Genomic DNA, 72,089 nt, shown 5'->3' with positions numbered 1-72,089 from the left:
TTTAGGAATTAAGGATTTCAGAGAATAAGATTGTTGGGATTCAGGATGACTGTTTTTGGTTGTGTATGAAAATATTATCAGAATTTTATGGAAAAAAATTATCTTTGATTTTAATTTACAAAATTAATCATGGACATCTCTATAAAATTTAATAGATTAATTGATAAACAATAAATTCAATTCAAAGTTTGGAGCAAAATTAATTAGTAACAATCAAATAATAATATTAATTAAATTATCAATTGCATGTATTTGTAAAATGAGTAAATTATAACTAAAGTTATTTGATTACATAATTTGATGTATCAATTTGATCAACTTATATAATTATGATGTATTAATTAATATAATCAAAATTAGTTTGAAAAAATAATTATGACATTTTGTAATTAAAAATTAATGAATTATAATTAATTCATGATAAACTAATTATAATTTTTAAAGAATAATTGCATAAAATATTAATCATAATGATAATTAATTAACTATGTATATAATTTATTAATGAATTGATAGTACTAATGTATCAGTTTTTTTACGAGTTATTGAAAAATAAGTGTGCGCGCATATAATTTATTTATTTATGAAATTGTGATAGTTGAATTCAAGTATTATAATTTAAATTTCAATATAATTTTCTAAATTATAAATTTAATATTTATATATTAATTAATTTAGTAATATATAAAATTAAAGAATAAATTCATATATTAAAAGAGGAGAGAGAATAACATTAAAGAAAACCCACAATTTTGAATGAATGTAAATAATGCATGGGAATAACTTATTTCCATGTCTAAAGTTTTAAAACTTGTACCAATTAAAGGGATGTGTATCCTTTATCTATTTTCGCTCTTATTCCCATTTCAATTCTTTCAATCCAAATATCCCCTTAAGAATAAGTAGATACAACATTACTTTGATATGTTTTAATAATTAAAAGGTTTATGATTTGAATTTTTCTCGAAATTATTCAATAATATTAAGGAAGATAATTGAACTTAAAATACAATAATGATTAAAAAGACGAGACCATATAAATATAAATAGTTGTAGAAAAAATCAAATTATTTTTACACGAGATTTTGGGATGATGATTATTATTATTTTAATGGTGAGAAATGATAGATACAACTTTAAACATCAAAAGTGATGATCAAATAGAACAATTTAAGATATATAGACATCAAATGGTTGTTTAATAGCGAAGTATGATGCTTGTATCGACCATTTGGAAAGTTGTAGAAATTTAGTATATAATTGCTCAAATTCATGAATTATCAATCCAGAAGTCTATGGTTCGAGTTCTACCACTTCTATTATAGTAAAAATATTGTAGATTTGTTACAAAATGTCGTTATTACTTAATTATTAATGTCTTAATTAATTCAACAAATTAAACCATATTTCAAAAACTATTTGGAATTATTTGGGGCGCTGAGTCTTGGGGTTCATATGTCTGTATTTGGGGTGCAGAGTTATTCGGCCTGAATTCATATGTCAGGGATATCTGGTTCTTTTTTATCAGTAATTTTACCCATCTTTGTTTGAATAAAATATATTGTAATTTTTTCTTTTAATTGTTAAAAATTTTCTTTCTTTCTTTCTTTCTGGACAACAACAATTAATCCATTACATTTCTTGGAGAAATATGATTAAATAAAATGAAAAATCAAAGAGGAGTCAAAACTTTTGATTCCTAGTTTTTCTCTATGAATTTCATTATCATCTTATTATTTTTCTTCTTTTTCATGTTGTTGCTCTATACTTTTACCATGTAATAATTTTTTATAAATTAAATCTCTCTCATCAACTCAGTAGCCAATGAAATGTCACCACATTTCTTCAGCAATTTCATTTTTAATTCCTCTAAATTTGGAGGATCATCAGAGAAAAAAAACTCTATTTTTACTAATTCTTGCAAGGAAATATTCCATGAATTTTTTTTTTCATTTTATGTTTTTTTTTCGTATGTTACATACTTTTCAATTACATACTTACTTTTCTTCTAAATATTCTTAACACTCATTTGCTATGTGAATTCAATTAAATAAAAATAATTTTTAAATAATTTTTCACATATAAATATTGCACTTAATACATACAAAATAATATTTTTTTTATATAATCAACAACCCTACAACATATTTTAACAGTCATTAGTCTTATAATAGTCGGAGGTGGTTGTCGAAGTTGATTGTCGAGGATGCTTTCACAGGAGTTTGTAGTCGGAGGTGGTTGGCGGAGCCTAAAGTTAGTCGCATGAAGGTGGTATTGGAGTTACTTGTCGAAATTCATAATCGGAGGTAGTTTTGAAATCCCGATGTTGGTCGGACGAAGGTGGTCGTCGAAGTTGATCATCGAAGATGATTTTTATCGGAGATTTGTAGTTAGAGGTGGCTATCGGAACTCGAATGTTAATCACATGAAGATGGTATTAGTTGGTTGTCGGAGTTTTTCGTCGGAGGTGGTTTTCAAAATTAGTTATCAGAGTTTGTTGTCGGAGCCTGAAATTGTTCATCGGAGTTGGTAGCGCGAAGGTGGTCGTTGAAATTGAGTCAGCAGAGGTGGTTGTCAAAGCTTGGAATTGGTTGTCGAAGTTAGTCGCGTGAAGGTTGTCGAAGCTCGGAGTTGGTTGTTGGAACTGTCATCGAAGGTGGTTGTCAAAGTCTAGATTTTGTTGTCAGAGTTGTTATCGGAGGTGGTTGTTAGAGCAAGGAGTTAGTTCCCAGAATGCGACATTGGCTAGTGGGTGAAGCCATTTAAAACATTGAAAAATGGAGAGTTGGTGGGCCAAATAATGGATTGTACACCATCTCAACTCATATTGGTAAGTCAAACACTCCTCAAAACAATGATAGTTAAAATATATATTCACTACGAAAAAGTTGAGGCTTTATTAATTTTTTTAAAACTACTTAAAAGACATATTTCAACCTTGTTTATAAATTAAAGACTGACCAAGGGCGACCAAAGTTGATTGTTTCCAAGTTTACGGAAAAATCCATTTTAATCTTTGAAGTATGGAGTGGTATCGCTATTACTAAACCGAGGAATTCACCGAAATCACAGAAATGGGAAATTTGGATATCCCCATTTCTGATCGCCAATTAAAATTAGAGGCGGCAGTAGATGGCTTCAGCTCCACCACTAAACTCCGAAGAAGCTGTAGATTTGTCGCCTACTTACAAGGCGCTTAGGCTTCATACGCGGACCGTGGTTGCTTCTCAAACCAAAACTACTTTCTCTTGGTACGAGAGCCACCTACCTCATAACTTCCCCTTCATTTAGCTACTGATAAGAAAATAAGAGACCCCCTATGTGGGCTTCTTCTATCCACTCAATTTAGTTCCCACTTGTAATCTATCACTCTCTTCTAAATCGGTTAATTTTAATGTTAATGACCATTGGGTTCTCTTTTCTTCCTTCTACTTTCATACCCATCTCTTATTTTGTGCGCATTAAGTGTTTGATGATTTGTCTATGAGAAGTTGAGCGGATTTTTTGAGCTGGGTTTTGTTTATTTTAGCTTGACATTTGGTGGTTTTAGATTTCTGGGTCTGACTAGGAACGATGTCTGTCATATGCCAGAGTCTTGATTTTGGAAGGCATGTTTTGGATTATGTTGCTTGTGGTTGTTCTTCCAATACTCCATTGGATCCACATACGGTCAGGAGTCATGTCAAACTGTCTACTAAGGGTAGAAAGAGGCGACACCAAGCTCGAACTTTGATTTGTTCTCGACGAAAGGTTGGGCAGTGCAGAGTGTTTTCAACTACGAAACCAGAAACTGTTTTGAATGGCAAGTGAACTTTTGGGTTTTGGCAGCTCCATTATCTCATTGGTTGCTTGCGAAAGCTTGCGGTAATAGCTTTTGTCTGTTTCTATTTTATTTTATTTTTTTTTTTTTTTGCTAAAACAGGCATTACTGGTGGTCCTCAATCATTCTTGGAACTGAGGAGGGAGCCCAGAAGCCCAATCTCGTCGACAAGTTTGTTTGAAGTCGTAGCCGATGATCTCCAGAAGCTTAACCAAAATCTTCTGTCTGTAAGTGGCGGCGAACTTACACTGTATTATGTAGATTTGGGATTTGCTGCTGAGTTTGCATTCTATGACTGATTATCATTATCATTATCATTGTCATTATTATTATTATTATTCTCTAACTCCTTTTGAGTTGAAGATACTATAGCTTCTGATGTTGGCCTCTATTTCCTAAATTTTGGGAAACTTCCTCTAATCTGAACTTTACTTCTTTGTACCATGTTTTTATGTAGTATATAACGAGGGAGATGTTAGTTTCAAATTTTTGTCCGCAATGTATTTGGTCTGAAATCCACCGATAAATTGTGCAGATTGATGAAGCAACTCGAAAGATAAATATATAAGCAAAATTAAATTGCGGAAAATTTGATTACAGACAATTTTTAACATTTCCTTGTAGCTAGATCAAAAAAGGCATGCTTGGTTGAGTTTGGGAACTATTTTCAGTACAGCTAAATCAGTTTTTGGAAAAAAGTTTAATGAAAGCATAGAATTTGTGAGGGCATTCATATAAAAAGGTTTTTGATGGAGTTGAATGATTTCAATAGAAAAAAGTTGTGCTTATCATCAGTACAAGAAACATGTGGTGGATGGATATCAGAACGAAATTGGTATTTCATCAAAGAAAGTCTTGAAAAGGAATTGTTTGTTGGACATTTTGAAGCACAAGTTTGGGTTCATTAATAAATATGTACAACTGAAATCAAGTAGTTTTACCCTTTTGATGTTCTTATAAAAAAAATAATAATAATTTGAGTAGTAATTCCCACTAGAATTTTCCTGTTATCTTATTTGTACTACTCGCTGTTATTTCATTAATTTATGAAATCAGCTCTTGTACACTTCTTTTATTTTCGTTTCCTAACAGCCTCAATAATATTCTTGTTTGCAAAGTATTATGTTTTAGTAGGACTGTACATGTTTGAGTGCTGATTGGAAAAACACCAATGTTGTGCGCTTTCTTATTTCTTCTTTTCAACATTTTTTCATCAACAGATTGATAATGGATCGGAACCTTTGCCATTCCTTTTTGTGAATTCTGGATCAAGTATTAGGATAGGTGTCCCATGTCGAGGATGGCTATATATTTCTTCAAACTTCACATCACATACTCATCAAATTGCTTACACAAGAGTTAATGTTATCAGTTTAAATTTTCAGACTTGTTTATTAACTTGATCTGATGGCTTTTCCTGTGCGTTGGGCTTCTGCCATTTCACAATCAAATGAACACTGTTTTGAGAATAGTGTTTTAGAAGTCTTCATGTTCTGACATGTTGATCACGTCTAATGTGGAATTCTGTAATACTATCTATCCTCTTTATCAAAAATGATTTCATTTAGAATATGATTTTATTATTTCAACGCTTAATTTTAAGTCTTAAAGCTCTTAAGTCATGCAACTAACGGAAATGCCCTGCAGATGGTTGGTAAGGAGAACCCAGCCCTGGTATCTGCTGCTCAGCGGATATTTGGTGCTGGAGGGAAGAGGATGAGACCAGCTCTAGTATTCCTGGTGTCAAGAGCAACGGCCGGACTGGTTGGGTTAGAGTGAGTAATTTCTACCAGACAAACACATTCCTCAAAATCTGAACCTATTATCGAATTGACAAAAATTCGATATTAATTTGTTTTGCATTGCCTCCAGGGAACTCACTGTGGAGCATCGGCGTTTGGCAGAGATCATTGAAATGATCCATACTGCAAGCTTGATACATGATGATGTCTTAGACGATAGTGATATGAGGAGAGGTATGCCGCTTTCACGGAAATTCTTTTCGATGCTTTCTCCATAAATTGTTGAATTCCTATGTCTGTTTAATATCTACGTAATAAGAGTGAGTTTGGTATGAGTCTCAAATGATGAAAATTGTTTAATGTTTTTAGTGAATTTAAAATGTTTCCTCTCCGTTACTGGGAAATGGGCATTAGAGGGCCATCTTCTCTTGGGTCTGAATTCATTCTATTTGTTTTCTTCTTCTTCATCCCCGTTGAGGCTGTGATCTTGTAAGGATCCCGATTCTAAGAAAACATTAAACTATATTACAATATCATAGAAGAACTACAATATAACAAATATTCTTTCGATCTCTCTCACACTCTGTCCACTATGTATAATCCTAAAACCATGATGTCAATTTCCTCCTCCCCCCCACCCCCTTCCCCCCACAAACCTGAATTTCCTTTATTTATAACAAAATCCTCCCAACACTCTCCTTGTTAATTACAAACCTACACTTAATATCTAATAATATTCCCACTCCTATCCTAACTGTCCTCTCACAGATTCATCATGGAACTCTGTAACTCTGGAGAAAAGACTGCCTGGAATCCTCATTGTTCTGTTTACCCAAATGACAACATATCTATCTCAAGCTCTTGGCAGACATGCCGTCAGTTTGAATGTTTAAATGATGATGATATTATGGTTGTTTCATCACTTGTTTGCCATGCCAGTACTTCTTCCTCGTTTGGAGACAAGTGACTACAGTAACTTATTAGTTGCTCAGAAACAAATAATTTAAGTTTATTACCAAATACATATATGATTACCTGCCTTCAATACCTTTTCAGGATATAATTTTGTTAGGATAGAAGTGTTGGTTACTGAAAGGTAGAGAAGAGCATCAAGTGATAGAATAAGTTTAATAATGTGGTGTAAAGTTTGAGATTTTCTGAAAGGATGAGACTTCCAAGTTTCTCCATCTCGCCTTTTTCTCATACGTTTGCAATGTGTCACTTTATTTACGGCTTCCCCTTGGCCCCTACAACTTCCATTAGCTCAGCTGCATATATTTTGTCCTGATGGTTAAAGCTGTTTGTTCCAGGGAAGGAAACCTTGCATCAATTATATGGTACCAGAGTGGCGGTGCTGGCTGGAGATTTCATGTTTGCACAGTCATCGTGGTGTCTTGCTAATCTCGAAAACCTTGAAGTCATTAAGCTTATCAGTCAGGTAAATTTGGTTCCCATTTACTTAGTAAGTCTGTAATGTCCTGTCAATGTTTATGTACCGATTAATTGAATTTGGTGATCTTTAATGACTGTATGAAGCATCGGAATACCTGAATCTTGATTTGTAAATCAACCCCTAGCTTATGTAAGTTTCAATTAGTTCTATTGCAGGTTATTAAAGATTTTGCAAGTGGTGAAATAAAGCAGGCATCAAGCCTGTTTGATTGTGAAGTTGAACTGGAAGAATATTTGATCAAAAGCTATTATAAAACAGCTTCCTTAATTGCTGCCAGTACCAAAGGTGCTGCAATATTTAGTGGGGTTGATCGTGATACGACTGAGAAGATGTATGAGTATGGAAGGAATCTTGGTCTCTCATTCCAAATTGTCGATGACATATTGGACTTTACACAATCAACAAAGCAGCTTGGGAAGCCGGCGGGAAGTGATCTGGCTAAAGGAAATCTTACAGCCCCAGTTATATTTGCTCTGGAGAGAGAGACGAAATTGAAAGACATCATCGAATCGGAATTCAGTGAGCCGGGGTCTCTCGAAGAAGCCATCCGCATAGTCAAGAGCAGTGGTGGCATTGAAAGAGCGCAGGAATTAGCTAAACAAAAGGCTGATCTTGCTATCCAAAACCTTCAATGCCTTCCACAAAGTGCCTTTCGGTTCGCGCTTGAGGATATGGTAACGTTTAATCTAGAACGGATCGATTAGTTTAGTTTAAGGAAAATATACTTGGAATTTGATCAAAGGATACAGTCTGGCGCAATCCCTCGGAAATCATGAAAAGAGACTACACCTTTTGCCATCACACAAGCTCTGGTATGTTACTGGTTGGTTGGGTTGTTGTATATTGGTTGAACATGTTGAGCTGAAAATAACTGCTCATGGTATCATATTGAATTATAGATTTGATGCAAGTTGTTCTGACATGGAATGTCTGTTTCTGATAGCTTCTGTAATCTGTATACTAAATTCTAATAAAATTTATACATTTTCTTCCCTTTCATCTCTCTTTCTTCTTGTCCCCCTCCCCTTATCTGCTTCTTTTTCTCCTATTTACAGATTGAATTCTGTTTATTTGACTGAGCCATTGCCATCTTAAAAGGACAACTTCGATTATGTTATAATTTTAGGACCGTTCATTAATTATTTTGCAGGTTTTTAACAAGAGATACATATATATTTTTCTTTTCCCTTTTACTTTGGTTCTTGTGAATTTCCTGATTTCTATGGTTTTTTCCTCCATAAATTTGAAACTTTGGGCATTTTCATCAACATATTAAAGTCATTACAGAAATGGATGACAATAAGGTAGGAATTCATTCCATATCATGGTGATTTTATTTTTCTCAATCCTCATAATCCCATTCTCAATTTAGGGGATTATGGTTATGGATGTGAAGAATTATTTGTTTTACCTTATTAGCCCCGGTGGATCTCATATACTATATGACGGGACATGTTCGTCATTATTGGATTACAGTTTGGAGCCTGAACAATCAGGGGTGAAACAGTTAGTGAAAAAAGAAAAAAAGGGGTGAAACAGGGGTACCTATGCAATTACATGTGTTTGATTTAAGGACCTTTGAAATAAAAGTATGATGGAGGGGGTTATGAAAATTGGTTTCGTATATGCGGTATAAGTGAAAAATGAAGGGTTTCTACCCATAAGGTTGAAAGCAAATTCTATATTTCATAAATGTCTTAAAATTTAATTTTTTTAAAAGATGACTTTTAAGGTTAATCTAGACAAGTATATCCTTTTTCATTTATTTATATCCTATTTTTATATTTTTTTTTTCCTATTTTCGAAGTTGAAAATACGAGAAAATGTATTTAATATAATTTTTTTCATTTATCAATTAGAATATTTTGTTAAGTATTTGAAAATATTATAACCAATATATGAAATATACTACAGTTTATAAATTAGAAATTGACTTAATATTTGATATAAATCACAGTATAAATCAATATATGAAATATACCATAGTATATAAATCTTTATAAATTTTATTTACAACAATATATATATCATAATACATGAAGTCTGAATAAATAAAAATTACTCTCGCTTATATCAAATAAATGAATATATATACCACGATATATATAAAATTTTCTACATAAGCTAAAAAGTACATTTATATCACAGTATATATAAAAAATAGGAAAAAAAATAAAACTAAAAGTTGAATCGGGTCCGCCGTTCGTCTGCTCCGATTTCGTCTTTTCCGTTCACTTACTTCGAGTTCGTCGTCGCCATTCATTTGCTCTGAGTTCGTCGTCGCCATTCATTTGCTCTGAATCTGTCATTGTCGTTCGTCTGCTCCGAGTCCTCTGAATCTGTCATTGTCGTTCGTCTGCTCCGAGTCCGCTATAGTCGTTCTTGTCATCCCGTGCTCACCCCGTCGTCGGATCGTGCCATGCCATCTGTCTCCCGCCTATAACTCACACCGCCAGAAGGAGAAAAGAGAGGGAGGGAAAAGGAGAATAGAGAGGAGGAAGAAATGACCTTGAAGCATGGTGAGAGACTATATGTATGGGGAGAAAGAATATGCATGTACATGGGGAGAGAGAATAATATATATGCATAATATATGTGAGGGCCAAATTGTAAATAATCACTTATATTAGTGAAAATAGGGGAAATTTTGTACGACCCAATTTTTGGGCCCAAAATGTCAAATGATACATTTTTTAAAAATAATGTCAATTAACCCTTTACTGACATCATCGCCATACCAAATTATGTAAATTGCCCTTACTTCTTCATCTTCTTACCTTTTTATTGAGAACCCACCAAAACTAAAAACTCTTCATTCAAATTTTCTAAGGCTAACGGCTTCACATCACTCATAAACTAAAAAACTCTTTAGAATCCATCATTTCGGCTTGCAAACGATTCTACTATCGCCGACAAATCAAATCGGATCGGTAAATCTTTCAATCTGTGCCTGAAAATGTCTTACACTGATCGGTAATGGGGCTTTGTGGATCGTTCTGGGTTTAGAAATACACTGATATGGTTCTTTTTGTTTGTTTTTTTTTCCGATGTGTTTTGTGGTTGAAGACGAGTAGAAAGAGTTTGTGAGCGAGATAAGTGAGAGTGAAATCGGTAGAGCGATACTAGAGAGAGCGACACCAGAAAGGGTAGGTGTAGGATTGTATTAATAGCAGTGAAGCACAAGGATCATCTAAGCATTCAAATTCACTAATTTTGGCAAAAAATAAAGCATGCTTTTGCAGGAAAAATGAGTTTTAAGACATACCTTTTGTAAAACTTCTTCAAAGCTCTATCTCTAGTTGTTATCTTCTTCATATCTTGTAGACCACCTCAAGATTTTTTCTACTATTCTCTTGGTGGTCTAGATTAAGTTGTGGGACTCAAAACAAGCTTGAATCAAGGGTAGAAGGAGAAATGCTCACTGCAACAACCTTGTTGAAGAACCTTTCTTCAAACCAGTTTTTCTCTAAAAAACTCTATGGATTGCATGCCTAATTTTCACTCTAATCTCTTCATTATATTGCAGATCAACATGCAAAGAGAAGAGATGCATAAGTTGCAGCTCATGCTTGGAGAGGATAAGACAAATAATACTTCATGTGTGAGCTACTTAGGTGATGGATAATGGAAAAATCCATTTTTCCATTTTGTGTTTTTGTTTTCCAATTTTTCCAATTTTATCTAAAAATCAAAATTTGATTTTATAAATCTATTTTGATTTTAAAAATGAAAATTTAACTAATTTCATAAATTAATTATTAAATAAAACTTAATTAATTTATTATGAAATATTAAATTAATTTTAACACATATCCATCTTTATATATTTAATCATATTTAAATATATAAATTCTCCTATTCCGTTTAATTTTAAATTAAACGTAAATTATATCTCATATAAATATAATTCGTTAATTCTAATTTGAACGTTTCAAATTAACTTATCACGTTATTCTAGAGCTAGTTCGTTACGAGCTTGTAGGGGGACCTTGCGGACCTCCAGATCATGGGCTTCAACGATCTGAGATTAATTGGCTAAACTCATTAGACCAAATTAATCTCCATTCGTTAACTAATGGGTCACTCCACTAAAGCCCATAGTTGCAATCCCCTCATTGTAGATATATTATGTCCACATGATTTAACCATAATCAGCAAGTCGACCATTCACAGGTTGTTCGTAATAACGGCTGGATCAAATATTTGTTTTACCCCCAAGATTACATCTTATTCCTCAAGTCCCTACTGATCCTCTAATGAACAACTGATTTGTGATCTAATCACCAAACCAAACTCTCTTGACCAAATGAGAGGGTGAGGCCCCTTGTTCAAGACCTGGATTCAGTACTTGAGAGAACAACATTTCTTCTATCCCTAAATCGGGTAGGTGTGAACTTCTTCTTGCACCTTATGTCCCCAACTATCTATCCGGTCTTACCCCTGAAATGGGAGTCTTATTGAGCCGACACTATTGAGCCAACCCTCAACTATGCAAATCCAAGGGAAATCCCGAATAAACAGGAGTTCATAGTTAGCTCAGGAGTAAGATCGAGTTACCTAGGTCATCTAGGTGAAATAGTTAGTCTTAAATAGAAAACAACATTATAAAGTAAGAGTGACTTATTTCTTGGTCTTGATCTTATGCAAACTTATTGCATAGGATGCCCCCACTCCTCATGTCATAACATGTACGAATTAGGATGACATCGTATATAGCACTTTACAACTCTTTGTAACAACTACAGAGTAGGCCGCATCCAATAGTGTTAGCAGAGTAAGGTACTCAACCTCATTCATGTACCCAACCTCATTCATTTTGATTATTTACTTGAACCTGATCCACTCTTATGTCTCCACATAAAGTTCAAGTACTCATATAATAGTCATGGGTCTTAGTTTATTAGATTTAGACTTTCATACAATTTATGAGATCAATAACAACTATATTGATAATAGAAAATGTTTATCATTTTACAAATTGCGAGTTTTTAGGACATAAAACCCAGCAGTGGGTTGTTCTGGGGTTTAGAAATATTGTGAACCTATGGTTTTTTTGTTTGTTTTTCGGGTGGTCGATGTGTTATGTGGTTGAAGACGAGTAAAAAGAGAGAACGTGAGCAAGATAAGTGAGAGTTACTAGAGAGAGCGATACCAGAGAGAGCAATGCCGGAAAGAGCGATACTGGCGAGAGCGAATCCAGTGAGAGCGAATGCAGTGAGATTTAAATAGAATGTTGTTTTACAATTTTTTTTAAGAAGTTTACTGATTGAATCTTTATTTCATGCAGAAGTGATTTAAGATGGAAACATGTTTCAGAATACCCGAAGCCGACTGATTTTTCGATCAAGTAACGAGCTTGGCCCACATAGCTAATGCAAACAAGATTGTGAAAGAGAAGTTTACACCAAGGCAGTTGGACATGTTTAAGAGAATAGATTTTAGGCAATTTGTAGACGTTGACATGGTGTTTAACAGTCCAATTATCCATCACATGTTGCTGAGAGAAGCAAAGAGGATGAGATCAAACTCAATGTCATTCTCTGTTTGTGGAAAGGTTGTCACTTTTTCGAAGGATGACTTTTTTTTGGTGACTAATTTGTATCAATCCCCAACACGAGTTGATCAGAACCAACAATCCTCGTATGAACTTGCTATCAAGTATTTTGATATTTGAGTGACGAAGGACACCTTACATCTCCGTCAACTTGAAGAAAAATACAAGGACTTGGAGTTTGACAATGATGACGATGCTATGAAGATCACAGTAGTTTACTATACTAAGGTCGCAATGATGAGGAAAAACAAACAGAAAAATGCAGTGGACCTCAAACGTTTTAAGGACATTCAAAACTTAGAGTACTACAACAGTCTTGATTGGGTACCGTTATTTGGGAGAGCAATCTATACAATACAAGGGTCAAAGGAAAAAAAAATACATTGTGCGGTACTCTTTACGTGGATTTCTACAAGCGTTCCAGGTAAATTTGCTTAACATAATAATCGTGTTGTTTGATTTAACATTACTATTGTTCTTAATATATTTTAAATTTTATATAGGTATGGACGTACGATATCCTAACTTCATCGATAGCTGGAAACATTGCGAAGCGGAGGAGCAAGGTGGCTTTGCCCTGCATATTACGATGGTCATGCTCCCACTCAGTATCCTTCAAAGTACTCAAGAGAGAGAGATATGCAAATCTAACAATGTACATTTACTCTATGCATAATATGTTTATCTGGTTGTTAAATTGACACTAACCAGTTTACTGGGTTGTTGATACAGATAAACGTTAAAGAGGGTACTGTCATGTCAGATGCTGAGAGGGAGTTTCGGGATACCCTAGTGGACAGATGACCTATATTTAATCTAGGTGCGAATAATGATAGTTCTGAAAGTGGCAATAGGTCGACTTGTGATGGGGGTAGTTCTGAAAGTGAAAGTGACGGTGATGATCATCGTGGAAATGACAATGATGAAGTTGTCAGGGTGGAGGGAGGGGATGAACCTGAGCATTCTGAGTAAGAGGATGTTGAATATGGAAGGGTGGAAGGAGGGACATACACACCTAGTGATGATATGTTCCATGATGTTATGGGGGACGTACGCGATGAGGATGAGTTGAACCAACTTGATGTCTATCTTGCGAACTCCCGTAGAGAGCGTTCTGTGGATGAAGAGTGTCCTGAGTGAGCTGCCCGTCGCAGGAAGGGAGCCAATCCCGACAAGTCAATTTATTCGTACATGCGGACCATTGACAGCTCATTATCGAGGTTGGATGGCCGTATATCAGGTTTAGATAATCGTGTATCCAGTATGGAGGAAAACATGACGGACATGAAAAGGCAATTGTCGACCATCCTATCACTGTTGTAGTTGTGCAAGGTTTGAATTTACTATCATTTTATGTCTTTATGTGTTTAGTTTTTACTTGTTCGTGAACTCATCATTTTACTTTACTAATTGAAGGGTTCCACGGTGAATGAGAAGACGACCAGGTCACCCATCCCATCTCGGGATCCTGATACCAATAATGTGATTGCCTCTGACACTTCCATCCCCCCTCTACAAACCCGATACCACCACTTCACCAACTCCCCCCCCCCCTACTACAGCCGATACCACCACGACATCAACAATTAATGTTGAACCTATAGAGGTTGATGTCCCACAAACAGAGCCTGACATGTCTTCCTTACTCACCATGCCACATACAGAGGCTGACATATTTGGCATCCTAGAGGCCGACACTTCTGGGATTGTTACGACCATAGAATGAGCTACACTGGTGAGTAATTTATTGATTAGTAATCTTTGTTTATATTTTTATATTTCTTGATGAGTAATCTTTTGTTATCTGTTTATGTAGGAATCTCGAAGAATTAGTCGTAAGAGGAAACCTGTTGATAAATATACACCTCCAGCTCAAGTGAAGAAAAGTGTGGTTAAGCATCCTCTCCCAGGTGTAGCTACGTCACTATCTAGAGCGATTGTCACATATAACGTAGCACATGATGTTCCACACAATATCCTTACAAAAATGATGGGCTGGATCTCGGATAACAGTATGGACAACGAGGTTCAAGAGAACTCTTTTAAACCACTCGTCAAACAATTCTTCAAGGAATTGATTATCCCGAATTCGTTGGTCGAGTGCGATGTAAGTTTCCTAATCTTGACTTTTTTACATGTTGGCTATCTTGTACTTTTATTGACATACCATAAATACTTTATTTTATTTTATGAAAGAAAAATTTTATACCCGGCCCAACATGCGCATGCACAAGTTCACCATCTTGCCAATTAATGTAACAGTAAATTTTGATATTTCGTTTCTTAACTTCTCATTATATTTCGTTACTTAACTTCTCATTTTATTTGAAAGAGTCACCTTAATGCTCGTGGCGGGGTATTTAAACGAATAAAGAATAAGACACTTCTGGAGGCTGCCCTAACATGGGAAGATGAAGACACGTATAAGAACTACGTCACCAGTAAATTCGATGTCAAATGGGCAGATGTGGATTTCGTTTATACGGCGATGAATATCAGTGACCATTGGATGGTCCTTGCAATGGACATTAACAGAAGCCACATATTCGTGTTTGATTCACTTCCACCATACACACTAATGACAATGCTGGTGAATTGGCTAGAGCCATTGACAGTCACAATACCATCTCTACTTCACTACTGTGATGTGGATCATTCAAAGTCTGACCTATCCACAGCTCGTTGGAAAATCTCGCAACCTATGAATGTCGCATACAACACGGGTTGCTTGATTGTGGCATCTTTGCAATCAAATTACTAGAACACCTGGTGACTGATGTTGATCCATCTGTAATCACTCGGGAGAAGATGAGTGAATATAGGATGCAGTTAGTGTGTCAACTATGGGCAAACACTTCATATTTTTTATGTGTATAGAACATGTATTTTTTATGTATGTAAAAACATTTATTTTTTATGTATAATGGAGCTACTGCTCTTTTCATTGTATCAATGGTATGTAGAACATTATATGGTTCAAGGTTCAAAATTCAAATATTGAGGGAGCGAGATTTTGAGAGAGAGCGAGATTGAAAGAGTGAGATTTTGAGAGAGAACGAGATTGAAAAAGTGAGATTGAGAGAGTGAAATTTTGAGAGAGAGCGAGATTAAGAGAGCGAGGTTTTGAGAGAGAACGAGATTTTGAGAAAGGGTGAGATTGAGAGAGTATGAAGTTATTGTTTTTTATTACAAGTATGATGATTGAGAGAGTATGAAGATTGCTAGTATAGAAATACTCCAGCTTGTTATTGTTTTTTGTTTACAAGATGAAAGTATGAAGTATGTTACAAGTATGATGTATGAAAAACTGATCAATGGTATTTATAACAAATGAAATGTTACAAGTTAGTTAAAAACTAAACTAGATGAGAGGTGTTTGTGTCACGGTCTATGGCATTTTCAACATGTCGCGTGATTGTAAGCAGTTCTGTACAATTTTGACGGTTATGCCCATAATTCCCACACCAACCACATTTCATTTGTCTGCGAAATTCTCCTCTAGATGATATTCTTCTCACTCTTCGTCGCCCGACTTATGGCACAAACTTCGGAGGAAGGATAATCTTTTCTACATATTCAGGAGGTTTTTTCCATTTAGATATGTGGCCAAGTGGATTTATAGGCTCTGCATACGCAGTCATTAGAGAGTCCACTGTATAAAATCGACTGCAAAGACTGTGGATGGGTATATTTCGTTCCTTGGCAGCAACAATTGCATGCGAACACGGGATACCAAGTGAGTCGAATTCCTTACACGTGNATTCCTTACACGTGCATTCCTTCGTGTGAAGATTGACAATACCTCCAATCGATTATCTCGCACGTGTACCCGATAACAATTAATAGGCTTCATTCGATATCGTCTACCCTTATCGACCTCACTTTCTAATCGGGTTTCATAGTAGTTAGAGTGCAATGTCGTTCGAGATGCCCAGTAATTCCTCCGTTCGTAGAACCACGATTGTAGCATTCCTCTAACATGTTCAATTAAGCATATCATAGGCAATAGTTGATACTTTTTAGTTAATGAATTGAAACACTCTGCACTGTTGGATGTCATGTTATCATATTTTCGTTCTATTTGGTAAACTCGTGCCCACCTTTGAAGACTGATGTCTTCCAAATATTTCGTGACAGCACCGTCTAAAAAACTATGGAATTTGTCCCATTTTGTTTGGAACTCTGTCATGCAAAATGCCCTTGCTACATCTCTAAATATCCCAACAACCGTTCTATCCTTAAAGTTTGTAACCAGATTTTGTTCTATATGCTATGTGCACAATCCATTTAATGTCGTGGGAAAAAATGCACGAATAGTATTGCCGATAGATACCATTCGATCAGACACAAACACCAGATTATCGGGTTCTCCGATACTGTATTTCAAGTTTAACATAAACCATTTCCATGATCGATCGATTTCATTGTCCACTATTGCATATGCTAGTGGGTATAATTGATTGTTCCCGTCCATAGAAACCGCAACCAACATGGTGCCTTTGTATTTTCCTTTCAAGTGCAACCCATCAATAATAATACAAGGTCGACAACTTGCGAAACCTCTAATACAAGACCCTAATGTTATAAACATATACTTGAAATGCACCTCATCTTCAAGTTTGATCTCAAAGACTATATCTAGATTCTCTATTTGTAACGCTTCTCCATAAGCATATAGTATGAAGTATGGGTATTCTGGAGTACTTTTAGTGAGATCATACGTGGCTTCCCTTGCACGCCACGCTTTATCATAACTTATGTTCATGTCATAATCTCTCCTCATATCCTCAACGATATGACAAGGTTTATAAATACGTCCTATTCCCGTGAACTTATCTTTAATGAGTTGACCAACAATCGTAGCAGTTGCTTGTCTATGGTCGTGATTTAGAATTCCAATGGAACATGTGTGCGAACTGCAGTACTTTGTGATCTTGAATATATCAAACCCTTCCATTTTGACTGCACGAATGCTCCACTTACATGTCTCCCCAATACATTTGACAGTGAACAAAGATTTGGTTGATTTCCTGACCTTAAATTCAAAATTTTGGTTGATGGACAGAATAGATAATCTCATTTTCAAGTCCTTTTTGCTAAAAAATAGTTGATCAACTTCAACGTCCTCTGTCTCAGATGAAGAGGTGCCGGCATAATCAACTATGTCCTATGACTTAAAGACACAGATGGTGGAACCACTGAAGCTGTAGAATGACGCACATCTCCATGATCACGATCCATTTCATTCAATCCTGCTGGTCGCTCATTCACATCCACTGAAGGACCATAATCCATATAATCAAATGTTGATGGTACCGTATTGGTAGAAATGGAATATCATCCTCTTCCCGAAGAAACTGATATGATTTCTCGTATTGTCTGTCCACAGCTGTATCATCATAACTCATATTTCCAAACCTCATTCCAATAATTTCATCCTGATTTCAACATTACAAATATCTGAAGTCTACTAAGCTCTTCTTGCAAAAGAAGGAAGCAAACATCATCATCATTCCTTATACATTGTGGAGGGGCTTCAAATTCAAGCTTATATTTAACTTTCAGTATAAGATCAAATTTTGAAGAACTGACATTTGTAACCCTGTAAATGCGAGATTTAAGTTCTTCATACTTCAATGTATGAGGCACAATGATTCCTATCAACTGTCCCCTAATATATGAATTTTCATTCTCTTCCTAATCTCCTCTATATCGAATAAGTAGACACTTTTCTATCATCCTACAAAGCAAGAGAACATTTGTCATTAAGTTGTACAAGCAATTGAAGTGTACTCTCACTCTCAATCTCGCTCTCTCTCTTAATCTCGCTCTCTTTCAAAATCTCACTCTCAAAATCTCGCTCTCTCTCTTACTCTTGCTCTCTCTTTTACTCTTCCTCTTTCTTACTCTCTCCTAATACAAAATTTCGTAATGCTACCTTTTCAGAAATAACACAGCAAAAATAATTAAACAAACTCAAAATAATGAAACATCTTTATGAAAAAGTTGTTCCGTTCTGAAAAAGCCTCGTCTTAGAAATCCCCGTTCGAAAAATATCCGTTAAAAAAAACACCATCGAAAACTTGAGAAGTAATCACCTTCGAAATGGAGTTTAGAGTTTAAAGAAATCACCATTGTATTGTGTTTAGGTATTATTGATTTGATTTGAGACTTTCGTCATGAAAATTATCAAATCATTCGTACACTAACGAGCAATCACATCAAACCAGAGAATTTCAAGCGAGAGCGAGAGTGTTTAATCAGAGGAGAGCGAGATTTACCTCGTGAGACTGGTGTAAGGGCAATTTACGTAATTTGGAATGACGATGATGTCAGCAGAGGGTCAATTGACATTATTTTTTAAAAATGGGTAATTTGACATTTTAGACCCAAAAATTGGGTCATCCATACAAATTTCCCAAAAGTAGGGAGAACAATAGGGTTCTTTTTTTTTTTTTTTTTTTTGTGTAAAAAATAAAATGTTAAAAATATTAATGTAATATGAGCTTATTTTTAGTGCATTTTATGTAGAAATCCCATAAATGAAAAAAAAAAAAATAAAAAAAAGGAATTTTTACATAAGAAGCCTATCTTTGATCATATATTTTTCATAAATGTCTTTAAATTAGATTTTTTTTTTCTTTTCAAAAAGGTCTTTTAGTATTATTTTTGGATAGTTTTACCCTTTTTTGTATTTATTTATCTTCGTTATATATATATATATATATATGTATGTATGTATGTATGTATGTATGTATGTATGTATGTATGTTTACTATTTTTGAAGCTACTTTAATGATGGAAAGAGAAAAAAACATTTATTATAAAGAGAGAAAATGCATTTAATATAGTTTTTCTCATTTATCAATTGGACAGATAAAATGCATTTATTTTTTTTTTTTCTATTTTCCAATTTGAAAAAAATGCATTTAATAAAATTTCATTTTCTATTTACGTTGGTTTTTACATATTAATTTATTGGTTTTTTTTATCGATTAATGGTTACTTTAAATATACCTTAGAACATTTTGACGTATTCATTATTATTTTAAATATACCTTAAAATATTTTGTTAGGTATTTAAAAATATTATAACCAATATACCAATATATGAAATATACTACCGTTTATAAATTAGAGATTGACTCAATGCTTGAAATAAATTACAATATAAACCAATATATGAAATATACCACATATATAAATCTTCATAAATTTCATTTACACCACAATATATATATCATAATACATTAAGTCTAAATAAAAAAAAATACTCGTTTATATCAAATAAACGAATACATATACCACATTATATATCAAATTTCCTACAAAAACTAAAAAAAATACATATATATTTAAAAAAATAAAATAAAGTTCATTTTCATATGAGAGTTTATAATACATGATCATCCATCTTCATCTCTTCTTCTTCAGCCATGGTCACCACAGATCTCTCCCTGTCATCGTCAATCGGATTTACTCATCTCGTCGTGTCGTCGACCAAACTGCTCAACCCGTCACTGTCGATTCATCTCAAGTCGTTTGTGTCATCTCATGTCGAGCCATCAATTCGTTTCACGCCGTTGTCTACCACCTAGAAATCACACCGTTGGAAGGAGAAAAGAGAATGAGGGGAAGGAGAAAAGAGAGGGAGGAGGAAGAAATTGATGTAAATTATGGGGGAGAGAATATATGAAATATATTATTGGGAAGAGAGAATATATGCGAGGAGAGAGAAATTAATTAATAAATAAAAATATATAATGTAAGTGAGAGCTAAATTGTAAATAGTCATTGATATTATTGAAAATAGGGAGATTAATAGATTTTTTTAATAAAAAATAAGATGTCCAAGACATTAACATAACATGTGTCTATTCGTAGAAATTCTTGAAAAAAAACTCCAAAAAACCAAGGCCATGGGCCCTGTACTGCATTAGATGTTATGGGCCAGCCCAATATTCCGGCCCATCTGTTCAACTTCGTCTTCACCAAAGATCGACGACGCTTTTTCCAAGCGAATTACAGAGAAAGTCGAGAGTGAAAAGAGGGGTTCCATGGGACAGTGGAGAAGCATAGTGAAGGAGGCAATGGATCGCACAGCCATTATAGCCAAGTTTCTCTGCTTGCTTCACGTTACCAACAACTATCTTTGTTCTCCCACTCTCGTCCGTACTTCTCTCTTACTCTTTCCTCTTCCTCTTCTACCTTTTATCTCCTTCTGTTTGCCGCTTTGATTCAAAGGGCAAACTTCATTATCTGGTGGTTGCAGGTGTATGGCCCCAGCATGCTCCCAACCTTGAATCTGACCGGCGACGTTCTTTTGGCCGAGCACGTGTCGCACCGAGTGGGCAGGGTTGGCCCGGGCGACGTTGTGCTGGTTCGCTCTCCTCTGAACCCGAGGAAGACGTTGACGAAGCGCATTGTGGGCGTCGAGGGTGATAAGGTCAATTTTTTTCCGGACCCTGCCAATTCCGATCGATATCAGTCGGCTGTGGTATGGATTGACGGACCTGAATTTAGTGATCATGGTTTAACATTTGAAATTTGGTTTTGGTTTTGATTTTGGGTTTTTTGGTGTTGTTTGATTCGTTTCTTTGTTTAGTTTTTCTGTTTCTTTTTTGCGGGTGGATGCTTAGGTTCCGAAAGGGCATGTATGGATTCAAGGAGATAATGTGTATGCTTCTAGTGATTCGCGGCATTTTGGGCCTGTACCTTATGGTCTGATTGAAGGGAAAGTGTTTTTGAGAGTAAGATATATCAATCATCATCATCATCATCATCTTTACTTCTGCTTTTATTAGTCCCCCCCCGCGGTAAAAATGATTGTTATCCTTGCGTTGAGACATATTGGTTAGCTAGGATTTTAGTATAATAAAAGGTTTGTTTGCCATTTTCTATGCGATCATTTGTATTAATGAATATTATATTACATTACAAATCTGTTGGAGGTGATTCAAACTGACGATAATGTGGTGGTTTAATGCAACCACTTGACTATGCAATCTTTTTTAAATGGTTTGTGTCAAAAGAACAAAGGCAAGAGGTCTGGAGAAATTTCAAATCTCTTGTGGTTTTTCTCTCTTTTTCATGGTTTATGATTTGGATCCCGTTCTAGTTGTTTAAGAAGTCAACAGGATTATGAAAGTACTTTCTAATTACATTGGTGGTTTAGGACTTGAAAGCTAGATAATGTCTTTCCTTTGTATATTGGAGCTTTGCATCTCTAAAGCATTTCCTCTCTCTTTTGCTTACTTGAATATTTCTTTGTTCTTCTTTTGTCAGGTCTGGCCACCAGATTGTTTTGGACCATTGGATCAATGAACTCAGATATGCCGAACTTAAAATATAAATGCTGGTATTACGTTAAGCTTAGTTTTTCCTTGTTTATTATGGCTGTTTTCAATATGGCTATCTTGTAGGATAAAGTTTATTCATTTACCATTCCTTTTAGTTTACACATTGCTGTTTTGACCAATAATTCTAACGAACCTTGTAATCTCCTCACTTCATATTAGATCCTTGATGGACTAGCCTTATAAATTTCATAATTGATAAAAATAAAAGATATTTTTTTGTTTTTAAAAAAGGAATCATATAGCTTTTGTACTTTTGTACGGTTTTTTCTTTAAAGGAAAGGGTATAATGTTTAGAGGTATTTCTAAGGAGTGGAGGGAGGTGTTTGATCTTGCAAAATATAATAATTCTCGTTGGGCTTTCACAGAAAAGGTTTCTAAATCTACTCCTTTTGGGTTACCTTTTCAAATTGGGGAGGTTTCTTCTATACTTCTAGGATGGGCTACTGACTTGTGTTTTGGAAATTTATAAGGTTCTTTGGTGGTTCTTGTGAAAGAGGGTAATGCTTGGATTGTGCAAGTATTGAACTGTATTAAATGATATACAATCTGGAAGAAGCTTTTGTAATCTGTTTATGACGAACAAAAAGTGCAAATTACAGTAGATATTAGATACAGCTGAGGCTAAGAATTGGTTATGATGAGCCTTAATGGTGAAGCTTCACAGAATACCTGGATTTTGGAAACTTATTGGCTCTCTTGGATATTGCGGGTGTTAAAAAAATGTTATGCTGTTGTGTAGCAGTAATGGTTTTCCTTAGAAAGGATTTTAGAGGAAGTTAGGAGGTAATGGGGTTTCTCTTTCTTTTCTTAGGCAAAGACGTGCTGAAGAAATATGTTGGTCCAGCCAAACTGGTTGTTATTCTTTTATTTTCTTTTTCTGTTTTTTGGTGCATGGTGGACGGGGGCGTTGGTGGCGGTGTATGTATTGAGGCTTTAGTTAAAAAGCATATGAAGAGCTGGGGTGGGTGTTGATGGTGTTTGGAGGCTTTGGTGAGAAAGCATCTTGAGAGCTAAGAGTAAAGTCTAAATAACTTCATATGAGAGTTGGAAATCTTGAAGTGGGATAAATTTTGATTAAATCTTGAAGTGGGATAAATTTTGATTATTCGTAAACGATGATTATTTTGACCCTAAAACAAATAACGGGTGTTTGGACCACCCACTTCAAGTGGGTGGCTACTAACCTACTCAACCAATTACAATAGTTGATGTTTCTAACTATTATGATCTACCATTAACTACAATATTACTATTTTAAATTCCTATTTGTTACCGTTATTACTATTTCCTATTCATTCTCTCTTTCTCTCTTTGTTACAAGTGGACTATTTTCAACCTAGACTAAAATAGTATGCACTCCAAATACAAACTATTGTAACCCAAACTAAAATAGTTTACAATCCAAATACAACTATTATAACCCACTGGCTATAATAACCATAGATTATAATAATCTACTCAGTGCTTTAAAGACCTTCATGGTCCCATAGAGTTCACAAATTTTTTTCAACTTAACATCTCAGGTAGTTAGCAAGTACAAATTGGCTTCATGAAGTTATATAACAATCGGATTTCTTGATTGTTTCTTGAGCAATTGGATTATTTTTTATTTCATTTTTTTATCTTTTATTTATTATTATCTTTTTATAAATAACAAGACTTTCATTGTCGAACAACGTAGACACCCACAAAAAGAGGAGACCAATTAAATAGTCTCTCCAATCAAGCACATTGTTGTTCGCACCCACAAAAGAAGAGACCAACTAAAAAGTCTCCAATGAAGCACAATAAGACCTAACGAATAACCAAGAACAAAAAAGGGTCTCCAATTGTTTCTTGAGCAATTTGATAAGCTCTTGGGGGGCGTTTAGGGCACTGTTGGTTATTATAATCTGTGGGTTATAATAGTTTGTGTTCGGGGTGTAGATTATTTTAGTTTTGGTTATAATAATATGTGTTTGAGGTGTAAACTATTTTAGTTTGAGTAGGAAATAAACCATATAGCAAAGAATAAAAAGATGATGAATGTAAAATAGTAAAAACTTTAGCAAATAGTAAATACTGCGATAAAAAGAGTTTTGAAATAGTGTTGATTGTAGCTAATTGGAAATTACAAAATCGAATTTACCGAAGAAATGAGTGGTTTGATAGTTGGAACTCCAAACGTGGAGTAGACTATTATAGCTCATCCCACCAACATGTAATTGGGGGCCCAAACGGCCCCTTCGTGGGGATAAGTAGGTTGAAATATCCTTGTTTGGCCAAAACCACTTCACATTGGCGTATCACTGCAGAGAAAAGGGAGAAAAAAAAAAAGCCAATCCAATTGCTTGTTTAGTTATCATCTCTATTGGATGGTTTCATCGGTTTTTTCAATTGTATCCCATATCCCATATCCCTTGTTAAATTTGAGAGATCTTACTATTTGCTTCTTCCAACCCAGTAGTTTCTATGGCCCTTTGTTCTTTGTGGTATTTATTAAACATATTTGTACCCCGTTACTTTTCTAGTTTTTCCTGCTGATTATTTTGGTTTTCAGCCTCAAACTAGGTTGTTTAATGGTTTTCTTTTTCACTCAACATGAAAATCTTCACAGAAAACATCTTTCTCAAACGCATTGCTCACAATGGAGACATCTATGCTTCACCCTTTTGCTAGTGATCCGTTTTGCCATTGACATATTTATGTGCTTTTGAATTTTCAGGACTTCATTTTGTGGCTATTCTAAAGGAGCTATTGCTGAGACCTGGCCCCAGTCCAATATACATCTTTACCATTGATTCTACTTCGATAGCTGTTAACTTATTAGTAGGTTCAAATTTATCTAAAGGATATAGAATTGTAGATTTTGCAGACCATAATTTACGACTATTTTCATTTTACAGGTGTAATTTATGTTTCATTATCACAGGGTAATAAATTTAAGTTTATTTTATTGCAAAAGAAGTGTATTTTGGATAAAAATATTGCAGCAGTGTACACAGTAAATCTAATCTTAACGAATTTTTTATTTTGGTTTTGCTTAGGTTGGTCTTTGTTGTGTACCTTATTAAAGGAATGAGATTGAGAATGTCTTTTTATTTTTATTTTTATTTTTTTGGGTATGGAAACATATTTTTTTGGTCATTAACACATTATATGACAATTATTGAGTTAGGTTCGATTTAACCAAATATTTAATTAAATGTTTGATATGTTATGTTTAATTAGTCTTATTATATCTTCTAAAAAAAAGTCTTATTATGCAAATGTGTTGCATCATATTAAAACTATGATTGCATGTTCCATCATGTATGGTGCGAGCTATGGATTGTGTAATTTGGGATAAAAATATATTATTTTACGTTATAAGTGATAATATAAATACTAATATTAATTGAGTTATGTTCATTTTAGTACTCAAGATAGCTTTAAATTAAAGGATTTATATTACAATCTTGTATTTGTTAAAGAGGAATTTGATTGTTTTGGATCGAAGCTTACCATCTCAGTTTCATTTCTATTTAAAATTGAACTCAATTACCACAAATTTTTAATTTGAAATTGACGGAAGAATCAACCCTAAACTAGAAATTCTCAAGAAATGGTTCTTTTTAGTATTTAGGGGGGATGAATTATGTTAAGGCGGACTAAAATATTCTCAACTTAGTTCAAAAAGGGCTGGACTAGAAAGGAGTTAAAATATTCTAGGTAATTTATGAGTTTTCTTTTCATTTGATTTCTAATTTTTAAAACTTTATACTTTTAATCTTTTTAAATTTTAAGTTTTGAGTTTGATTTCAATTTAGTCACTAGATTTTATAATTTTATCAACGAAATTTAAATTTTGTTTCATTTTGGTTCTTATATTTTTATATTTATACTTTCAACCTTGATTTTTCATTAGTTTTTGATGTTAATGTCTATTAATTAATTTAAAAAGTCATGAACTGAAATTTTAAAGTTAATTTTAATAGTGACGAATATTATTAAAATTATAAAAGTTAATTAATTAATTATAACCTGATATCAATTTGGTGGAGAGGCATTAAAATAGGAGTTTCTTTTTCTTTTTTTTTTCTTTTTTTTTTTTGTATGGATGAACCATTCACAAACGTCTTTGTGATTGATGACCTGCCCCTTGATGTATGAAATCTCACATTATGCTTATATCAGATCGCATTATCACATTTTATAATGTATAGGATGATCATGTTTATTGTTGCCCTAATACAATGGTCATCTCCATTGTGTCTTCATTTATCTGTTGTGTTTCTCCATTTTTTTCAAGTTTATTGTATTTTTGGATGAGAAAAATGAAATCCCGTTAGAGATTACCATCGCGTTAGTCACACATGGACATCCTTAATGCAATATGTTAGTTTGTTGTGTTTTCTCACATTTTATTGTAATTTTACCTGAATGTAATGAAGATTGCGATAGGGATTTAGTGTTAAAATAAAGTGATTTTGAAAAGAATTTGCAAAAAAAAAAAAAAAAAAAAAAAAAAAAAAAAAAAAAAAAAAAATTGTGTGGAAACTATTTGTAAAAAGGATTATTTTTTTGTCTTATTAAATTCGGTCTTTGGAAGAAACTAAAATATAAATATTTTATTATTCTCTCGTGTTCAGTCTTTAGAAAAGACTGAAAACGCTATTTTTTTATATCTATATTAGGTTTTTTTGAGTTGCAAAGTTTTTTTTTCTTTTAGTTTCTTTTCATTTTTTCTTTTCCATTTATTTTGACCTTCTTTTCTTTTTATTTTTATAGTCCAATTTTCATTAGAATTAAATAACTTTTTCTACCTTTTTATATAGGACATTGAAACTTTTTTTAAGGTTTAAATTAGCAATAAAATGTTAAATCAAATTTCGAATTTTATGTTAAAAATTAAATATATTTATGTTTTTACAAAATTTAGAATTTAACAATTTTATAAATATAAGAGGCATTTGAATCACTCAAATATAAATTTAAAGTTTTAGTTATAAAATATAAATCTAACTAAATGTCTTCCAAAAAAATGTTCTAAATATTGGCAACTCACACAAAGCTCAAGTGCCATAAGGAATTGAGACCTAGTGTGATGACTCACACAAAGCTCAAGTGAGACACTTGTACACTATCATAGCTTGTGGTTAGACTATTTTTTTTTTTTTTATTTTTTTTTTTTCAAAAAAAGCAAATTTTTGTTGATCCAGTTTTTTGGCTTGAAACAACATTCATAAATGTTCTTGGGAAGATCTTCGATTCATCTATATATTTATAATTAAAGCTTTAACTTTATATTTGAGTCATTCAAGCATCTTTTAAATTTATAAATTGTTAAATTCTAAATTTTGTATTTTACAATAAAATTATAAAATTAATTTAACATCTTAAAATCTTAAAAAAAAAGGGTTTCACTATCCTAATAAAAAATAGATAAAATTATTTAATTGAAGAGTACAAAATAATGAAAAAAAAAATGTTAAAAGAAAAGAAAAATTGATATATATAAACAAACTTAATTAGCGGATTGCAAAATGCAACCCAAGAACTAATATAAATATATAAAAAAAAAAAAAACTTCTCTAAAGACTCAATTATTTTTTTTTTCAAAAATTTATATTTCAGTTACTTCTAAATTTTTGTAAATATATATATATATATATTTAATTTTAACATAAATTAGAAAATTAATTAACATTTTATTGTTAATTTAAAATTTTTAAAATTTCAACGTCCAAAAGGTAGAAAGAATTATTTAATTCTAAAGAAAAATAGACTATAAGAGGATAAAATAAATGAAAAAAAAGTGAAAAGAAAACAAGATTATATATATATATATATATTATAATATATATATATAAACTTAGTGAGTTGCACAAAAAACCTAATATAATTTTTTTAAAAAAATACTGTTTTGAGTCTTTTCGAGAACTGAATTAAAAAATAATAATAAAATATTTATATTTCAGTTTATTGTCAAGACTGAATTCAATAAGATAAAAAAACTATTTACATATAGTTTTCACACAATTTTTTTTTTCCAAATTATTTTCAAAGCCACTATATTCTAACACTTATGATGACCATCACATTAGGATTATAATAGACATGGTCATTTTTAAGGCGGTATATTATAAAATGTGATAGTACGTTCTAACATAACTAAAAAGGGCAAAAGGTTTAGATTTTATACGTTTGTGGGAGCAAGTCATTAATCATAAAGGTACATGTAAATAGCCCATCCATATAAAGATCTCTTAAAATAGTTGGCAAAAAGTTACTGTATATATAGGTGGAAAAGTTTGAGTGGGAATTACCCAACGGGAGGTTGAAAATTTTTCCAATAAAATTAGGGGTATACATGGGTTGAGAGATTTTTTAGACCAATCCGATGGGCTGGCTATCCGAATGACTCAAATTGGGTCTCCAATCCAACCTAACCCTTAGAGTTGGATTGAATTAAGTTGAGTTGTTGGGTTATTTATTTTTTTGGAGAATTGGAGCGTATGACAAAATTTAAGGTTTCGTTCTGAAAAATGGTAAAATTGCAAAGGAATAAGATTTATGGCAACTCACGTGACATGCACGTGGCCACGAAATCCTAAATCTCTATTTGTCATTCGTAGTAGTTGTTATTGATGAAACTACCCATACTAGTTAATTGTAGACTAAAAAATAGGGTCGAGTTATGTATAATTGTTGATATTCCTTAAGAACAACTGTGCTCCTAATTTTGCTCGTTAACATAATCTTCATATTTTATTATCATTTTAGATTATGTTTAACCAATCTTTGAATTAATCTCATCTTAATTATCCATATATTATTAACTTTTATTTTATCCATATATTTTATTCAAATCTTTGAATGATTTTTCATTGTTTTATACGTATTCAATTTTATTCAAATCTTTGAATTGTTTTTCATAATTTTTTATATACATTCTTAATAAATTAGTTGTATATTTCTCATATTCTTAATAATTAGTTTTATATACTGTTTTTGCTATTATTTTAACAATTTGGAAAAAAAATATCACTTCGTAAAAAAATGGCCATAACTTTAGGTTTATTGTGGTTTCTTTCACAAACTACTATTTTTGTTATGATTTTATGACGGATTAGACTCTCTTTGATGATCGATGGAAGAGAATTCTCACTACCATGATTTTTAAAATTTTGAGGCGCATATTCCATCAAATTTATCGTTCCAACAATTTGTAGAATATATCCATGGTAAATTTTTTTCCTCCACTGCGCTAACTATATTGCGTTTGACAATGTACAGGGTCGAGTTATGTATACAAGGTAATTGCTGATATTCCTTGTCATGCATAATCTCCATATTTTATTATTATTGTAGATTATGTTTAACTACTTTTTGAATTAATCTCACCTTAATTAAATATCTAGATTTTTCTACTAAATTTATTTTTTAAATATCCATATATTATTAACTTTTATTTTATCCATATATTTTATTCAAATCTTTGAATTATTTTTCATTACTTTATAGGGACAGTTGCAAATATAGACATTATACCAAAAGTATTAGCAGATATAATATAATATAAAAAAATTACAAATATGACCATATTTAAATAATCTATTAGTGATAAACCATATTATTGGTAGGAGTTTATAAGTGATAGACCATATCACTATCGTTGTCTATCGCTAATAGACTTGTCTATATTTGCAATTTTTTAAAAATGATTTTATACACTTGGTTATTATTCTTAAAAATGGTACCAATTGCAATTACCCTACTTTATATGTATTCAACTTTACTCAAATCTTTAAATTTTTTTTTTTCATAATTTTATACATACATTCTTGATAAATTAGCTGTACATTCTCATATTCTTAATAAATTAGTTTTATATATTGGTTTTGCTATTATTTTAAAAAAATGACCATAACTTTTATTACTCACACAAAGTGTTCATTGATTTATGTTGTGTTGTGGTTTCTTTAACAAGTTACTGTTTTTGCTATGATTTTACAACGGATTAGACTCCTTTTTGATGATCGATGGAATGTGAATTCTCACTACCATGATTTTCGAAATATTGAGGCGCATATTCTATCAAATTCATGGTTCCAACAATTTTTGGAATGTATCTAAGGTAAACTTTTTCCCTCCGGTGAGTTAACTATATCTTATTTGACAATAAACTTGATTGGTTCTGTCAATTCGAATCTTATTAGGATTGTTGAAGATAAATATATTTTTTGGTTAATGTCAGTTTTATCAGAGTCCTCCCAAACACTGGAAATATGAATCAACAGACATTAATCATTCTTCCCAACCTCATGAGGCCAACACTGAAATCATTGATTTCTAAGATTTCGATTCCTTTCAATCTTGTATTCCCACTAGAGTATGTTTACTTTTTAGGAGCAAGTCTGTATTGAAGAAAACAGTTTATTTCTTGTACATGTTGATTAAACACTTTGTTAGAATGCATTGTTTAGTGTGTGACAGTTGTCTAGGTAGAGTATATTTGTTATTTTCAAACGGTTTTGAAATTCTTACACCTTTAGAATTCCATGTGGGGTAGTTTTGATAATTGTTAATCATTGTTTTCTAATTTTATGATCTATTTTGCTATTTTTACAATTAATTTTTTTTTGCTATTTATCTAAATGAAAACTAAAATTCTGCTATTTATCTAGTCAGCAATATTTTTTCTTTTCTCTTTTAATATATTATTTTTAGGGTACACTGGATAGCATTTTAGGATAATAACAAAGTTTATAACAATATTTTAAAAAATTGCAAATATAGCAAAGTCTACCCGCGATAGGCTTCTATCGTTGATAGACCCTTATAAACTATATGGTCTATCACTGATAGACTCTTACCAGCGATATGGTATATCACTGATAAACTATCTAAATTCTGTCATATTTAGATCTGATTGCTATATTTGCAACTTTGTATTTCTTTTATTAAATTAAAATTCTTAAATTTGTCTAACATATACTAATAATTAAAACTTCATCAAACTCAAATATTAAATAGCAAAATCCAATATATCTATTACAAACTTTAAACAAAAATCATAAAAATGTATATGAGTTATAATATTTATAAATATATATAATATTAGAAATCCTAGTTGGATTGGGTCAATCTGAATTTTTAAAGGGCCAATAAGATGAATAACATATTTTTAACTTTTCATTTGTAAAAATAGTAAACTAGCATTAAAATCAAAATGCAAAAACATAAAACAGGTTGAAAGAAGATTAAAAAAATAAAAACAAATAAATAAAATCATATTTGAAAAAAAATTGGTTTAGTTTTGATATTTGAAGAAAAAAAATAACGATACGATCTTATGATTTAAAACATGGGAGATATTTTTTTTTAAAAAAATAAAGATCTATGATAAAAAAAATTAGGCAAGTAAACACACTAGTAAGGGGTGGGAGAATCAAACCTCTGAACTTAAGGTTGATAATACGAACACTATGTGGCAGTTTAAAAACTTATAATACGATTTAGTTATATTTCATATTTAAAATAAAATTATAATAAAGATAATCATAATAACAATAAAAAAATATGATTTGGTTATGATTAACATAAAATTTAATATAAATATAAAAAGTTAGTTAAGAAAATTAATATAATATAAGATTTGAAAATAAAAAAAAAAGACAATAATAAATTAATTTTTAAAAACAAATGATTTAGTTAGGATTAAGAGAAAGCCTAGTATAAATATAAAAAGTCAGTTTAAGAGGGAATTTAGAAAAATTCAAAACATTTTTTTGAAGATAGAATATCATTCAAATATAGATTTCAATTATTTTCAAATTAAATCACAAAATTTAGGTTAGATTTTTCATTTGGAAAGAGGCATTTAGTTAAAATCTCAAAGAAAATCAATAGAGTACATATTATAAATTTGATAAATTAATTACAGAGTAATTAAGAAAGATATAAAATTAATTATGTGAAATTAAAAAGACTGGCAAGGATATTTTAGGATTTATGAAAAATCGACCTACGTGTATATCACACAATTTACCATATTTTAAAAGGATTCCGTACTTTGATATTTCTTCAAATAAAAGTATAATTCGAATCTAACCTAATTCGAAAAAAACATAAAAATTTCAATCCAGTCCAATTCAAAATTAAAATTAATCTAATCCAATCTTTACAATTATTCTGTTTGTCACGATATTTGAACAACTACTCTCGAGTAAAATACATAGACGGCGCCTCCAAAGGATTCTCGTTTGAACGTTGGGTCGTAGAGCTTAATGCCTATGTTCTCCATCGCAAAATACGAAGTTTTCGAACCATGATGCCCAAATCAACCGCCACACTTGTCTTCAAACACTTGCCCATGTTTCCCCCTTCCAACTTCAAGTCTCGTCCCTTCAATTTTTCCACCCAAATATTTCCAAAGCGGGGAAATTTTGACTCTGCTATAAGGCAGAAAAGCAGTAAGTTTCTCGTCTACTGCAACTCCCAAATCACAAAACTCGGAAGGAATGGTTGTATCGAGGAAGCAGAGTCCATTTTCAATCGTATGCCTCACAAGAATACCGTCTCTTGGACTGCTTTGCTCACTGCATACGCTGAAAACGGCGAAATAAATAAAGCCCATGAAGTGTTCAACAAAATGCCTGACAGAAATATTGCATCCTACAATGCGATGATTACGGCATATCATCGGAGAAACATGGTAGATGAGGCTTTTGAGTTGTTCTCTAGCATGCCTCAGCGTAATTCTGTTTCCTATTCTACCATGATTACTGGGTTTGTGCGGGCTGGAATGTTTGATCGGGCTGAGAAGTTGCATCGTGAAAAGCCAGTTACGGTGTCGTCTAATGTGTTAATCAATGGGTATTTGAAGGTGGGGAGAACAGAAGATGCGGTTCGGATCTTTGATGGCATGGAAGAAAAGGATGTGGTTTCTTGGAGCTCCATGATTGATGGGCTCTGCAGAGTTGGGAAGATTGTTGGGGCTAGAAATTTGTTTGACAAAATGCCTAAAAGAAATGTGGTTACTTGGACAACAATGATTAATGGGTATATGAAGATGGAAAATTTTAAAGATGGTTTCATATTGTTTCTAAATATGAGAAGGGAAGGGGTGGAGGTTAATGCAACTACCTTGACGGTTTTGTTTGAAGCCTGTGGTTGTTTTGATCGATATGGAGAAGGAATTCAGATCCATGGGTTGGTTCTGTCCTTGGGGTTTGACTTAGATGCTTATCTAGCCAATTCTATGATCACGATGTATTCTAGATGTTATTCTATAGATGCAGCTACTAAAATATTTGATCTAATGGTCAAGAAAGATATAGTTACATGGAATTCTTTGATTGCAGGTTATGTTCAATCTGGGAACGTGGAAAAAGCTTTCTTTCTATTCGAGAATATGCCTCAAAAGGATGTCGTTTCCTGGACAACTCTGATTTCTGGATTTGCCAGCAAGGGTAGGATTGATGAATCCATTGGTTTGTTTCAAATGATGCCTAAGAAGGATGATATTGCTTGGACTGCTGTAATTTCAGGGCTTGTGAGCAATGGGGAATATGCGACAGCTTTCCGTTGGTTTATTGAGATGCTTCAGAGAGTAATTAAGCCAAATCCATTCACTTTGAGTTGTGTGCTTAGTGCGGTGGCTGGTGTGGCAATATTAAGCCAAGGGTTGCAGATTCATGCTCTTGTTACCAAGATGAGTATGGAATATGATTTAACAATCCAAAATTCTTTAGTTTCCATGTATTCGAAGTGTGGAAATGTGGCCGATGCATTGAAGATGTTCTATTATATCAAGGTTCCTAATGTTGTTGCTTACAATTCCATTATCACTGGGTTAGCTCAAAATGGACTTGGGAAAGAAGCACTTAAATTATTCACGAAAATGCAGGATGATTACCTGGTACCTAATCATATTACATTTCTAGGTGTTCTTTCAGCATGTGTCCATGTGGGACTTGTGGAAGAGGGCCGGAGATACTTTGATCTAATGAGATCACTGTATGATATTCAACCTGAGCCTGATCATTATGCATGCATGGTTGATCTTCTTTGCCGAGCTGGAATGTTCAACGAAGCAGTTAGTTTGATTTCTTCAATGCCATTTGACCCTCATCAAGGTGTTTGGGGAGCAATGCTTGGGGCAAGCTGGACCCACCTACGTCTCGATGTTGCAGAGCTTGCAGCTCAAAATCTCTTTGAAATTGAACCCAATAGTGCAACAGCTTACGTGATTTTATCTAATTTACACTCTATTTCTGGTGATAAGAGGAAAGATGAGCTTATAAGGTCGATGAAGATATCAAGAGGGATAAAGAAGACTCCAGGTTGTAGTTGGATAATGGTTAAAGATAAAGTCCATCTATTCCATGCAGGAGATCAATCCCACAAAGACATCAAAGAGATGACAGAAATTATATACACGCTGGCCGCAGAAGTAGGAAGGTGGAAGATATCATACGAATGAAAAAATGGTAGAATCAGATTGATTCGCCTGGGAATTACCATTGCATATTGGATATATGGAATTTCGTCTCTGCCATGGATGCTCATGTTTTGAGTGGAATATAGGAGATACCACCTTATGGGCATATACGGATTGATTAAGCGAGAGATACATCCAGGCTATGCTCAATTGAGGAGCGGTTTGAGTGGAAGCCGTTCTTAATTCTTAATAGCTAAAGTTGTACATTAGAAAATCTAGAAGTTCAATCTTTCCACTCCCTGACTGTTTTTGTCAAGATGGAAAAAGTGATGGTACCTGGAGCACTATAATCGGCCTAATACACATTGTAGGAAATTGAAGTCCACCAAGCACCAGCATGATGAATCAACCAGTTAACATTGAATCCCATCGCCTTGTCCTCTAAGGTGAGGTATTGCGATATATTCCAATCTTTCTTGATAGCCTTTGTCACTTGTGCCAAATCTCGCAGTTTTGCCTTTGCCTCGTCAACCCTGGCTCGGACTGTTGACACTTGAGCTTTAAGCTCAACATCTTTGCTTGAAGCAAACACTTCTGCCTGAGCTACCTTCTGGAGCCCTTCAAAGACACTTCCAGCAGGGTCGACTTAGCCTTGGAGCTGTGCAACAGTTTATTGGCTCGAGCCAAGGAAGGCCGCACTTGGTCAAACTCCTTTTGTGAAACAAAACTCTAAGGACTCCATTTCATCACCTAGCCTTGTAGAGGCAATGCTCAGCCGTAAGAATGCCTACATGCCACAGAGGTATAGTTAGATCGGCTAGACAAACAAAGAGAATCAAGGTTGAGGTTCGCCAAAGGTACTCACGTGAGAAACAAGGTTGGGAATTGAAACATCCCATTTTGAGCTCTATGCCCTCTGTTGGCTGAGTTGAGAAGTGGATGACTCGAAATTTCGACGACCGATGACCAATATTGATAGGGAAGTGGACTTTGGATGGGTGAGGATGAAAGATCAATGCTTATTTCTTCAGGTTATGCTCTAACTGCTGACATCTTTTTTGTCCTATTGCTTCTTCGCCCTTTTGATGTAAGATGATTTATGACTGAAGAAGCTTTAAAAGATAAGTTGAGTTAGAAATAAATCATTTGGTGAGAATAAATTTATTTTCTAGTTTCTACAATGAAAATTCCCACAAAGAATGTAGTCTGATCTAGAATTGTTTCTAGCCTTCATGAAGATAAGATCCACTACTTTTCTGCTAGTTGTAGTACTTGGCTTGTGATTTGTTCCAAGGTTCTTTGATAATGCTTGGCTAGTGCAAGTATTGGACTATAGAAGATGGTTTACAATCTGGAAGAAGCTTTGGTAATATGTGAACAATTGAAATATACAAAGATACAACCGAAATAACTATATAAAGAAATAACCTAACGCTAAAATTAGGAAGAAATGATATATACGGAAGAACTTTTTTCTATATTCAACAATCCCCCTCAAGCTAGATTGTGTACATTGATTAAATCCAGCTTGGTCTTCAATGTATCAATTATGTTCTTGAACAATGCCTTGGTAAGTATGTTTGCAATTTGCATCTTGGTCGGTATGTAGTTAAGAGAGATGCTATTGTTTTTAATTTTCTCTTTGATGAAGTGGCAATCAATGTCTACATGATTTATGCGATCATGATATATGGAGTCTTTTGCAATACTTATCGTTGCTTGATTGTCACAATAGACCTCCATTGGTTCTTAAGTGGTAAGTCTTAGTTCTAAGAGGATGCCTTTGAACCACATTTCTTCACATATTCCTTGAGCTAGGACCCTCAGTTCAGCTTCAGCATTGCTTCTAGGGCACGACTGGTTGTTTTTTGCTTCTCCAAGTGACTAGATTTCCCCATACAAGTGACTAGATTTCTCCAAGTTGCTAGATTTCCCCAATAACTGATCTTCAATTGACTTTTGAGCTTCCCCAATCTACATATGTGAAGACTTCAATGCTTCTTTTCTTTGATTTTTTGAAGTACAATCCTTCTCCTAGGGTTCCTTTTAAGTATCTGAGGATCCTATAAATAGCTTGCATATTTTCTTCTATCGGTTTGTTCATAAATTGACTCACAAGCATACTGCAAAACAAATATTTGGTCTAGTATGAGTGGTGTAATACTTCAAGAACTCAAGAGTATTTCTTTTATTAATGAATAGGAAAATAGGCATAAGGGCCTATACAAAAGGCGACTGATTACCTAGGCAGTCGGTTAACCTAAAAGAAATGATCGGATAAAGAAGGTAATAACAACTTCTTTTATAGTCTGTTTAATACAAAAGGTTACTGCCTTAAAATTACAGTTGATCCAATATTTACAACTAAAATTCTACTAAAACTTTTCAACAATTCCTACATTAGTTCTATCTGCCCAAGAGGAATAGACTCGCCACTGAGATTGGTTAAGTGAGCTCAAATTCATTTGGAGGATGGTAATGGTATATGTTTGAAACATTAAATGTTGAACTGATTTTCATTGTTGGTGGAAGATCTATGTGATATGCATTGGGACCCAATTTCTCTAGGATAGGAAAAGGGCTTATCTTCTTATTGGTGAATTTGGGATGTTATCTTGTAGGTAGTCTAGATTTCTTCAAATATATCATGATTAATTCTTCAATTTTGAAGTCAGCAGGTCTTCTATGTTCATCAACTTTAGATTTGTAATTAGTAGTAGATTTCTCTAAATGTTGGTGAACCTCTTCATGTATTTTCTTCACTTGATCGACCATGAAAGTTGCTTCAGCACTTAGATCAATTGAACTAGGTAAGTTGACAAGATCTAAAGTCAATCTCGGGACTTGAGTGTAGACAATTTCAAAGGGACATTTCTCGGTGTAACGATTGACCATATTATTGAAAGCAAATTCGGTTTGAGCAAGTGTAAGATCCCATTGATGGGGTTTGTCTCCACTTAAATAGTATAAGAGGTTACCAAGTGTGCAATTGGTAGCTTTTGTTTGTTTTTCAATTTGTGGATGGCTAGTTGAGCTAAAAAGGAGAGTAGTGCTGAATCTTTTCTATTGAGAATGCCAAAAATAACTCATGAATTTGACATCTTGATAAGAAATTATGCTTTTTTGGGATGTCATGTAGATGAACAATGTCCCTAAAAAATAAATTTTCCACATTTAAAGCATCACTAGTCGTAAACCAATGACAGTCCATGGAGAGATCTTCCCAAATATTAGTAGGTATAGGGAGAGGAGAGTAAATCCCTTTGTTTGAACTAGATCCTTTGGAAGTTTGGCATATAAAAACATCTCTTAACAAAATTTGCAACATCCTTTTTAAATTGAGGTCAATAGAATTTAGAAGAAAGAAATGCTAGGTTTTTCTCTCTACCAAAGTGTCCGAATAAACCACTCGAATGAGCTTCTTTTAGAAGTGACTCTCTAAAGTGTGTGGGATGTATAGAGTGTCATTTTTAAAAAGAAAGCCATAAAATATATGGAAATCCTTGGCTGGAAGATGGTTTGAACAAGCATACCAAATATCTTTAAAATTGGGACCAATAGAATATAATTCAAGTAAGTGGTTAAAAGCCATAATTTCACCTTGAAGTAAAGTTAGAAGTGTACCTTTTCGACTTAGGGCATCCACAACTTTATTGCCATTACTTGGAGTGTGTTTGATGACCAAATTGAACCGTTGGAAAAACTGTAGCCATCTAGCATGCATGCGACTAATAGATTCTTGAGAATGCAAAAATTTTAAAGAAAAATGGTCAGCTAATAAAATAAATTCTTTCCTAAGAAGATAATGTTCCCATTGTTTAACGGCTCGGACTAAAACATAAAGTTATTGCTTATAGGTTGACCAATTTTGTTTAGGAGAACTCAATTTCACTAAAAAACTCTATAGGATGTTTATCTTGACTAAGACAACTCCTATTCTCACACCCGAAGCATCTACAGATACTTCAAAGGGTTTTTGAAAATTTAGAAACCCAAGAATTGGAGTTGTACTTAAAGCTTTCTTTAAGTTCTTCAAAACTTGCAATTTGTTCCTCACCCCAAACAAAAGGAAGTTTAGCTTTTATACAAGTAGTTAAAGGGCTAGCTAGAGTGCTAAAATTTCGTATGAATTTCTATAAAATGAAGCTAAGCCTATGAAAGTTTGAATCTCCTTAATAGATTTAAGTTGGGGAAAATCAAGAATTGCTTCAATTTTCTTGGGGTCTACACTAACTCCTCTAGAACTTATTAAAAATCCTAAAAAATATAATTGATTATGAAGAAAAGAACATTTTTTAAGTTTATATACAAAGCATTTTCTTTTAAAACAGTAAAGATAATATGTAAATGTTCAAGATGAGATTCATAAAAATAACTATAAATTAGTATATCATTGAAGTAAACAACTACAAACTTATTGAGATAAGACAATAAAATTTGATTTATTAAGTGCATAAGGTGCTAAGGGCATTAGATAGACCAAAAGGCATGACTAACCATTCAAAAAGTTCTTCGTTTGTCTTGAAGGTTGTCTTCCACTCATCTCCGGGCCTTATTCTAATTTCGTGGTATCTACTTCTAAGATCTATTTTAGAAAAAAATGATGCTCTCCTAATTGATCTAGTAGGTTCGACAATCTAGGAATAGAGAACCTATATCTAATTGTTATTTTATTCATTGCCCTACTATCAATACAAAGTCACCATGAACCATCTTTCTTAGGTGCAAGTAAAGCTGGGACGACACATGGGCTAAGACTAGGTTGTATGTGTTCTTTGTCTAAGATATTATATATTTCATTATGTAAAGCTTCATATTCTTTAGGGCTCATACGATAGTGGGTTAGGTTAGGTAAGATACTATCCATAATTAAGTCAATGTGGTGTTGTATGTTTCTAGGGGGAAGGGGCAGATTTTTGGTTCTTCTAAAAGAGAGGGGAATTCTTCTAGCAAATAAGAAATCTGTGGGTTTAGTTGGTCAGTATTAGATGATTCGAAAGGGTCTTGCTTTATTACAAAAACTAAAAGAGATTGTTCTTTTGAGTGCAAAATGTCCTTGCCCTGAGATAATAGAAAAAGTTGTTTAGTTGAGGAAGAGGGTACCTTATTTGTGGTGACTTGCTTACCGATGGGAAAGAATTCAACCATTTTACCCATCAAACTAAATTCATATGTATTATCTCGCCCATTATGAAGTGCTTTATTGTCGTATTGCCATGGTTGTCCTAAGAGGACATGACAAACGTCCATTTCAAGAACATCACACATAATCTAATCTTGATATACATTGCCGATAGATAGGGGCACTGTGCGAATCTTCTTGACTGCTGTTTCTCTTTTCTTTGTAATTCAATTTACCTTGTAAGCATTGGGGTGTGGTTCAACGGTAAGGCTAAGGGCAAAAACTAGCTTTTTGGAGACAATATTCTCAATGCTTCCACTGTCTATGATCACTTGGCATACTCTTCCATTGGTTGTGCACCTCGTGTGGAAGAAAGCATGCAGAGTAATCAAGACTCATTGGAGAACACAAGAAAGTTGATCGACATCATCTAGATGTACTACTGCGAGGTCATCCATGTTGTCTTCATCAAAGTCAGCTTCATCTAAGGCGTCTTCTTCTTGAATTGCCAGTGTTCTTTGTTGAGGGCACTTATTGGATAAATGGCCTTGTTACCCACATCGAAAACATTTTCCTAGTGTAGCCCATTGATAAGGATTCAAATTCCTCTTAGAGGTGTTGCTTTTAGCCATTGCCAATGGATAGAGGCATTGTGCAAATATTCTTGACTGCTGTTTCTCTTTTCTTTGTAATTCAATTTACCTTATAGGCATTGGGGTGTGGTTCAACGGTAAGGCTAAGGGCATAAAGTAGCCTTTTGGAGACGATATTCTCAATGCTTCCACTGTCTCTGATAACTTGGCATACTCTTCCATTGGTTGTGCACCTCATGCGGAAGAAAGCATGCGGAGTAATCAAGACTCATTGGAGAACACAAGAAAGTTGATTGACGTCATCTGAATGTACTATTGCGAGGTCATCCATGTTGTCTTCATTATAGTTAGCTTCATCTAAGGCGTCTTCTTCTTGAATTGCTAGTGTTCTTTATTGAGGGCACTCATTGGATAAATGGCCTTGTTGCCCACATCGAAAACATTTTCCTAGTGTAGCTCGTTGATAAGGATTCAAATTCCTCTTAGGGGTGTTGCTTTCAGCCCCTCGGACATTTGAGGTTTTAGGAGGAGCCTTGTCTTTTTTGGTTTGCTGATTTGTTATTGCTCCAGAAGCATTCAACTGTGACAGATCAGTGGTGTTCTCTTGAAAGATTGTTACTGCCATCCCCATGGTTGTCTTCTTTGGTAGGTCTTTGCCGTTTTGTCTTAGTACTTTCTTCAATTTTCGTTGCAAGAGTGATGACATCTTCCAAATATTCTATCGGGTGTAATTTGACAATTTCTTGGATCTTCTTTCGAAGGCCAGGAACGAATCTTGACACCAATTGTTGTTATGATTCAGGAAGATTGTTCCAGGCACCAAGGCGATGAAATTCTTCCATGTAATCAAAGATAGATCGATCCCCTTGTTTACAAAGTTGATATTGGTTGTAAAGTCTTTGTTGGTAGTTTAAGGAGAGGAATCTTTTCGTCATCATCTTCAAGAGCCTTGGCCAAGATTTGATTGGAGGTTTGCCATAGTATCGCCGATTGGTTTCGAGTTGATCCCATCAAATCGATGCACCTCTTTGAAACTTGAATACTACAAATTTAACTTTCTTGTCATCCGGGATGTTGGCATATTCAAAAAAATTTTCTACCTTTGAAGCCCAATCAAGAAATTCTTCTACATCCATTCGGCCATCAAAACTAGGAAGGTTGATTTTCATCTTGTACTCGGCGTTATCATGATGAAATTGCAGTCTTCCACGATTAAAACTCATTATATCTTGTATTCCACCAAGGTACATTTTTCCTTCACTCAAAGAATCATAATCTTGCAACATATAGCTTCCTCTATGAAGTTATTGGGATATGAATCTTGCTTAGTACAAGTTTCTTGGAATTGCATTTTTGTTTTGTCTGGTTTCTTGATGAAATACTTCATTGATCTTGGTTTTCCCATAGTTTCTTGGTGATTCTTATTTGTCACAAATGGCCAGATCTTCACCTTTTGCTTTGTTCATACTAGAATCTTGAGGTTCTTGGATTCAGATTCCTCCTTTGTTAGGTATATCAACATGTTCATGCCCATCCCCCTTCGATTTGAATGTTCATTCGGCTTAGAACTTGGGTAGCGTGGAACATAACTCACCCATTTCTCCTTTCATTTCAATGATAGACTTCTCCACTGATGTCAATCGAGCTTCCATGACTTTGGCTGAAGATGATGCTTCCACATCTATTGAGGTTGAGATCCAAGAAGAATTCGCTTTGGATCGACGCTCTGATACCAATTGGTGTAATACTTTAAGAACTCAAGAGTATTTCTTTTATTGATGAATAGGAAAGTAGGCATAAGGGCCTCTATTTATATACAAAAGGTGACTGATCACCTAGACAGCCAGTTAACCTGAAAGAAATGACCGAATAAAGAAGGTAATAACAACTTCTTTTACAACCGATTTAATACAGAAGGTTACTGCCTTAAAATTACAGTTGATTTAATATTTACAACAACTAAAATTCAACTAAAATTATTCAACAATTCCTATATCAGTGAGTTAAGTAAATCAACTTCCCAACGAGTCTTTGATATTGATCCTTATTTACCGTGTTTTATTTTCCATTCCTAGGAAGTATTTGAGGTTGCCTAAATCTTTTACTTCAAATTCTTTAGTCAAAAGTAACTTCATGGTGTGAAACCAAAAATCTAATATTTTGAATCAATGAATCTCTCCTCAAAATGAGGGAAAAACCTTTATTTATAGAGAAAGATTACAAATTTGTTCAAAACTAATAAATTAACTATAGTTAAAGTCAAAACTAACAAACTAACAATAGCTAATTAAAGAAGTAAGCCTTCTAGTTACATCAAATCCACCCCCCTCAAGATTGGACTCATCCGCGAGGAAATTAGGATGCTAAATGGAAGCTGTTCGGAGCAAAATAAGGCTTCAAGTCAGCCACGTTGAATACTGGATTAATGTGCAAATCTGTTGGTAATTCAATGCGGTATGCATTGGTGCCATATTTCTCTAATACTTGAAATGGTCCAAGTTGTCTTTCTTTCAATTTGTTGTACGTACCAGTAGGAAATCGAGCTTTGCGTAGGTGGATCATTACTAGGTCTCCTACCTCAAAATTAACTTCTCTTCTAGACTTGTCTTTAGCTTCTTTGTAAGACAAGGTGGTTTTCTCCAAATGATCATGGACTTCTTGATGAAGCTTTTGAATTCTTTCAGCCATACTTTCAGCCTCAATGCTAACATCCACTACAGAAAGCAAGTTAGCAAGGTCAAAAGTTAGTCTTGGAGTTCTGGTGTATACAACTTCAAAGAGGCATCTTCCTGTTGATCTATTCTTCATATTATTAAAGGAAAACTCTTCTTAGGCAAGGGACAAATTCCATTGTTTCGGTTTTGAGTTACTTAGACAACATATAAGATTTCCCAATGTTCTGTTGGTAACTTCTGTCTTCCCATCAGTTTGAGGTCTACGCATGGATATCAAAGCTACTGTGTTGTTTCTTTAATACATTCAAAGCTACTGTGTTGTTTCTCTCCCAAATGGAAACTGCCTTTCTTTAGACAATTAGTAATAGGTGCTACGATAGAGCTGAAATCCTTGATAAATTTTCTGTAAAATGAAGCCAAACCAAGGAAGGCTTGAATGTCTTTTACCGGGCATGGAGTTGGCCATTGGGTAATAGCTTCAATCTTCTTTGGATCAACTTTAATTTGATTGTGACCAATTAAGAAGCCAAGAAATGTAATTTCCTTTACTAGAAAAAGACATATCTTATGATTGATATAGAACTTGTCGGTTGTTAATGCTTGAAAAAGGCTTCGAAGGTGCTGTAAATACTCCTAAATGTTCCTGCTATACACCAAAATATTGTCAAAATACACTATGACAAATTTGTTAAGGAAAGGATGGAGTACTTGATTCATGAGTCTCATGAAAGTGCTTGGAGCATTTGATAGCCCAAAGGGCATGACTAGCCATTCGAACAATCCCTCATTGGTCTTGAAAGCCTTCTTCCATTCATCAGATCATATTCTTATTTGGTGGTATCCACTCTTCAAATCCACCTTAGAAAAGATCAATGCTCCTCCAATTGGTCAAGTAGATCACTTATACGAGGGATTGGAAAACGGTATTTCATGGTGATTCGATTAATGGCAAGGTTTATTGGAGGTTTACGCATGGATATCAAAGAAAAGATAAAACTACAACCTTTCCACTCTTTTACTGAAGCTATCTCTTTTGCTGAAACTATGGAGGAGATGAACGAGATCCGAGTCAAGAATTCATCAAGAAGGTCCATTTGGGAAGCCTCCACAAGCAAAAGGGTTAATACTGCAAGCAAAGCACCAAATCCTCCAAATCCACCAGCCTTGACCAAAGACAAAGATAAAGAAAATCAAGAAGGGAGTGAAGAGAAGAAGATTGAGACCACATTCAAGAAGAGAGCTCAAAATCCCGACAATAGGCCTTCTTTGGGCAAATGCTTTTGATGTGGCCAAGTTGGTCATCTATCTAATGCATGCCCCCAACGAAAAACAGTAGCTTACATAGAAGAGGAAGAAGAAATGATGGCTAAAAACAGTGAAGAAGAAGATGAGAAAGCTGAGTTCATTGAATCGGAAGAGGTGATAGACTCTCTTATATTCTCCAAAGAATGTTAATGACTCCTAAAGAGGATTTGAACCCCAAAGGCATTGTCTTTTCAAAACAAGGTGTACATACAACAACAAAGTATGCAATGTCATCATAACAGTAGAAGTAGCGAGAATTTTGTCGGCTCTAAATCTCAAAGTGGAGACTCATCCAAACCCATACAAGATAGCATGGGTAAAGAAAGGTGGCGAGGCACAAGTAAGTGAAATTTGCACCATTCCCCTTTCAATTGGTAATAAATACAAGGACCATAGTATGCGATGTATTGGAAATGGAAATATGTCACTTATTGTTAGGGAGACCATGGAAATATGATACTCGAACCTTACACAAAGGGAGAGAGAATACATATGAGTTTAATTGGATGGGCAAGAAAGTGGTCTTACTTCCACTAAACAAGAAGAATGATAAAGGCGTAAAGGTGAAAAAGGAAGACAGCAGCCACTTGTTTATAACAATTAGTGGAAAAACTTTGATGAAAGAAAGAGAAGAAGATATATTAGGACTTGTTGTTGTTGATAAGCCCGAGGAAATACAAGAGAATGGGAACCCTCCGGTGATACAATAATTGTTCAATGAATTCCCCTTCCTTAAAGGAGAATCCGAGGGGCTGCCCCCATTGAGAAATATTCAACACTACGTTGGCCTAATCCCTGGAGCTACACTACCAAACTTGCCTCACTATAGAACGAGTCCTAAGGAATACGAAATCCTTCACCAACACATCGAGGACTTACTCAACAAAGGGCACATTCAATCAAGTTTAAGCCTGTGTGCAGTCCCGACCCTACTAACTCCAAAGAAAGATGGAAGCTAGAGAATGTGTGTAAACAGTAGAGCCATTAATCGAATCACCGTGAAATACCATTTTTCAATCCCTCGTATAAGTGATCTATTTGACCAACTTGGAGGAGCATTGATCTTTTCTAAGGTGGATTTGAAGAGTGGATACCACCAAATAAGAATACGACCGGGTGATGAATGGAAGACGGCTTTCAAGACCAATGAAGGATTGTTCGAATGGCTAGTCATACCCTTTGGGCTATCAAATACTCCAAGCACTTTCATGAGACTCATGAATCAAGTACTCCATCCTTTTCTTAACAAATTTATCGTAGTGTATTTTGACGATATTTTGGTGTATAGCAGGAACATTGAGGAGCATTTACAGCACCTTCAAAGTCTTTTTCAAGCATTAACAACCGACAAGCTCTATATCAATCATAAGAAATGTCTTTTTCTAGTAAAGGAAATTACATTTCTTGGCTTCTTAATTGGTCACAATCAAATTAAAGTTGATCCAAAGAAGATTGAAGCTATTACCCAATGGCCAACTCCATGCTCGGTAAAGACATTCAAGCCTTCCTTGGTTTGGCTTCATTTTATAGAAAATTTATCAAGGATTTCAGCTCTATCGTAGCACCTATTACTAATTGTCTAAAGAAAGGCAGTTTCCATTTGGGAGAGAAACAACACAGTAGCTTTGAATGTATCAAAGGAAAGTTGAGTTCCAGCCCTGTTCTTAAGCTACCGACTTCTCTTTACGATTTGAAATAGCCGTGGATGCCTGTGGAGTGGGCATTGGAGGTATATTATCACAACAAGGGCACCCTATTGAATTCTTTAGTGAAAAACTCAGTAATTCAAGGTAGAACTAGAGTACTTATGAACAAGAATTGTATGCCCTTGTTCGAGCTTTGAAACTATGGGAGCACTATCTTCTTTCTGAAGAATTTCTCTTGTTGACAGATCACTTTTCATTGAAGTACCTACAATCTCAAAATAATATCAGTTGTATGCACGCACGGTGGATTTCCTTCATTCAAAGGTTTGACTTTGTGATCAAACACCAATCAGGCAAGGAGAATAAAGTAGCTGATGCTCTAAGGCAAAAGAATTCTCTCCTTACTATCTTAGCCACAGAAGTAACTGCTTTCTCTCATCTCCCATGCTTATATAAAGAAGATGTTGATTTTGCTGAGATATGGTATAATTGCACCCATTTTATAAAGACTAATGATTTTCATATAATGGATGGTTTCTTATTTAAGGGAGAGCAATTGTGTATTCCACACATTTCCCTTCGAGAAGCTCTTCTAAAAGAAGCACACCCGGGAGGATTGGCTGGACATTTTGGTCAAAATAAAACTTTTGAACTAGTGACTGCTCGATTTTATTGGCCACAAATTCGGAAGGACACAAATAACTTTGTTAAGAGATGTTCTATTTGTCAAAAAAAAACAAAAGGCACAAGCACTAATGCGGGTCTATATTCACCATTACCTATTCCCACAACCATTTGGGAAGACTTATCAGCTGACTTTGTACTTGGTCTTCCAAAAACCCAACGTGGGTATGATGCAGTAATGGTGATTGTGGACCGTTTCAGTAAAATGACTCACTTTCTTGCTTGCAAAAAGACAAATGATGCAATTTATATAACCAATCTCTTCTTTAAAGAGATTGTTTGACTTCATGGAGTGCCCAAGTCCATTGTATCTGATAGGGATGTCAAATTCCTTAGCCATTTTTGGCGTACACTGTGGAAGAAGTTTGATATAACATTGAAATTTAACACTATCTCACACCCTCAAACTGATGGGCAGACAAAAGTTACCAACAGAACATTGGGAAATCTTATACGTTGTCTAAGTAACTCAAAACCGAAACAATGGGATTTGTCCCTTGCCTAAGCAGAGTTTGCCTTTAATAATATGAAGAATAGATCAACAGGAAGATGCCCATTTGAAGTTGTATACACCAGAACTCCAAGACTAACTTTTGACCTTGCTAACTTGCCTTCTGTAGTGGATGTTAGCATTGAGGCTGAAAGTATGACTGAAAGAATTCAAAAGCTTCATCAAGAAGTCCATGATCATTTGGAGAAAACCACCTTGCCTTACAAAGAAGCTAAAGACAAGTCTAGAAGAGAAGTTAATTTTGAGGTAGGAGACCTAGTAATGATCCACCTACGCAAAGCTCGATTTCCTACTGGTACGTACAACAAATTGAAAGAAAGACAACTTGGACCATTTCAAGTATTAGAGAAATATGGCACCAATGCATACCGCATTGAATTACCAACAGATTTGCACATTAATCCAATATTCAACGTGACTGACTTGAAGCCTTATTTTGCACCGGACAGCTTCCATTTAGCATCCTAATTGCCTCGCGGACGAGTCCAATCTTGAGGGGGTGGATTTGATGTAACTAAAAGGCTTACTTCTTTAATTAGCCATTGTTAGTTTGTTAGTTTTGACTTTAACTATAGTTAGTTTGTTAGTTTTGAACAAACTTGTAATCTTTCTCTATAAATAAAGGCTCTTCCCTCATTTTTAGGAGAGATTCATTGATTCAAAATATTAGATTTTTGGTTTCACACTATATTCTTTCTCCCCTTGTGTAAGGTTCGAGTATCATATTGCCATGGTCTCCCTAACAATATGTGACAGACATCCATTTCCAATACATAGCATACTATTTGGTCCTTGTAGCTATTACCAATTGAAAGGTGAATGGTGCAAATTTCACTTACTTGTACCTCGCCACCTTTCTTTACCCATGCTATCTTGTATGGGTTTGGATGAGTCTCCACTTTGAGATTTAGAGCCGCCACTAGCTTTTTGGAGACAAACTTCTCGCTACTTCCACTGTCTATGATGACATTGCATACCTTGTTGATTGTACACCTTGTTTTGAAAAGACAATGCCTTCGGAGGTTCAAATCCTCTTTAGTAGTGATTAACATTCTTTGGAGAACACAAGATAGTCTATCACCATCATCCGATTCAATGAACTCGGCTTCCTCATCTTATTCTTCACTGTTTTCAACCATAATTTCTTCTTCCTCTTCTATGTAAGCTACTTCTTTTCGTTAGGGGCACGCATTAGATAGATGACCAACTTGGCCACATTGAAAGCATTTGCCCAAAGAAGGCCTATTGTAGGGATTTTAAGCTCTCTTCTTGAATGTGGTCTCGGTCTTCTTCCCTTCACTCCCTTCTTGATTTTCTTTATCTTTGTCTTTGGTCAAGGCTGGTGGATTTAGAGGATTTGGCGCTTTACTTGCAGCACTAACCCTTTTGCTTGTGGAGGTTTCCCAAGCGGACCTTCTTGATCAATTCTTGACTCGGATTTCGTTCATCTCCTCCACAGTTTCAGTAAAAGAGATAGCTTCAGTAAAAGAGTAGAAAGGTTGTAGTTTTACCTTTTCTTTGATATCCATGCGTAGACCTCCAATAAACCTTGTAATCAAATGTTGCTTACCCTCCATAAGGTTTATTCTTGCTCCTAGTCAATGGAATTCTTCAATGTAATCAGCCACCGATCGTCCTCCTTGTCTACAATTTTGATATTGACTATACAAGGTTTGTTCATAATTAGGAGGTAGGAAGCGTTCCTTCATTAACCTTATCATCTTCTCTCACGAATGAATTGGTCTTCTGCCAATTCTTCTCCGATTGATCTCAAGTTGATCCCACCAAGCCGAGGCGCCAACTTTTAACTTTAGTGCCACGAGATGCACTTTCTTGTGCTCGGGAGTGTTCATGTATGTGAAGAAATTTTCTGTGTTCTTGATCCAATCAAGAAATTCTTCAATGTTTCGTTTCCCATTGTAACTTGGCAAGTCAATTTTTATCTTGAAATCATTGTCCTCACGTCTCTTGCCCCTTCCTTTTCTTAGCACAAAGAATTCTTCTTCTTGATCGTATTCACTAGATGAATCCCAATCTTGGTTTTCTTGATATCTTTCTTGGCCAATTGGTTGTCTTCTTAGATTTTCATGGTACTATCTTTGAATTCTTGGATGTCTTTCTTGAAATATTTCTTGTTGGTTTTGGCCAATTCTTGCCCGACCGCCGCCTCTTCCTCCTCTTCCTCCCTATTCTGGATCAATTGGTTGAATATTCTCTCGATTTTGAGGTGTGGTTACAAGCATTTCAACTCTTCTAGCAAGGGTTTCCATGCTTTCTTGAAGGTTTGTTAAGGTGCCTTGAATTCCCTCCAATGAGTTCTCAACAGACAGCAAGCGTCGGGTTGAGGTTCTTGGAGAGAGGGTGGGAGTATCTTCTACCTCTTGTTCTTGCCCGTGTACATCTCTTTCGATTGGTTGATGGGCTCTCCTTCCCGCCATCGTTCCAAAATCTTGAAGTGCTCTGATACCAATTTTGGTGCAAAACAAAAAATCTAATATTTTGAATCAATGAATCTCTCCTCAAAACGAGGGAAGAGGCTTTATTTATAGATAAAAATTACAAGTTTGTTCAAAACTAACAAACTAACTATAGCTAATTAAAGAAGTAAGCTTTTCTAGTTACATCACTTTAGTTCCTTTATTTCTTCTTTATGATCTCCTGTGATTATAATGTCATCCATATACACAATAATAATAGAAATTTTTCCTTTGCTGTGATGTTTGATAAAGAGTTTGTGATCAGATTGGCATCGTATAGTTTTAACAACCTTTGAAAACTTGTAAAACCAGGCTCGAGGGGATTGTTCTAAACGACTAAACCATAAAGGGACTTTTTGAGTTTGCAAACTTTATTTATTGTTATTGTTGATTCCATACCGGTAGGTATATCTATGTAGACTTCTTCTTCTAAGTCTCCATTGAGGAATGCATCTTTTATGTCTAATTGGTGGAGTAGCCAATCATTATTCACTACTAAGGAGAAGAGGACACGAATAATGTTTAGTTTTGCTATAGGTGCAAAGGTTTCTTGGTAGTCAATGCCATGCGATTGAGTGAAATCTTTTGCGACGAGTCTTGCTTTAAGTCTATCTATCTTATACACACCTCTCTCTTGAGTTTAAGGCATTCAACTCCAGCCTATCCAACATACAAATTCCTAATAATGTTAAGGACACAAATTGGAAAAATGTAATCTTAGAAGAATTAAACACCCTGGAAAAGAACAAAACGTGGGAAATAACAAACTTGCCCTCAAGAAAAAAAAAACAATATGATGCAAATGTATCTTTATCATCAAATACAAAGTCAATGAAGAAATAGATAGTTTTGAATGTGGTATTTTATACATGTCCTTACCCTTTTGCATTGAGCAAGAGAAAGATCAATATCTTCTATTTGGACTTGCATTTGAGATTTGGACACAGTTCTCTTGTATTTTATTTGTTCTTTGGTTAGGTACCGATCCAACTTCAGGGATGTATGTGATGTGCGTTTTCCTTCTAGTATAGACTATTATTTTTTTTGTATATTCTTGAGAGTTTTGGTTAGGGTCTTCGAGGATGAAAGGTTCATAGGGAGTATGTGCTTCTGTCAAAATTGTGTTAGCGTTTTCTTCCGTTCTAACAAAGGAGTTCCGTTGTTCCTCTCTTGGAAGTAAGGTTGGTTTTCAAAGAAGGATACACTCATGGAGGTATAAAATTTCTTTGAGACTAGCGAATAACATTTGTATCCTTTTTGGTTTGGGGCATAACCAAGAAAGATATATTTGATTGCCTTGGGGTCCAACTTACTCCTATTTGACTGATAATCTTGAACAAAAGCAGTATATCCAAATCTTTTCAAGGGAGCTTTAGGGAACAATCTTGTGTGTAGATAGTGCTCCTGAAATTTTTGTAAGGGGCTTTTAAAACCTAAAGTTCGTAATGGTATTCTATTAATGAGGTAGGTTGCAGTGAGTACAGCTTCTCCATAGAAATAACGCAAGGTGTTTGAGGAAATCATTAGGTTGTAGTAACTTCTAACAGATTTCTATTTTTCCTTTTAGCAATTCTATTCTATTGGGTAGTGTCTGGTAGCATGTACTGAGGTGGACAATGCCTTTTTCTTTTAAAAAGGTTCTTAAAGACATTAAAGTAATCCCTAGCATTATCAGAGTGAAGTATTTGAATTTTCGTATTGAAGAAATCGAGTATCTATCATGACATACAAATTTTTGAATATGACAGTCCATTAAAAATACCCAGTGAGTCTAGTATGATCATCAATGAAACGAACAAACCATTTAGCTCATGTTATTTTTTTTAACTCTACTTGCTCCTCAAACATCACTATGCATCATAGAAAAAGGATGAGAAGGTTTGTAATTATTAGATAAGAAGATCGGGTTTGCTTATCCAATTCACACGATTCACATTGAAAAACCCAAGAGCTTTTACTAAAAATATCTGGAAAAATGTGTTTCAAATACATAAAATTGGAGTGGCCTAAACGATTATGCCACAACATTATTTTATTATCATAATTGTATTTAGAAGCAACAAAAACAGACTTATTAGCACCTAACTCATGAGAGGTTTCAGACTTAAAACCTAAGAAGACAAAGAGTTCAAAAGCGACAACTCTGATACCATGAAGAATTCTATATTTCTCATATATTTCTATACAAAGATACAACCCTAATTTAAAGAGACAGATATAATTATATGAGGAAATAACCTAACAGTAGTACGAAAAATAAGGAAATGAATACACAAGGAAAAATTAGGAAAAATTGATATATATTGAGAAGAAAATTCCTTTTTCTATATTCAAAAATATGTTTTACCATTGTTTTTCATATATTTCGCTCTCTTCCTTTGCTGAAAATTTGAACTTAACTGTTTAGGCGACATTGCGTGACCGTGAAAAGAAGGTTGCAACGTAGGAATCCTAAACTTCAGCTGCTGTCTCTTAACGGTAATTTTCTTCTCTTCCCATTTCTCTTTTAGAAAAATTGAAATAGGCAATTCTTTTTAATAATTTGGATTATGCATTATTTAATATATTTATTTTGAAAATGAGTTGATTAAAAATACTTCGCAACTCCACCATTTGGGTTAGACTAACTCTTATAATTATGTTACATAATCCAACATGTTCTTATAATTATGTTCATCTTTTGGTAACAATGTTGGATTTTCTGTTTCGGATTTACCTCTTTGATTATAATATTTTTGTGCAAGATATAGGAGGTCCGTTTGACCATATTCCGTTGAACGAATTTATTTAATTCTTTGTCTTTTTCTCTATTTAAAACTCGAGAATAAGTTATCTTTTTGGAGGGATAGAAAGATGTAGGAAGAATAAATTCAATAAATATGAGTCTTTCCCTCTTGTATAAACACATTATCATTCTAATAAAAGATTCACAATAATAATTCTTAGAGGATTACTCTTTGAGGCTCTTAGGTAAGATAGTTAGACTACATCATCATACATGTATAATATAAAATAATAAAATAATATATCAATATATATGAAAATATTTGAACACATGGTATATAATTATAAGTAATTTCCATCCATCTGTAATTTTGGGGGAATGCATAAAAGACATACTTTGGTCACATTGTATGTAACTTTAGGAATAGGGAGAGTTGCATCTTATAGAGCCTCAATGGTGCTACGGTGTAATTGAACATTAGCAAACTTTCTCCCCCGAAATAGACATGAGTGAACCTCCAATAATTGTTGTAGAAATCCCTTTAGCCTGAGAGGCATTTCAGTCTTTTGCAACAAATTTGAAATATACTTTGTTGGGATAAAATCAAGCCTCCAATGGATGGATATCTTTTGTAACAAACTATCTCATAAGTTGATGAATTTGATCGTGTCTTATTCATTAAACTATGCTTGAATTGATATATAAGCATGAAATTTTACCATTATAAAGTGTAAAATAGTTATGGTTAAATTATAAGTTTAGTCTCTTGAATTTTAAGATTTATGTTTATTTGATCATGAACTTTCAAAAGTGTATAATAAACCCTTGAACTTTCAATTTTGTATGATAAAATTTCTTCTTCTTCTTATTTTTGTATAATTTTTATATTTATTCTATATTTAGTGAATTTGTATATGAAAAATAAATAAGATTAAAAGTTTATGTTGTTTGTTAAATTGTCTCAGGAATGCCTAAAGTCCATGGGAGCCAAATTCAAAGGGAATAAGGCCTCCACAAGGATTTCATGTGTCTCAAAAGAAAAAGTCAAACTCGTAAGATTTAAATTAACCAGCTGAATTGGTTAAGTTTTACCAAAAGAGAAATGATTGAGCTGAGCTTGCCATTGGCATCTTACAATCTTAAGGACCACACTCATTTTGACTTTATTGAGACTATACATATCCTAAAGCAGGTGTTGAAGGAAGAACTTTATAAATAGCTCCACACAAACAACTTCAAAAGGTAAGAAACCCCCTCTATGCGTAGTTGAGCTAAATACTCTCTTTATTAATTTAGGTATCAGAGTATTCTTAGTTCGATACGACATTGGTGTGTGTATCTTGTACAAAATAGCTCCATTTATGTGTATGGACCAGAGGAACGGGCTGGAGGAGCACCCAAGGCTCATGTGTGAGTTTCCCGCACCAACAATGTTAATTATGCTGAATAATGTGTACTAAAAAAATTATACTGAATAACCAACAAGAGCGTAGCTTAATTGACATAGTGTTCATACTATCAATCTCGAGATTTGAGGTTTGATTCTCCTACTCCACACTTTATACTGAATAAACGTTATGATTTGCAACTTAACATAAAATCAGTGAAATATTGAAAATAAGATGACCAAAAGGGTGGTGATAAAAGCAAAAGTTATACAGAATTGTTCCTTCTAAAAGATAAAAGTTTTGGAAAAGAAAAGAACAAAAAAGGAATATGGAAAAGCTTTGTGGTGTTGCACAGCTTGTTTCACTTTACATCAATACTCAGAGTTGAGAGACATTGCCACAGCCACCACCACTGTAGGCACCACGGCCACCGCCATAGGTACCATCGTCACAACTGTCGACATAGCTACCATCGATATCTTCTCCTCCTTGGTCACTACTTAAACCAAGGATAGCAGCTGCAGAAGCTATAGCAGCGCCTGCTCCAGCCAAGACGGCCATCTCACTCTCCTTGATCCTGCTTTCTCGAGTATCTTGTCGGTCAATTTGTTCACTTCTTCGAGAACCTTGTGTATCCGGTCGAATGCTCTGTTCGCTTCTTGGAGAACCTCGTGTGATAGGGAAGATGGTCTGTTGGCTTCTTTGAGAACCTCGTATGTCAGGAAAAATGCTCTGTTCACTTCTTGGAGTCATGTCCTGTCTATAGGTCCGAAAACCTTGTCCAAATTCAACATCATGGTACATTTGCAATGGCCTTGAACGTCCAATACTTACACTTGGAGTAGGTAATTCATGTGCATCTTTCTTTTTATAACCACCTCCAATTATACAAAAACAACATAAAATCACAGCAACAACTAATAAAGAAGTGCAAATTATGAAAATGAGGATGGAAGGTTTCATATCCAACAACATTGGGAGTTTACCAATATAAAATACAATCTCTTGGCAAAAAAAAGCACTCTTCAAGTTTTTCCTTCTACTATATTTATAAGCCAATAATTTAATACTGTATATACTTCTTGAAAAAAGTAGAGAGGATAAATTTTTGGTATTTAGAAGGAATCCCACTTTAAAGTTTTCATTCTTTCTTTATAGGAAAGAAGGGAAAGGATTATTCCATGGTTGTTTTGTTTTATGTATGATCTGTTAGATTTTGGCTTATGCCTATGATAAAAATCCCAAACATTGGATTAGAAGTCAGATAATTAATTGTTATGTTTTTTATGAAAAAAATCAAACTTAATTAATTCCATGGTGATAAGTGAAAGGAAAAAAAAATTAATGATACAAAAAGGGAGAGCCCCATGATGGAAGAATATTGTTGCATGCAAGCAAACTTTTTTGGTTAGTTCAGTTTTTATTTGACAAGACGAATAAAAAATTAAACGGAAGAGATATAAATACACGTAAATAAACCCAAAAATCTTCATATTTCCTTTCTTTAAGCTTCCATTCTTCATTCTTGATCTCAGGTAAATACAAATAGTCCTACTATGACTGAGTCTTCTCTTCCAAAGAGAAGCTGTGGCCACTATGTTCAAACCCCGGAATCAGCCCTTAAGGGAGCAATCTCTCTACTTATCCCTACTTCGGGAAAGGAGTGAATTCCATATTGTGGATTGAGTTTCCAGCTCCCAGATCAGACAAGTCCCCAAAAAGGTAGGCATGTTGAGTTGGCAATCTGGCCACTCTCACCCATACTAATCAAAGGACCGCCCTCAATGGCAGGAGTTCCTAAAACACTTAGGATTGAGGTCGTGTTACCTATGGTCGTTTAGGTGAGATGTAAGTCTCTAGTATCAATGACGTTATATACAGAGTCTAGTCATCTCGTGGTCCAGGTTTTATACAAACTCTTTGTATAGGACACCCCCGCTCGCACGTCTCCACATGAATGGTCAGGATCTACCATTTGTAGTAGTTTACAATACTTGCAAACCTCTACAAAGCGGGCTGTATTGGTAGTGTCACCAGGATCAGGTATCCCACCTTAATCCTTATACTACAGACCTATTTAGGTTATCACTTAAGGCATGATCCACTTGTATATCACATATATATACTTAAGTTCACATAAGATAACCATGGAGCTTTGTTTATTGGATATGGGTAAATGCCAGAATTAAATAATAATTATCTTATTCATTAAGCAATGTGTATCTTTACAAAACAACGAGACTTTGGGAGAATTAGGACACCAATCCTAACATTTGACATACTAGATGAACCTACATCAACAACTCTTGTTAAGGTAGTGGGCTCTTCAATAACTCTTATTGAAGATTTAGTAGTTTCTTTGGAAAGCTCATTCAACACGATTTTGCTTATAGGTTTGTGCTCTCTTATATAATCCTCCTCAAGAAAAGTAGCATTTGTCAATACAAACACTTTGTTTTCTTTAGGATCATAAAAATAACCCCCCATGTCCCTTTGGGGTAACCTACAAATAGGCATAACCTCGAACGTGGTTCCAGTTTCTTAGGATTAGCCTCAAGTACATGTACTGGGCAACCCCAGATGTGGAAATGACATAAACTAGCTTTACGACCATTCTACAACTCCAAAGGTGTTTTGGCAACACTCTTGGAGGGAACAAAGTTCAAGATGTAAGTTGCAGTCTCTACTGCAAAACTCCAGAACGAGTCAGGTAAAAGCGTAACTCATCATTGACTGAACCATGTCCAACATGGTTTGATTTCTCCTCTCTGATACACCATTTTGCTGAGGTGTACCAGGTGCTGAGAGTTGGAAAACTATTCCATGTTCTATCATATAGTTTTGGAACTCAAAATCCAAAAATAATCCACCCCGATCAGATCGAAGTGTTTTAATTATTTTACTTAATGCATTTTCAACTTCAACTTTGAACTCTTTGAATTTTTCAAAGGACTTAGACTTATGTTGTATTAAATAAACGTACCTATACTTCGAATAATCATCAGTAAAAGTGATGAAATATTCCTAGCCTCCCTTGACTCACACATTCATCGGACCACAGAGGACTGAATGCACTAGCTCTAGAGGCTCTTTGGCCCTATAACCTTTTCTAGTAAAAGGCCTTTTAGTTATTTTGCCATCAAGACATGACTCGCACACAGGTAAATAATTTTCTTCTAACTCGCTTAGAAGTCCATTCTTCATCAACTTCTCCATCCTATTGAGATTAATGTTCCTTAAACGTAGGTGCCAAAGTTGGACATTTTCTTTAGGAGAAATTTTACGTCGTTTGTTTTGAGTTACAACAGTTTTAAACATCTCTATGTTATGGAGGGAATTTGTTGCTAATGGCCTTAGCACATACAAATTGTTTTCCAGTTTAGATGAACATATATCAACACCATTTTTCAAAATAAAAACTTTAGTTACTGAAAAATTAAGTGTATAATTACATTCGAGCAAAGACTTTACAGAAATTAAGTTCCTCTTTAACTTGGGAACTACATAATCATCATTTAGAATGATAAACCTATTCTGTAAAGTCAATCGGAGACCTTCCACTACCACAGTTGAGACGACGTGTCCGGTTCCAACTCGCATCGTCATCTCACCAGCACCAAGCTGCCGCCAAGAACTAATTCCCTGAAATGAAGAACAAACATGGTTAGTGGCCCCAGAGTCAATAATCCAGACAGAATCATCATTCTCCACTAAACAAGTTTTCAAAACCAGTAAATCGTATTTACCTTGTTTGACCTTCTTCTTCTCAGCCAAATAACGTGGGCAGTTCCGCATTTAGTGCCCGTCTTGTTGCAATGGAAATATTTTCCTTTGTCAACCCTCACTGGTTGCCTACCTCGTGGAGCAAGAGGTTGTGGGAAGTAGGTGCCTTCCCTTTACGACCCTTCTTCTTTTTCCACTTGCTGGTGCCGGAAGAAGAAGGTGTAGACTTAGTTCTTGAGGTCGAACCTTTATGAAACTTTTTGGATGATGAAGTAACATTTGCCTCACCAACCTTTTTTTCCTTGCTTTTTAGCAAAGATTGGAAAGTCTGTAACTCATTGAGTAGAGTTGTAGGGTTGTAATCAATCCTGTTTAGAACAGCGTTGCTTAAGAAATGAAAGAAGCCTTTTGGTAACGACTCCAGAATAATGCTAACCTGGCTAGCCTTATCGATGCTCGACCCATTCATCTCTGCCACGTTGAAGTGGACCATCATGTTGAGAACATGTTCTTGAACAAATAATCCCTCCTTCATGCATGAGTTGAAGATGTGCTTAAGAGCGTCGTGCCTGAGCTGCGCAGACGGTTGTCTGAACATTCCCCTCAGGGACTCCATGATCTCGCGTGCAGTGATCATGAGCTCATGCTTCTTGGCCAAAACGTTGTTAAGGCTGGCCAAGATATACGCTCGGACTTTTTCATTCGCCCATGTCCATCGCTCATAAGCATCTCAAACGTTTTGAGCAACGTTAAGAGGTGGAATAAAAGGACACTCCTCCATAAAGACAAACCTTAAGTCATTGATAATTAAAATCGTGTTAATCGTATTCTTCCAACTGGCATAATTCTCGCCAGTCAGATTATCGACGATAAGTAGTGATAAAGTAGTGGTAGCCATAATAAAATTGCTGAAAAATGAACAAACTTAATAATTCTACTTGCATTAAACCACTTTTAACACCAATTAAGTTTTAGCGAAATAGTTCTATTGTATCCTAAGTGACATCTATTTTACAATGATGCTCCAATGAGGCAGGACAAAAGTCACCGTAGGGTGATCAAGTGCCCCTTCACTAGAATGAGACAATCTCAACCATTAGATAGAAACAACTCTTTGTAACTGAATCTAACAGCCACCATTATTCGGTCCAGAATTTGTTAACATCCTTAATAATTTTGTGTAAGTGTAACCCCTTATTTTAGGCCCTAAAGTCCCGCCCTAATGAGCCAACCTTAGAGAAAAGCCGATTAGGACAAGAGACTAAAGCAACCCTATACATTGCTGAAGATTAGAGAAAGAGTTGTGCAAAACAGCCATCCTTTAAGGGAACACTCCCAGGGTGCCTCGAAGCGATGCACTAAAACTTTATCTAACCTAATGAGAGAGACCGAGGGATATGTTGTCACACGTCCTGCTCCCACTTACTATGAACATTCTCTCCATTCACCTTGGTATTGACCTACTCAAATGCCATCCGTAGGAGGACACTCTCAAGGTGCCTCGAGGCCAAGGATAGATCTCACAGTGTGAACTTTTTAGGGAGAAGTGTGTAGAGGTAAAGTGAAGTATCATATACCCCAATTACCTCCCACTAAATGTTCTACCTAGGGATTCATTAACTTAGAAAATCCGGTTATTGATTTTAACTAAGTGGTTTGTTTAATTTTCTAAAAAAGAATACTTGCACTTGATGATTAAACAAGTTTGATTCAAGTCTTATTAAACACTTTAACAGACTGTCATCAATTTGCATGCATGTAATAAATTTATTTAATTCACCTTTCCAGGTAGGTTCCCAGGTAGGGGTGCAGCGTTTCCATCGACTTAAGTACCCTAGCCTAGCAAGAACCGGCCTTAGCCAAAAGGTCCCTTATAGATACATTTGTTACATATTTAATCTTTTAGTAGTCAATTTAATCCTATTAAACCGAATTAAAAGATTAAACTTAAGTTTCTAATCTTATTAGAATCGTGATATTAAGTCTATCTCAATCAAATTTTAAAAAAATTTTAAAACATGATTAAAGCCTAAGGTGTGCATGCAACTTTTTATTATTGATTTTAATTCTAATTTCATTAATTATAACTCTTATAAAGAATGAAACAATTAAAACCATTCATATTGCTAAGCTAGACATTCATAAGGTATTTATAACTTTTATAAATAAATCTAAGTGTCATGCTTCATGCAATATTTATTCATTACTAATATATATAACTTTTATATGACAAAGTAATGAAAAAAACACACATTCCATGCAAATATACAACCTTATATTATAACATTTATAATATAGATGATGCATGGATATGCTTTAATGCATGCATATATTATAACTCTTATATTATATGATGTATGAGCATGCTTTAAATAATTTAATCATGCATACTAATATATTATAACACTTATAATATAAAAATGATGCATGAAAAAAAATGCATAACCTATGGTGAGTTTTAAAACTATATGTAATACATTATGGCATATAAAATAAATATACATAACATGCACATTTAATAAAAGTTGATGGACTAAGATAACTTGTCTTAAAATCGAAAATAAAAGCTAAACTATTACAAAAGATTCGAGTCAACCGGTTCGAACAAGTGAATCGGGTCTTGAACCGCCCGCCTTGAAGCCTAGTCACTTGATCATGTAGTAAATCCTTTGATCGTCGAGTAACGCACGTTGAGTGTAAACGACCGTGTAGCGATGATCAAATGGCTTAAGACTATGCGATGAGCATGAAAGTCCATGAGATCGTGCAGCGGGCTTTGAGTATTGCATGCCATGCAATCGTGTAGCTAACGACTATGCGATGAGCATGATAGACTACATGATCGAGTAGCAAGCGTCGAGTATCGTATATCATACGATCGTGTAGCTACTGACTATGCGATGAGCATGATAGCCTACACGATCGTTTAGCACGCATGCCTTGTGTCGAGTATCAAATACTATACGATCATTTACCCCCGAGTGTCTATGCGATCATGCATCCAACAAAATACGATCAAGTAAACTCTTTACACGATTGTAAAACATTAGCTTTGTGATCGTTTAGTAAATGCTACACGATCGAGTATAACATTTCTACACGAACACATAGCCAAATCTAAACGATCTTCTACTTGAGCTACACGATGCGACCATCGTTTCGTCTTCTCCAACGAAGCGAAAAACAACTCTTTGTGTTTGAAGCTTCTTCAAGAACGACTTAAAAACAAAAATGAATACAGATTTGATTGCAAGTTATTATGCCCAAAAAAACACCGGGGCCTTTATAAATTAACTTTTGTAAAAATAAGCGAAAGCATTAAACAGAGACAATTATCCCGAAATTATCCATTAACAACATCCACAAACACTTAACACTTAAACGCATTGCAGAAAGTTAAAACCCACTAACACTGTAAACGAAATTCAATACATAAATGGAATTTGGAAATCAGAACACAACCTGGCTCTGATACCAATTGAAGGAACTCTAATTTATAGAGGACCTTTAAACGGAAGCGGATCGTCCAAATCCCATTGTGAATGAACTTATACATTTACAGTCACACAGAATAGATTATACACAAAATTTAAATTACATCATGCTTCTGAAATAAAAAACAAAGGATAAGAAATTATACCTTTGAAGAACTCTTCTTCAAGTAAATTCCTTGATCGTTCACGAACGCATCGAACAACTCGAACACCCTCGAGCAGCAACAAGCAACAATTGGAAACTACCACTAGATTACCTTGGTATTCCAGGTGTGAGAATCCAGGAGTGGTGGGCTCTGGCTTATTTTGGTTAGTGAGAAGATTTGGTGTGAAGGAGGATGACGATCGAGTAAATGAACAACACTATCGTGTATATGAAAGTCTATCGCATAGACAAGCTACTTGATCGTTTAGTGTCTCAAGTGATCGTATTGTATGACTTTCTTACTTGATTGCTAATGACGTCTATCTCTCACTTGTCTCTTGGAATAATTAAAACCATTTCATTTATCCCACTTTTTCCATTAAACTTAATAACTACCCACTAAGTGTGGTTATTTGAGAAAAAGAATTTAATTATCAAATAATTAATAAATATAAATAAATATGATAACTAACTTATCATATTATATTTATAACCTATAGTTTTAATATTGCATCATATATAATATATAAACCATAGTTCTTTTTCTTTATTTTATGACATTTAATATAAATCATATTTATATTAAATTTAATAACGATGAATCTAATTCATAGAAATTATATTTGAATCATATTCAAATATTAGTTCCTCCAATTAAACAATAATGTATCAAATACATTATATCAATTATATCATATATAATCAAATTCCCTTTTATTAATTTGAACATTTCAAATTAACCCAAAAACTGATTCTCAACTTAAATCCATTGAGCTACTAAGGGGACCTTATGGACCTGTAGCTTGAAGCTCCAACGGTGCGTGAATAATTGATTAAACTCTTTAATCACATTATTCGTCATCCATTAATTGTCGGACACTCCACTAATGACCGATAGCTGCATTCTTCGCACTATAGATATATTTCTGTGTCCATTGGATGTAACCAATCAACAGTACGATGATCCTTCATAAATCGCTCATAAGTACAGTTGGACCAAATTATCGTTTTGCCCCTGTAGTTACATCTATCTTTTTAAGTACCACCAATCCCTCTAATGAACAATAGATCATAGTCTCACTATGACTAAACCCCTCTCAGGCTAAGAGAGGGTGTGGTGCCACATTGTTCAATACCCGAAATTAGCCCTTAAGGGAGCAATTTATCTACTCACCCCTGCTTTGGGGAAGGAGTGAATTCCATCTTGTGTAGCTGAGTTCCTAGCTCCCCAATCAGACGAATCCCCAAAATGGTAGGCTTGTTAAGTCGGTGATCTGGCCACTCTCACCTATGAAAATCAAAGGACCGTCCTTATAGCAGAAGTTCACAACTCACTCAGGATTAAGGTCATGTTACCTATGGTCATCCTAGTGAAATGAAAGTCTCAATTATGAATGTCGTTATATAACGAGACTAAACATTTCGTGGTTCGGTCTTATACAAACTCTTTTGTATAGAATATCCCCGCTCGCATGTTTAATACATGAACAATCAAGATCAAATCATTTGTAGTACTTTACAACATTTATAACATCTACAAAGCGGGGCATACTCGTAGTGTCACATCCATATACTACAGACCATTTAGGTTATCACTTAAACACGATCCACTTGTATGGCTCCACATACATGTTTAAGTTACAACGATAACCATGGATCTTAGTTTATTGGTTTGTGGTTAATGCAACTAAAATATCATATATTTCATAGACAATGTGAATAAAATATCATATATTATAAATCACAGAATATTTGTTCATACAAGTGTTTACAAACTACAGGACCCTACGAGATTTAAGGCATCAACCCCAACACCAGTGTGAACCCTGAGCCCTAATTTCTCTACTTGAGTATGTTCCCTACTGAGACCAGTGTGGTAAGTAGGTTGACGTAAAAATTAATGTGTAATGATAAAGAGAGGGTGAAAAGTTAGAAAAAAAGTTTGAATTTGAAAGCTTGACTCTTGGGTAAAACTTGAAAAATTGGCTAAGTATAACCTATGCGTTGGAGGCTAGAAAATTGGCTAAGTGTTGTGCCATGCGTTGGCCTTGCTCAGTTGAGAGGTTATTTGGGCGTTGAAGGAAGCCAAAGTATGGCCCACAGACTGTCTCTTATACACATCTAGATGTGTATAAGAGACAGGTGCCATGCGTTGGCCTTGCTCAGTTGAGAGGTTATTTGGGCGTTGAAGGAAGCCAAAGTCCTGTCTCTTATACACATCTAGATGTGTATAAGAGACAGGTGCTAGGCGATGAAGTAGGCGATTGTGTAGCAATGCGCAGAGCTCAACGATGCGGTAGGCGATCGTGCGGCAAAGTGCGACGCTAGACGATGCGAAGGATCGTGCTAAACGATAACACTATGCATTGGACGATAACATTAAGCAATGAGAAGTTGGCATTGCACGATCGACATTAGTGTTAGACGATGGCGCTACGGGATGGGTCTGGGCACTAGACGATGGCCATGCTACAATAGACGATGGGCGTCAGGGCTACACGATAGGCATCAGTGTGCTATGCGTTGGGCAAGATCGTTGGGTGACAAGCATCAGCGTGAGGTCACTAAACGATGGGGCGGTGAGCTAAACGATTGGACTTGTATTGATCGACATTAATCACCAATTAAAAACACCAGATGTTCTTAGCACCGGATTTAACTCCATGAAAATGAAGTGTCATGCTATGCTTTAATGAGAAGTGGTAGAAAGCAGTATAAATAGGGGAGCCTGAACTTCAAACGATCAATTTGATCAATTCCTCTCTGCAAATTTAGAGTTCTTGATATCATTGGAAAGCTCTGAGAGTCTACTTTCAGAGGTGACACTGGCGGAAGAAGTCCTCATCAGATTAATGCCGGAGAAGGAGAAAAAGATCCAGAGGTTCTGTCTCGGGTGAATCCGGGCCGTCGTTAAAGAATTGAGTTTCTAGGACAGACCACGAGGAGTCTGAAGCTGAAATTTTGAGATTCCTGAGATAGTTCTTAACACGTTTGTAGAAGAAAATTTCTTGAGATGAGCTCTAGAATTTGAGTTATTAATTTCGTAAGATAAATCTAGAATTTTATGAACAAGCAGGCAGTTGCTTGAGTTGAATGAGCTGACAACTCGAAGGAAACGCTTGGACAGATCAAGGGCTGAGCTGTTCCTTGTGTTGGACCTACTGTGCAGGCTGAGAAGAGCTTGTAGTGGAGTCTTGGATGCATAAGCAGCCTTGAGGACGACTATATGCAGCTGTAAGAACACTTAGAGAGAAAAGTGTTGGTTGCATAAGTGGTATTGTGTTTGTGAAGAGTGGTTGGAAGCTTTGCATGAGCCAAATCTCAAAGAAATTCCTAAGTGTCTAAACCTACAACAAGGTGCATTGTGGTGAAAGTCTTCAAAAGGGAAGGCTAAACGCAAAGCTTACTTAAGGGTTAGTGTCAATTGGGAGACTCATGCTAGTAGCTAATATATGCTTTTGTGTCCACAAGATTGACACCAGTAATAGAAGCATATCGACCCTTGAGGAATAGTTCTAGAAGTTGTGAGTGACTAAATATTTACAATGTTTTAAAGAAACCATGTTTTAAAGAAAGATTATTCTCATGCTAGCTAGTTTTACAAAGTAAATTCCAAGCAAACCATGAGTTATGTTTTAAATGCATGTCATGTATGAAAGTTTATTGAAAAACTATTTATGTGTGTTTAATTACACAAAGCATGCATTAGTATCTTTAAAGACATGTTTTCTATGCGTTATGATTTACATGCTTTAAAGAGAAAGTCCCTGTATGACTAGTTTTACTTGAAACTCGATACCGAGGGACATTTGAGAAAGTATCTGAGCAGCTCGATACTGAGGACAAGTTCTGAGAAGATATCTGAGAAAAAATACCTAAGCTATGATGATACTTAGTTATGGCCATGTGCACGTAGGTAGTTTAAAGTCAGAGTTTGAACAAAAGGATTCTCTCTTGACTAAGTCAGAGATTGAGCAAAAGGGTTCTCTCTTGACTAGTAGTTGACGTTGGGATTTAACCATATCAGGGTTATTCTCAACTAAGGAACAGTTTTATGTTTTATGATGAAAACAACTTTATATGTTTTATGCTTGGAAAATGTTTATATTGCAGTACAAGGTTACTGTAGAAATTTATATTTCAGTTTAATCTCTTTATTGAGACTTTTGCATGATAATTAGTTTTCTTTCTTAAGTCACTTACTGGGCTAGCAAGCTCACCCCATTTTCAAATGTTTTTCTTTCCCCAGGTAGCGGTCAAATCCTTAGGAGATAGCTCTGTATTTGCTCTACTACGAAAGAACAAAGTTATTGTAACCCATCTGTTAGGTGGTTACTGTAAATATTGTACACATGTTACAGTTGTTCATATAGGGACTAAGGTTTTGGGCATCGAGACTCGTGAAACTAGTAATTGAATCTCTCTAAATATTTAGTGTGTAAACATAATGTTTTGAGCCATAGAGGAATCCATGTGTATGAGATTGCTTATTGGTATCAGAGTTATTTTCGCTAGAGTTATTAGGCAGTAAGTGTCAACAAAAGTATTGATAACTGTTGCAGTCATGTCCTTTCTTAGTCTCAGAGAGTAGTCTGGGAGGGGATGTGACAACCAGCCAGATGGGTTCCATTGTCCTGGTAAAGAATGTTATGTTTGCAAGTTGAAGAAATCTTTGTATGGGCTAAAGTAGTCTCCAAGGCAGTGGTACAAATGATTTGACAGCTGTACGATGGAACTTGGCTATAACAGGATTCCATATGATTGTTGTGTATACCACAACAAAGCTGATGATGGTTTGATGATTTATCTACTTTTATATGTAGATGATATGTTCATAGCTGCAAAGTCCAAATTTGACATTTAGAAATTGAAGAACCTTCTCAATGCTGAGTTTGATATGAAGGATTTGGGTGCGGCTAAGAAAATTTTGGGTATGGAGATTTATAAGGACAAAGATAAAAATAAGCTCTTTTTGTCACTGAAAGGCTATATTAAGAAAATATTGTCCAAGTTTGATATGTCATCAGTGCTGCAAATGCTCATTTGTCATCTGTGCTTTCACCACAGTCTAAAGCTGAGAAGGAGTATATGTCTCGAGTTCCCTATGCTAGTGCAGTGGGAAGTTTGATGTATGTTATGGTCTGTACTAGACTTGATCTTGCCCATGTCGTTAGTGTTGTCAGCAGGTTCATGGGTCAACCTAGGAAGGAGCATTGGCAAGCTGTTAAGAGGATTTTTTGTTAGCTTAGAGATACATCTGACGTTGGTCTTGTTTATGGGAATGACATAAAGTGCTTGGTGACTGGCTATTTTGATTCTGACTATGCTGAAGATGTTGACAGTAGGAGGTCTATGACTGGCCATGTATTCACTTTAAGTGGTTCTGTTGTTAGTTGGAAGGCAACTTTACAGCCTACCGTTAATTTTTCTACTACTGAAATAGATACATGGCCTTGATAGAAGCTACTAAAGAGAGAATATGGCGTGAGGGTTAGTTGGTGATCTTGGTTTACATCATGACCAAGTTATTGTATATTGTGATAGTTTTAATGCAATATGCCTAGCCAAGGATCAAGTTCATCATGAGAGAACTAAGCACATCGATATAAGATATCACTTCTTAAGAGGTGAGAAGAGAGTTAAAGTGATGAAAATTGGTACTGTTGATAACCCTGCTGATATGTTCACCAACCGATTCCACAAGGCAAGTTCCAACATTGTTTGGACTTGTTGAATATTTTGAATTGTTAGTGGTCCCCTTTGTGGGACACTTTGAGGCACGAGGGAGAAGTCTGGGTATGTCTGGCGATATTGATTTATGTTGCATTTGGTACATCTGTTATTTGGGAGATTTGTTGAAATTCTTTGAATTTGGAGATTTGTTAAAATTCCTTGAAGTTCCTTGAAATTCCTTGAATTTGTTTGTTGGCACTTCGAACAACCAAGTACGGGGGTCTCGCTATTAGTGAACTACGTATATATCTGTGTGTCGATTCTTTTACGTTCTTTTATATTCCTTAATTTTCGTTTTTGTAACAAACTTAATAAACAAATTGGTGAACCTCTTTCCAAAATTAAGTTTTTAGTTTTGCTTTTGAACAGAAGGAAAATGTTTCACTGCAAATAACCACAATAATAATGCAACGACATTAAAAAGTAACGAAGAATGAAATAATATTTCAATATCACTTCTAGCTGACTACTTTTCTTAACAAATTAGAATAAAAAATGAAAACCCATCAAGAAAAATACAAACATAATTATGGTAAGCAATAAAATTGTATAAACAGGGGGAATAGAGCAAATTACTAAGTGTTGAGATCTTAACCTTTACATATAATTTTCTTAGTCTAAGATGTCTCCCTATGTAAACAAGAGTTAAAAGAACTTTTCTATTTGCATAATCAATCTTGAAATTTGATGTATTGTGTTACAAATTCCCTTTTTCTAAACACAAATGCTAGATAATAAATTTACCCTCTCGAAAAATCAATATGAAAACTAGCAAACACAATAATGGTAGGAAACACAGTTGCATTAACTCTTTATTATAAAGCATGGCTTATTGTTCCTGCATTGTCTTCTTAACTAAAATGTGATTGCCAAAGTCATCAATACTTTTTATTGTATAAGCTACGGTTCAAATCCATTTAAATTATAATGTCAAAGTAATATAAACGCCACAATAACTACCATTATTCCAGTAGTCGACAAAGAAGCATGGCATAATTCTAAACAACCTCTCAACTCCTTGTTTTTTTTTTTGTCAATATAGATTAGCATAATGTTGCAGTATATGAAATATAAAGCAAAGTTCCATTAGACAGCGATAAATATACATATCCAAAAGAGAATTAACAACAAAGAATGAAAGTGGAAAAAACAAAAAACAAAAATCCTAGAAAATTAATCTCAAGGAGAAAATTCAAAATCAAGAAGACAAAGTATTGATAGAAGAATCTAAAGAGGAAAAGTTGATCTGATAAGCAGATAAAAAACCCTTGGCTGGCTGGCTACCCTTTTATCGATGACAGGGGAGGCCTGGTTTCATAGAAACTAAATGATTAAAAACCGATGAGAAACCACTTAAAACGATTTAAAGTCATTTAGAACCATTTAAATCCATTTAAGCCATTTTCGTTCGCGAAGTTGAATCTTAATTTCAAAATTAATTATCATGAATGAGAGCATAAATCAAAGGAATTAGAGATGAGAAGTTGAATCGTACCACTTAGAAGTTGTTAACGCTACCAGGTACCAACCGACGTTCGCGTGGAGTGGTCGGCGTTTGCGTGCAGTCGTGGAGTGGAGTCTACCGTCGGCATGTGCATGGAGTCACCATTCACCCTTCGTTTTAAATGGGAAACGTAAAAAAAATAAAGGAGCAAGTGGAAAATGTAAAATCAGAAAGGAAAAAGTGGAAGGGAAAACAAAAGGGCCAAAATTTGGCCCTATCTTTTTTAAAAAATATTATAGATATTTAGCAACACTTTAATGTGTTGCAAAAAGTATTTAATATTTAGTGGTGCAGAATGAACGTTGTAAATTCTTTTAGTGATGCGGATTAAAATTGCCTTCCTGAAAATGATATTTTGGAACATATTTTTAATGTGTTGCTATAAATTGTCTTTTACCAACAACAACTGTTTGCGCCACTAAAAAATTCTCTAAAACATATTTTCTCGTAGTGAAGTGCTGAAAAATCTCATCTCCTCCGCCACTTTGAATCAAACCACCATACATGAAACTTTAAACAGCAGACCGAGAGAGTTTAGAAGGAGAAAAGAGTGAAGACCCTTTACTGGTTTTGGTCATATGACAACTGAACAAAAGAAAGTATACAAAAAACAAAAAATCGAAATCCCAATAACAAAGGTAGATGTAGAGAATGGTCTAGAAACCCATAAGTGTGATAGAAAAAAATGGAGAGAACTAGTAAAAGAGAGGAAGTGATATAAAACTCCAGTACTTAAATTTCATTCCAATTAGGCCTTATATAGGCTCAAAGTACACCATAAATAACAAACTAACCACCCAAAATACATAACACAAGACTAGCACAAAGAATATCAACTCAAAAGACTAGCAACAAGAAACTAAATATAATCAATTATATTTTTAACACCCTCCCTTAAACTAAAACTATGCAATTTAGTATTTAGTTTAAAGTAGTAGAGGAAACTACCCCAAGTAAGCTTCGAAGCTTCACAAATGTTGCTAATTTGAGAGGCTTAGTTAAAATATCTGCCACTTGATATTTACTTTTACAGTAGCTTAGATTGATAATTCCATCATTTGTAAGATCCCTCAAGTAATGGTATCTTACATCAATGTATTTGGTTCGTCCATGCAAGACAGGATTCCTTGAGAGCTTGATTGTTGATGTGTTATCACAATGAATGATAGATACTTCTTCTTGCTTATAATGCAAATTCTCAAGAATGTTCCTCAACCAAATGGCTTGACATGTACATGATGTTGCTGCTACAAGTTCAGCTTCAGTGGTAGATAATATGACAATTGGCTGTTTCTTGGAAGACCATGAGATAACTCCTGAACCAAGCATGAAAACATACCCTGAAGTACTCTTTCTATCATTTAAATCTCCTGCATAATCACTATCTCTAAAACCAACAAGGTTTAGTTTTTCTCCTTTTTGATACAGTATGCCAAGACCAGGAGTCCCTTTTAAGTAATGTAAGATTCTTTTGGCAGCAAGGAGATGAAGCTCAGTTGGAGATTCCATAAACCTGCTAATTAAACTTACAACATACATAATATCAAGCCTTGTAGCTGTTAAGTACATCAAGCTTCCAACCATTTGCTTATAGAGAGTACTGTTGACCTTCTTTCCTTCATGGTCCTTTGTGAGCTTCAAATTGGGTTCAACTGGAGTTGTGGCTGAGTTGCAATTCTCCATTTGAAACCTGTCCAAGATCTCCAGTGCATATTTCTTCTGATTGATGAAAATTCCCGCTACTGATTGTATTAACTCAATGCCGAGAAAATAATGCATCATCCCTAGATCTATCATTTCAAACTTTGCCATCATGGACTGCTTGAATTCTTCAAACATAATCGAGTCATTTCTGTGTAAATCAAATCATCTACATACAAACATACTATCAAAATCATGTTTGGATGTTGGAATTTAATAAAGAGAGTATGTTCATATGGACATTTTTCAAATCCAACTTTAATAAAGTAGGCCTCAATTCGACTGTACCAAGCCCTAGGAGCTTGCTTCAATCCATACAAAGCCTTCTTCAAGCGATATAACTTTCTTGCATTACTCTGTTGAACATATCCAGGGGGTTGATCTATGTAAACTTCTTCATTGAAGTTTCCATGCAGAAAGGCTAATTTTACGTTCATTTGAAGAATTTTCCAATTGCTTTGTGCTGCCAATGCTAACACCATTCGAATCGTATCATGTCCTACAATCGGAGTGAAAACTTCATTGTAGTCAATGCCAATTTTTTGCTTATACCCGTTTGCAACAAGACGAACCTTGTATTTGTCTACTTGGCCATCTTTATTCAGCTTCGTCTTGTAAACCCATTTAACACCAATGGATTTTTTCCCTCTAGGAAGCTCTGATGGCTCCCAAGTGTTGTTTTTCTCAATCGACTTAATCTCTTCATTCATGGTCTGCTTCCATTTTATATCTTTGACAGCTTCTTAAAAAATTAATGGATCACATTCTGATAATAAAGCATAATGGACAAATGCCTCATTAGAAAGATCACCACTAACCTCATAATCTTCCATCCATGTTGGTCTCTTTCTAACTCGTCGTGATCTTGAAGAACTTGCACATCCTGTTTGAGACTCAGTAGCCTCAAGCTCAATTGATTGTTGTACTGGATTTTGAAGTTGAGGTGTCAAAGATTCATCACTGTCTTCAAAATTCACAGGTACTGTTTGTTGCACTGGAGTATCTTCTGTCCAATTCCAAATGTTTAGTTCATCAAATATAACATCTCAGCTAATTACAATTTTACCTGTGATTGGATTGAATAGTTTGTAAGCCTTTGATTGCTCACTAATGCTAAGAAAGACACATTTTTTACCTTTGTCATCTAGCTTCCTTCTCTTCTCGTCAGGAATGTGTACATATGCAATGCACTTGAACACTTTAAAGTGATCAACTGATGGTTTACGCCCATCCCAAGCTTCTTGAGTAGCCATGTTTTTCATAAAAAAAGTCGATTCAAAACATGAACACCCCAATTTACTGCTTCTAGCCAGAATTTCTTTGGAACTACCCCATTTGCAATCATACTTCGAACCATGTTGAGGATAGTACGGTTTTTTCTTTCGGCAAGATCATTTTGTTGAGGTGTGTAGGCTGCTGTCAACTGGTTCTGAATTCCATGCTGAGCACAAAAATTTACAAATTCTTGTAACATGTATTCTTCTCCATGATCCATTCAAAGGTTTTGATTTTTCTCCCAATTTCATTTTCAACTACCGCCTTAAAGCTCTTGAAAATTGAGAATGCTTCAAACTTTTCCTTCAAGAAATAAACCCAAGTTTTTCTGGAAAAATCGTTACTGAAAGAAATAAAATATTTTTTCTTCCCATTTGATATTGGGTTTTTATGGGCCACATATGTCAGAATGAATCAACTCTAGGGATTTACGTGCTTTCCATGCTTTACCTTTTGGAAAGCTCTCACAATGTTGTTTGCCAACAACACAATCTTCACATACTTTTATGCGACGAAAAATTTGAGGAAGGCCAACCACCATTTCCTTTTGAGAAAGGACTTGCAAACCTTTAAAATTCAAGTGGGCATATCGCAAATGCCAAAGCCATGTGAGGTCTTGATCTACATTCGTCTTGAAACATAACTCCAAACCTTCTTGTTTGAGTGGGAACAACCTGTTCGAGGCCATTTCAACACGAGCTATCAATCCTCTTCTTGGATCATATATCTCACAGGCGCCTTCTTTGATAGTTGTGACATAACCCTTCTCTTGTAGTTGTCCAACACTCAGTAAATTGCTTTTGAAATCAGGAATATAAAACACATTTGATATGGTTTCAACATTTTCTTTTTTGGTCTTAATTTGAATATTTCCTTTACCCACAACATTTACTTTAGAATTATCACCAAATGTCACAGTAGAATGATAACTTTCATCCAAATGAGAAAAGAGAGACTTGTTACTACACATGATTGTTGCAACTAGTGTCTATATACTATATGTTAGTTCCAAGCTCCTCATTGTGGTGACACATCATCAATAGAGTTTCTTGCT

General features: G+C 34.7%; 3 protein-coding genes across 4 annotated transcripts; all 3 read left to right on the top strand.

The window, feature by feature from the left end:
* The first annotated feature begins 3,249 nt into the window (after positions 1-3,249).
* Positions 3,250-8,016, top strand: LOC120086134 (solanesyl diphosphate synthase 1, chloroplastic-like). The gene is made up of 6 exons (XM_039042601.1): positions 3,250-3,802; positions 3,923-4,047; positions 5,468-5,595; positions 5,693-5,796; positions 6,873-7,000; positions 7,171-8,016. Exons 1-6 carry the CDS (start codon positions 3,574-3,576, stop codon positions 7,717-7,719), a joined length of 1,263 nt encoding a protein of 420 aa, XP_038898529.1. The 5' UTR covers positions 3,250-3,573; the 3' UTR covers positions 7,720-8,016.
* Positions 8,017-20,576: 12,560 nt separating this feature from the next.
* On the top strand, positions 20,577-24,874 carry LOC120070982 (mitochondrial inner membrane protease subunit 1). Its single transcript, XM_039022954.1, has 5 exons — positions 20,577-20,737; positions 20,842-21,066; positions 21,209-21,319; positions 21,855-21,927; positions 24,633-24,874. Exons 1-4 carry the CDS (start codon positions 20,627-20,629, stop codon positions 21,891-21,893), a joined length of 486 nt encoding a protein of 161 aa, XP_038878882.1. The 5' UTR covers positions 20,577-20,626; the 3' UTR covers positions 21,894-21,927; positions 24,633-24,874.
* Positions 24,875-32,089: 7,215 nt separating this feature from the next.
* On the top strand, positions 32,090-53,533 carry LOC120088514 (pentatricopeptide repeat-containing protein At1g53600, mitochondrial). 2 transcript variants are annotated; one of them, XR_005484947.1, is made up of 3 exons: positions 32,090-35,365; positions 51,755-51,825; positions 53,038-53,533. XR_005484947.1 is itself a non-coding variant. In XM_039045885.1 (1 exon), the coding sequence occupies exon 1, from the start codon at positions 32,220-32,222 to the stop codon at positions 34,374-34,376; it is 2,157 nt and encodes a 718-aa protein (XP_038901813.1). In that variant the 5' UTR covers positions 32,090-32,219; the 3' UTR covers positions 34,377-35,515. The 2 variants fall into 2 exon arrangements, 1 of the variants encoding a protein (XP_038901813.1); XM_039045885.1 differs by lacking the exons at positions 51,755-51,825; positions 53,038-53,533 and having other exon boundaries at positions 32,090-35,515.
* The last annotated feature ends 18,556 nt before the right edge of the window (positions 53,534-72,089 follow it).

Source organism: Benincasa hispida, chromosome 1, assembly GCF_009727055.1.
Source record: "Benincasa hispida cultivar B227 chromosome 1, ASM972705v1, whole genome shotgun sequence".
NCBI lineage: Eukaryota > Viridiplantae > Streptophyta > Magnoliopsida > Cucurbitales > Cucurbitaceae > Benincasa > Benincasa hispida.
Note: the sequence above shows the minus strand (reverse complement) of the source record. Positions and strands in the feature narration are given on the sequence as shown.

Coding starts and splice junctions, on each gene's coding strand:
- LOC120086134 (XM_039042601.1), top strand. CDS start 3,574: ATGTCTGTCATATGCCAGAGTCTTGATTTTGGAAGGCATGTTTTGGAT. Junction 4,048..5,467: donor TTAACCAAAATCTTCTGTCT/GTAAGTGGCGGC, acceptor AATGCCCTGCAG/ATGGTTGGTAAGGAGAACCC. Junction 7,001..7,170: donor TCATTAAGCTTATCAGTCAG/GTAAATTTGGTT, acceptor GTTCTATTGCAG/GTTATTAAAGATTTTGCAAG.
- LOC120070982 (XM_039022954.1), top strand. CDS start 20,627: ATGGGACAGTGGAGAAGCATAGTGAAGGAGGCAATGGATCGCACAGCC. Junction 21,067..21,208: donor ATCGATATCAGTCGGCTGTG/GTATGGATTGAC, acceptor GTGGATGCTTAG/GTTCCGAAAGGGCATGTATG. Junction 21,320..21,854: donor AAGGGAAAGTGTTTTTGAGA/GTAAGATATATC, acceptor TTCTTTTGTCAG/GTCTGGCCACCAGATTGTTT.
- LOC120088514 (XM_039045885.1), top strand. CDS start 32,220: ATGATGCCCAAATCAACCGCCACACTTGTCTTCAAACACTTGCCCATG.